Source organism: Phyllostomus hastatus, unplaced genomic scaffold, assembly GCF_019186645.2.
Source record: "Phyllostomus hastatus isolate PE091 unplaced genomic scaffold, TTU_PhHast_1.1 phas_scaffold_93, whole genome shotgun sequence".
Classification (NCBI taxonomy): domain Eukaryota; kingdom Metazoa; phylum Chordata; class Mammalia; order Chiroptera; family Phyllostomidae; genus Phyllostomus; species Phyllostomus hastatus.
The window spans coordinates 1,150,939-1,218,184 of record NW_025334042.1 but is presented as its reverse complement, the minus strand read 5'-3'; the positions used below and the strand labels follow the sequence as shown (position 1 = coordinate 1,218,184).

The window sequence follows — 67,246 nt, the reverse complement described above, 5'->3', positions numbered from 1 at the left end:
TTAAATAACTCCAATAATTTTTGGAACAAAATCATACTTTAAGTGTCAGTTCTTTATATAAAAATCATTAAGAATATGACAGGACAGAAACAGAAAAGATTAAAAAACATAAAATACCCGATATAAAAATATTCAAAAGTTTGGGGATTGCTGAGGCAGATGCAATATTATGTATTATATCAGTCAACAAATATTTATTGTGTATTTATGTGCCAGACACGAAGACAGAAACTGCACTAGATAATGAGAACCTAGTGATAAACAATAAAAACAAAATGCCAACCGCATCTCAAGTAAGAATAATTGATGCAAACAAATGGAAGTGGCACAATGATCACAGAGGATGCTCAGAGCTATGGAGGGTATAAGGAGGAGTCCTAATGTTCCTGGCATTACAGGTAAGAACTGAAAGAATGATTTAAGTTGTTTACAAGAAATTTCATACATAGAATGCTTACATTCTGAATGATACTTTTCCTTCTAGCCTTCATTGCCCTAGATTACTCCATTCAAGCTTGCTCAAGCATCATCTTCCTCTCTTCCTTCATTTTCACAATGCACTTCATTTGCACTCACCTAGAGTGTTATTGTGACATCTGTCCATGCTGCCCATCACTTATCTCAATCACTATAGTCACTGATCTCTCAATCTGCAGGCTCCATGACACAGAAAGCTTCTTGAGGACAGAAAACATGTTTGTTTCACTTCACACCACCAGGGTCTAGCATAGGAAAACCCCATCCTTCACCGTCTCACTGCAAACTCTCAGAAGTCCCCTCTTCCACTTCAGGTAGGCCTGTGTGCATTATAATCTATTTAAACAAACTCATCTAAGACACACACACACACACACACACACACACACACACACACACACACAGCCACTCAAAGACAGAGGGAACATCAGGTCCTAAATTGAGTTCTTGGCATTTCTGCTTCCAGCCCCGGGACAATAAAACAAAAGCTTGCTTGTGTTCTTGGAATGGGTCGGGAGGGGGTCTCCTTTATTCTTTTCCATGTCTTTAAGCAATGAGAACCAAACATAAATTATTTCTACAAATTATCTTGCCATATTTATTATGGGAAAAATTTTTAGCAAGAAAAGTATATACTACTTAACACAATAATAAATAAACTCACCAATTGCCATAATAAATACAACATAATGAGTAATTATTAGTGGTAAAATATATGGTCTGCAAAGCTTCAACTTTATGTTACATTTCAATTCAGTTTATCTTGAATGAAGTGTGACCTTTTGCATTCTGTGCATGACACAAGCCATCGGCTCACTTTCCTGCACACAACTGAGACCACATAGCCTTATCTTGCCATTTTCACCTATAATGTGTCAAAATTTTTTGATAAACGTGGGCCATATTAATTTAATCCCCTGAATATTTAATAAAATGTTTTAATATACTTGCTTTATTAGAATTCTAACTAAGGATTTGTTCTAATTACTATTTTTACATAAAAAATAACCTTACCTCTTATCAGCTTAAAGCAACCATTTGATTTTGCTCACAAAGTTATGGGTCAATTACACATTAATAAATCTGAAGTAAAACAAGGAATATGAAAGAGCTCAACTGGGTGTCTGTCACTGGGGCCTGTCATGTCACTATAGGGAGACCTTGGCTGGGGCTACAATCCACCCGAGATGACTCACTCAGGTAGTAGGTTGCTGACACCAGCTGTCAGCCGGAGTTCCTGTCGGCTGTTAACCAGAGCCCTTACATGCAGCTTCTCCAGTATGGCAGACTCACATAGTCTGACTTCTTACCTGGTGGTTCAAGCATTCCAACAAACAAGGCAGAAGAGGCTGTCTGTGGCCTAGTCAGAGATGTAACATAACATAGCTGCAGCTACAAACTATTGTTACAAAAATGTAATGTCACCCAGATCTAAGGAGAGGAGATGTAGACACCAAGTTCACTACGTAAGACATGGGATGAAAGACACTATTGCAGTCATCTTTGGAATACACAATGTCTTAATAGGGTTCAAGGCCATCTATTGTTTTGGTGTATATACCAAAAATATTAGGAATGTTTCCTAAAGTCTCTACAGATATAAAATTAGTCATCCACATGTATCATCTTTTAATTAATTTCAGTAACAACAAAGTTTTGCTCTTTTTTACTGTTGTTCAAGTACAATTGTCTCCATTTTCACCCATCCATGCCCCCCCACCCCACACATCCCCACCGTCCACCCTTGAAACCACCCCCTTTGGCTTTGTCCATGTGTCCTTCATACATGTTCCTTGATGGACCTTCCCCTAATATCCCCCATTATCCTTCTCCCCCATCTTCTCTGGTTACTGTCAGATTGTTGTTTATTTCAGTGTCTCTGATTGTATTTTGCTTGCTCATTTGTTTTGTTGATTAGGTTCCACTTAGAGGTGAGATCATATGGTATTTGTCTTTCACTGCTTGGCTTGTTTCACTTAGCATAATGCTTATAAATTTTGTTACTAATGGGCTTTTTAACCTGTCACTTCACTACATACTTTGAAGGAAAAGATTGTTACTAGCCTTAATACTAGATTTGGATTTCCCTTCATGGGCTCTGATGAAGGAAGATATAATAATGTTTATTAGATTCATGAAGTAAGAGTGACAAATTATTCTTACAGATTAAATTATGTCTCTTTAAAAGAATGGCTCTTATGGTTGCTCTTTGAGATTAATCAAGAAAAAACTAAGGTCATTTTTTCATTAGTTTTTTATTCCTTTAAAACTTCCCATTAAAACAGAGATAAAGTGTAAGTTACATCTGTCTGCTCTGCTATGATAAGTACTATGTATCTAGACATACATATATCTACATCTACATCTCCAAGTGTATCCATATCTACATTCAATCCTCATATCAACCCTCAGGGGAAGTAAAGGCTCAGTGACATTAAGCAGCTCCCCAAAGCTACAGTGCTAATCTGCAGTAAAGCTCAAGTTTTCCGTTACTTTAAGCGTGTGCTCTTTCCACATCATCTACACTAAAATACTAGTATAGATACATAATGTTTCTTGATTAAGTGGTCATCTGAGGACTTTCTCAAATTTCTTTTCTTTGACAACATTTATTTTCATCAATAAGTATCTCTTCAAATGCTAAGTAAGTATACAGCTTTCGTAAGTGACACAATGATTTCCTTGAATTGCAGTCATCTGTTTCATATCAACTTTCTCATCAGCTGAAAATGTCAGGAAATTCAACACACAGTTGCAGAGGTGAGAATCTTTTCATTTATAACTGCATTCATTCAGCCATGGCTCAGAAATTCCACTCTAACCTGATAAAAAAAATACTTAACACAACAAGGACCTTAATTGTTTTCTTATTGAATAAAATTTGTCACCAGATAGGTAATTTTATAACTCAAATCCTTCCAAATAACTTTACCTTGCTTGGATATCCAAAAACAATACTGATCAGCTAGCATATATGCATTATTAGAGAGTATTTCAATTAATACATTCCTACAATCTATATAATTGAATCTCTAAAATCTTTGCTATTTCAGTTTTTATGTAGAACACTTTAATTGCCACCTCAGTAATACTTTAATAAATCATATGTTTCCAGAGCAGTGAAGTATTACTTCCTGAAAGGATAACAACAGTTCTTCCATGACCCACTGTGCCTCGTTTATGCTTGTGTTATACTAATCATGGACTAGGGGCATTTGAAATCTTTGATCTTCCACTTTAGGCACTTTACTGTATCATTGTTGGGGTCTGTGAGGACTACTGCAGTGTCTGACAGAGAACTGCAGCTGTGAACTGACAACTAAATTAAGAGCAATTTAGTTGTACACAAGTAATAAGACTCTTTATGGTGATTAACTGTCATTCCCCACTAAAATCTTTAAGGTAGGTGAGAATTAGCTGTTTCTCCTAACCTCACCATCCAGTTTAATGAAAAAAATTTCAGACCAAATTCTCCCACACATACAGTCATTTATTAAACCAGTGTGTCCTAGCAAGGAGGCACACAGACCGCACACACTGTTCTGTAAGCTCAGTGAAATCCCAGCAGTTTGTCCTTGGGAGTTCCAGCCACCACTGTGCACCACTGTGCGTGAAAGGCTCACCAGAGCTGAGTACAGGAAGATGAACTCAGGGAAATGAGATCATTTTGGTTTTATGCGTTAAGGTAAGCAGTTTGAAGTTTTCTGAAAGATAGGAGAAACCATGGGAGAATTTTAATCGTGGAAGTACCGTACATTTCAGAAAAAATGTACGCTCCAACAGCGATGTGTAGGATGGGCTGAAGTAGGCCTGCGAGGAGACAGGGCTGATGAGGGGTTAATGCACTGGAGAAGTGTTAAGAGCTGGGTGGAGCAAAGCTCTGGTAAGAGCGTAAGCATCTAGAGCAGTGAAGGGGACAGATTCAAAAGAAATAAGCCAAAGGAATTGAGAATGAATGTGCTATAGGAGTGTAACAAAGTTCTAGAATTTCCCAGAACCTTGGGCAATTGCGAGGATAGTGCTGCACAATTAAGTAGGAATGACTGAAAATCAGTGACTAATCAGGTCAACAGTGGCTTTAACATGGGGCATTTATTCTTTATATATGAAGCATCTAATGAATTAGTTTTCCTTACAAGTTTTATAACCATAAAATACAAGCAGGAGGCTATGACAAGAGCTTTTTCCCATCATCAGATACTAATACATCCCTGCCAACCCACTAGATTCTCTTTTCTCTTGCTTCGCATGAGTTACTTAGGTCCAGTTCTTTCTACTTCTTGAAGCACATTCACTACAGATGTTTGCCCTCATTGGTCAGCCTCACAGTAATGACGGCTTTTCACAGTGTGTACGTTATTGTGAGGCGCTGGGAACTCCAGTCCCACAAATGTGTGTTAATCTGCAGTAAGCATAGCTCATTGTGTACAAATTTCTCCTGAAGTAACTGACAACTTAGACTGACTGGAAATCCAATGTAATTAATAAAATGTGTTTTATATCTGTATCAAAATTGTGAATTATTCTAAGTGATTCTCCCTGTGCAATCACTTCATCAAACACTATATATTTATATACCATATAGTTTAAAACAGGAACATACACTTTTATCTATAGTTGCTCCATCATGTAAATACATATTAATTTCCTAATTAAACATAGCTAAAAAATTCCTAAAGGATATCCCTTGTTTTCTAATAAAATGTGAATTTTTCCTGACCATCCTGTAATACTTTATTTATAAGAATAGAAATAGTAAAGTAAATCAATATACTGAACTCAATAAACAGTACTGTTAACTGGGAAAGCAATGCTGTATCAAAATAAGTAACTACTTTTTAAAGATCTAGAGAATGATAAAATACACTTTAACTATGAAATTCATGTAACATCATTACAACATAAAACAATATTTGAAAGTTAATCAAAAGATATTTCAGAGTCTTCAAGACTGTTAAGAATGCAATTTCAACAATCAATTATCACATTTTAGATGTTTGAAAATATAACTTCTATCAGATGCTCTTCTATTAAACTGAATACTAAACAATAGATTTTATACACAAAAGTCAAAGAATGCAGACAGTGAGGCAAAAGCAGAATGATTTATTGTGCCACCAATTCTAATTTAACAAAATACACTAAATAACATTGAATATGTATTTTCTAACTTTACACAGAAATAACTGTGTAAGATAAGAAATTAACTACTAAAGTTACATCTTTTAAATAGAGAAACTTCCTATAGCTAACCACATATGAATATTTATACTAAGAGTGTAGAGGTTTATTTAAAAGTATGCTATCATATTAATATGTTAAATCCCAGAAGAATCATCCCCCTTTTTTATATGTTTTCTGATTATATTCACAGGAAAATATGACATAACAATATTAAAAATAGAGATGTTAAGGAGCACTAAATACCACTTTATCAATGAAAATACTACAAGCATAGTGAGCACCCACAGCTTACTAGTCATTTCAATAGGAAAGCCATCCATAGGCTTAGGATGACTACACTCATGTGTTTCCAAGTAAAAGAATGACGCAGAGAAAGCGGTAAAGACATATCTGCCAAAATGTCTTCCAGCACATTGTCTTAATCACAATAACCTAATTGAAAAAAAAATCCAAAGAATAAAGAATTTATCTAGTGAAAACAGCACTAAAATAATTATACATACTTTCTTTCTGATATTTCAGTAGTGAGTTTTGGTACCTCCTCAAATATTGAAGGTACTACTTTGAATTTAGAAAATTGATTATAATATGTCTAACTATTAAATAACATCTATTCAGAAAAAAATGTTTCAGTTGTTTATATGCCAAAAAAAAGGGTGTTTAGAATAACTTACATTCATCTTAAGGCACAAAATATCTTTTTATATTTTCACTGAGAATTACTAAATTATCCCTCAGTCCAAATATGTGATAATGTACTTTTTGAGATGCTTATTTAATAATCTAAGAAACCATCCCATCTCTTATTTTGTATTTTTTCTCACTAAATAATTCTGTGCAGGTTATAAGGATCACAGTTAAAAAACAAAATAGAAAGACAAATAGAACTGATCCCTAGAATAATTACATTGTGTTCTATTGAACAAACAACAGCACATAATTTAGAAGGCAAGGATTCACAAGTCTGTGTTTAAATATGCATTTTAGGGGTAGGCCTCCATCATTCAAAATATTTATGTGACAGAAAACATCCGTAATCACCTTGCACTGAAATTTTCTCTTGCATGTCCTTTAGTTCCATTAACATTTTCATATGTTTTCAACAAGTTGAACTAATTCAATCTTAAAAGCCTTGAGCCCAATTCCAATTTATCAAATTGAGAATGGTAGCAATTTTATTTTGGGAAATGAATAGAAAAAAATGGAAGGAAACTTGGTTACTACAATAAATGATTTCATATAATCTGATACAAATGTTACTTTCCTATGAAGGTTAATAAAAATAGCTCTGAAATATATTCAAAGTAAGTAATAAATAAAAAATAAAGATAAGTTCAAACTTATAGACAGGCAAGTACTCATACTTGCACATAAATATATACATACCCCTATATACTCCTTTCCGAATATTTCTCTTTCCAGACTCAACTTTTTTGAGGGGGGAAAAAAACAGAGTAGAGCTCTAGACAAATATATTCTAATGGTTGCTCATACTTTGCATTAAATTCATCTCTCCTTTAAAATGCTTAGGGCTAATTTTAAAAAACTAAATCCCCCATGGAGCACGTAAGATAGAAACAAAGTCCTCATCCTCTACCACTCCTATACTCAGACCTTCGTAGTAATCTTCAAATTCCCCATATGACACTTCATCAGACTTGCTGCAGGTGCCTTTTAGTGTTTCTAGAAAAGATAATTTGATTTCTTCCTCTGTGGAATGACCTGCAAAATAGTACTGACCATGTAACAATCTCCTTAAAATTTCAGGAAAATGACTGATGGTGGTAAAGAAATACTTAATCACCCTGTAAAATCTTTTCAACAATTCGAAATCTTACATCAAACTACCCTACAATTTATCTAAACATTTTCTTGCATAAACCAGAATTTAATGATAATGACTTTAACAAACATTGGAGGCATCTTTTAAACTTCTGATAGGGTGCATCCTCTCTGTAGAGGCAAAATAATAGTTAACTACCACAGATATCCTGATATTTCTTAACGTTTTAAAGGACTCACCTTCATTCCCATTAGAAAGAAGAAAACAAATGCTTACAAAGATTAACACAGTGATGTGATGTATGGAAGATATCTCTACATTCAGGCATTAGTTATGTTGTGAATCAGTTACTCACAATTGCAGCTAGAAAATATAACTGCAAATACAAGATTCAAGGGCCTATAAAATGTTTGCTGGAAGAACTTACACCTGATAAATATTCTATTTCCATCTCTTACATTAAGTAGGCTATTTTTATTGGCTTATATTAAATATGATTGACTTTATCCTATTAGAAGATTCTGAGAATCATATATGTAAATAATTGTAATTCTTTAGTTTGTTAAAGAGAAAACATAAAATATCTGAGTCTTTTTAAAAATTCACTTGATTTTTTAATTCAGAAAGAGAATAAACTATTTAAATAAGTAACTTTGACCATATTAAGGTCAGTTGGGGCAGAAATTCAATCTCAGCTTAAACACCATTCTCTTGGGAAGTTTTCACTGACCACCCCAAATGTAGGTTCTCCATCATAGAACTCTTCTCACTAATTTGCCACCCCCCTTACTACCTACCCTTGCTTGCACTGATCTACTCTCAGGATCTTAGAATAGAACAGGAAAAGAGACATTCATTAATTTTTTGATAGGAAAAGAAGACTTAAGAGATGAAAGGAAGCTATAGTCAGATAATAAAGAAAATAGAGGCCCATATGCAAGAGCAGAAAAAGTGTCTAAAAAAATATTTGGACTCCATAAATGATTTAATATTTTTAATTTATTTTTATAAGGATAGTTGGTATAAATCATTTTAAAGTCATATTGCATTTTAAAGTAACAAACTTAAATTGAAATACCACCTTAACTGTCCATCTAACAGAAGAGGCAAAATTATGGTAAGAGCTGGCTCTTTCTCAAACATAAGAGGTTCTCTGTTGGACTCAGGTAACAACTTATTGTAAAGTACCTTTTGAACTAAAAGAATAAAATCTGTTTTGAATAGCAAAATGCTTGCTGTCTCTTAGAAACATGAAAGAAATCAAGAACATTGACTATTTTAAAAAAACAGGTCAAATAAGGACTGAATACTTATGCTACACAAAGATAGTAATATAAAACAATAAAGTGAATTTATGATTGAATGTTAATCATGGATAAAAATTAATCAAGATCTAATCTATATAAAAATATATAGGGAGATTTCCCTCTCTGTTTACAATCCATATGTTTGAACAGAGCAATTTTCATACTATTTTTCTAAGAAAAAGATTTTTTATTTAAATTTATTTCAAATACTCAAGAAATTTGTACTTCCTTTGCATTCTCACCCAGGAAATACCTATCCTCTGTCATTTGTAACTAACCCTTCTTTTGCTTCTCTTAATATTTTAATAAACAACATTAGATTTCTACTACAATTACACAGAAAGACACTTGATAAATTCCATTTCTACTAAAGCTAAACATACTTTTTAAAATAAATTATTTAAACAAAGTAAAATATTTTTTTGTAGTTAAATTAAATTATGTCTGGCATAAAAGACTCAATTTGAAATTAATTAAAATTGTAAACACTCTAGATCCCAAAAATGGGCATGTGAATAAATTATAATTTGTAACGATATATTATAAAAAAAATTTTTACATGGTAACAGGTTTTCCTCTTTTTTAAACTGTATAGTTTGTTAGCTTATCTTCTTTAATCTGAATATAAAGACAATGGATGTAATTTCTTAAACTAACAAAACTTTATCCCACTACAAAACAAAAACCTTTACCAACAATTCAACGACAACTTAAGATTATTAGAAAAGACAAAGAGAAAAAAACAGATGGTGTTAAATCACCTAATTTTGAAATACGTAAACTATCTTGTTTTTATCTTTAATATGATTAGTTAAAGGAGAAAAGCAGAGAATGACATGGGTTTTAAGGGAAAGATATAATATGTATAACTAAGTAATTCTGTAAATTCTCTTTTGGCAACTGTAGTTCATTTAAAGTCCTTGATAAGCAAATGAAGCTATTTTGACCTAAAATATATTTTTAAAAATTGGGAAGTTAGTGGTGATTATTAACTTTAATCTTTGTAACAAATTCTGTTTCTTTTAACTTCACAATTAAACATAATAAATAAACTATAAGGGCTAATAACAGTAATAAACCTAAATAATTATAGTATATTTTTAATATTCAAAAGGAAATTCTAGAATAGTATTCTGTAGTATTTAATTATATAATCTAAAATATGAATTAGAAATTATTCATTAAATGTAAATTATAAATGGTCAACAAATATACAAAAAATATGTTTAACTTCCCTAGTAACCACAGAAATAAAAATTGTAAAAAATTTAGTCTATTAGATTGTCAAAAATATGAGGTAAAATGAATTCTTCAACTAATGGCAGTACAATCTGGTACAGCCATCTTACAAAGCAATTTGGAAGTATCAGTTAAAACTTGAAACATACATATTCTAAGTCATGATAGTACCCCAAGAAAATAGCATAATATAAGCCCAGGTAAACTGTAGTACATTGATTTTTAATAGAATAATATGCAGAAGAGAAAAAGAAGATAGCTCAATGTGGATTAACATAAAGAGCTCTAAAACATATTGTTGAGTATAAAAAGCAAACTACATAACACTGTGTTTCATGAACACTATGTTCATGAAAAAACTTCAAAAAGTATTAGATATTTATAGCACATATAAAGCTATGAAAATCCATAAAGACTGAAACATATGTATATATGAAAAAATAGTAATTGCTACCTTTATAGAGGGAAATGTAATGTAAAGAGGGAAGTTACTATGGCCAGATGCTTTCTATATCATGAAAATTCACTTATAAGTCAATTATGTAAAAATTAAGGTCAAAAGAAATATAATAGATAATAAATCTCTAGAATCACTTTGAGATATGTTCTATATCCTCACATTTTTATAGACATATGTATATTCATTACATGTATAGATCTATCCCTAGAGAAAGACATCCCCTCATTCTGCCTTAAATCTTCAAGTATAAACACATTCAGTAAAACTTACTCAGAGAATTTGCACATGTATTTATCTGTTCTCTATATCCATTCTGTCCTTTTCAACTCAAATTTCTCACTATCTCAATAGGAAATAAAAGTTCACTATTGATTATAAACATCAAAGAAAAAAATAAGTACAGATGATAGACCCAAGAATTTTTTAATGAATGTTAAATAACTCTCACTTTTTCAGTTTTAAAAATAATTGTTTATTCCTCCCTTAATGGCCTCAGGTCCACATTATGAATTAATATTATTTGAAGATACTGCTTTTTTAACTAACATTTTAGAAATATAATGCATTTTGACTCATAATAATTACCTGAAATCACTTCAGGATGCTTCTTTGCACAGTAACATTTTCTTATGTCCATAATAGGCACACTTCCAGTTTTGTTGAAATCCAGTTTCATAAAGGCCTAAATAATGACAGAAATATTATTTTTTCTATGAAACCATTGGACATGTGAGCCTAACTTTTTATTCTGCAGTAGTTATTTATAGGTTCTAAACAAGACAGTTTAAGAATACTAAACTGGTATAAGATGGCAGAATCATGAATACAAGGAAGAAAGGTAATGGAGCAAGATGGTTGTTGGCACCGGTTCAACACCAACTGGAATCCCCAATCTGCACTACACAATGAAGAAGGAAAATGTATCCAGTGCAAACAACTCAATTGTAAATTGTAGCATGGCTGTGGAACAACTCCATAGCGTTACAGCTCTATATGAAACAGCAGGCTGGGCAAAAGCATTGCTGCAAGGTGGTCCTCAGGAGGGGTGGACCTTGAGTGAGGCCCCTCTCACAAAGCTCTGCTCCCATCCAGTGCTCCACTCTGCTCTGGTCTGCTTTGCTCTAGTCTGAGGAGATGTTTTCAATGTTTCAACTACAACTGGGGAAAGCAGTTTCAGTCTTCAACAGAAAAATAAAATGCCCCGAGTCAAAGGAAAGCTGACTTATAGAGAGAGAAGACCCCATCCATGGACCCTAATTGGTCCATCCTCATGCAAATGAGGACTCCAAATCCTAGCAGTTTGGTTTAAAAGGCACTGTCCTGATTGGTCAGAATGGGGCTTCTCTGATTGGTTGGTAGGATGCTAATGAGAGTATAGCTGCACAGCTCCAATTGGCAAGGAAAGCCTCAGTCCAATTGGTTGAAATACAATCCCAGGAACTCCTGTATAAGGGCTGGCTCCTATAAGAGAAACACACTGCAGCCAGGCAGTTCCCTGCAGGCTTCCCCCTGAAGCATGGTGTGTGTGAGATGCTCCTGTTTAGGAATGGCTGCTAGGCTCTGTTTATGCATTTGAGAACTGTCACCAGGAGTCCTTCTGGGTAGGTATCTTCTTTCCAGTTTTATCACTTTTTAGCACTTTGACTTTGATAAGGTAATCTAACCTCTGTTGCCTTGGCTCTCCTCCTCTGCACACTGGAGTTAGGTTAAAAATCTGTCTGGTAAGTTCCAGTTTAAGATTCACATGAAACTGATCAATGGCTAAAACAAACTGCCAGAACTATTTTGACATATAAGTGAATTTCCAAATATTCCATCACTAAAATCTAAGAACTTATTAAGTTAAAAATGGAATCATTGGGGTGGACCTAATCCAATGTGACTGGTGTCTGTATAAAAAGAGATTAGGGTGAAGACAACACAGACTGAGGGATGGCTATGTGGGCATTCAGGAAGAAGATAGTTACAACCCAAGGAGAGAAGCCTCAGGGGAAACCAAACTTGCTGAAACCTTGGTCTTATGCTTCAAGCCTCCAGAATTTGGGGACATAGATTTCCGTTGTTTAAGCCACCCAAACTGTGGCACTTGTTATGACAGCCCTCGCAAACTAATACCGTACTTTATAACACTACTTTTGTCCTCTACTCCAAACACCAAGATAAACAAAGGAGACAACTCTCAGGTTTCTACTTCCGATACCCAAACCTGTCACCAGGATATGTAAAGTACCAATAAATGCAAATTTATAAACACTATGAGGTGAATTTGTTTGGCTTAAGGTATTTTTGTGTGTCTGTTGGCCAGTTAAGATTTTGATATTTTTCTATTCGTGATTGATACATGATGTAATTTTCTATACGCCTCTATGTGCAATAGCTTTGTTCAGTATTAGATACATATACATTTTATATTAGGCACATGAACAAAAGGAAAAGAAAACTACATTGCTCAAAAGTATGTTCTAAAACTGGCTACCAGAACTGGATTAACTTGTAGCTTCCTATAAAAACCAGGACTCCTGTTTTTTAATTCCAATTTAACATAATTGTTTTAATCCACATTTTAACATTTAACATGCATATTATAAAAACCAGAAAACCATCTTAGTCATCCTAAGATAGCACATACTGAGCACCTTGACCACAGCAAAGCCACAACATAAAGCTGTATATATTAGCTCATTCAGACCTTATAACAACTCTGTAAGACAAGGAACTGAGGTTGGGGATATTTAAAAACACATATAGTCACAGAACTAGTAATTTATGGAGCCAGCAATTTATGGAACTAGTAATTTATGAGCCAAAATTTGATTCAGATTTTATTTTCCCTTTATAATATTTCCTAAAACAAATGCACAAATTATTTAGCTTTATCTTGGGAGAGTTGTATTTGTACATGGTTTTTTCTTTGTGCTTTACTAAAACCAAAACACATTATAGGTAAGGGATTTAAACATTTTCAATGGTAATTCATTAAAGTTTTAAAATAAGGAACCTAACAATCTATTAAAAGAAACTACATGCATTTGAAAGATTACTTAACAAACTTACCTTTCGAACAAATGATTTCCTGTATTCGTTCATTTCACCAATAATGGCACGTTTGAATTCTCCATAATCAACCTTGCCATTGCCACTGTCATTCAGAATCAGCCATAAAGACTCAAAATCCTAGAAATAATACACAGACCAACCATTCTTACACCCCCTTAAGTTGTACATGACTACACATTAATAGTATTTCGTTACATCTTTTGTAGTCCTAGACAAAGTAAAAAATTCTGTATAAATCCAACCAAAGCCACTCAGAGAGCTCTTTAAAGAAACTCTGTGGTGGGCAGTTCTGTAGACTTAATAACCATTTCAGAGAGGCATTAAGACACAAATTAACTTTAAATTCAATTCCTTTCTATACAAAAATTAAAAAATGCCATTTAGCTGCATTTGAACATTTAGTTCTTTTTACATATTATATCTGTGACAATTAGAAGGTCACTTCAGGCTCTGGGATGCCTCCAACAGCATTAGGACCACTATTTCTGTTGATCTTCATGCTTGAAAGTATAAAGCATATTTGAATGACTCTAATATTATTCCATAATTTACACCAAAAGATTTTACTTTGAGTAAATCCCTTATGCAAATTTGTTCATTTTACCATTGCCACTTACTGTATTTGCAAATGCACTATTTAATAGAATGCTCTATTCCCACCCAACTGTTCTATTTGCTCACCCAACTCATAGAATACTAGAAATAAAAAGATAACACTAGAGGCTTAAAATAAATAATTTTCAAGAACTGAATAATTTATCCAAAGTGGCAACAAATTTATGTAACTCTTTTTCAGATATGGTACAAAATGAAAAATGATAATTCAGTTGAAAATAACTGAGGCTAATTCAATCATACTATTTCTATAGAAATTAAGCTATTAAGTTGTATACCAATTTTCTTTTTAAATTTTCCATCAGAGAGAGCAACTATGCCTTATGACAAACTAGTTCTACAATTAGGCTGGTGATTCTTATCTTCTTATTTTACAGTCACTTACATTTGTTTATCATTGTATGGTCAGTCTCCAGTGATATCAGGGAGGGAAAACAGGGACTATTATTTAAAACATATGAAAAAGGGGGGAAGCTTACTCATATTTTCATTATATATGTTCTCCCTATAACAGGTACCTTATACAATTTTTTTTAGTTTTTAATCCTGAACCTAATCATAAAAATATAGCAAACCAATCAAAAAGGGAAGTTCTGTGGTGATGCAGAGAATACAGCCTGGTCCAGATTATCTGGGTTCTTAATTTTACCTCAGTTATTAATTACCTGTATAACTGCTGATAAAGACACCAAGGCTTTCTAATTCTCTATTGCTGTCTTTTTTTGGTTTTTGTTTTTGTTTTGTTGTATGAAAGGAAGAGGCCGTTTGATAACTCACAGTGTGTGTCACAAGGTGGGCGGTGAGATTAAACATTGCAAAACCACAAAAGTTAGGTTTGTCACAACAGTAATATACAAAATCACACTGGTACAGGTTTTATAGTCAATGAACTATATTCCCGTGTAATTTTCTCACTCGAGCTTCACAGCTCAAATACTCTGACTCTAAGCATTACCTCTGGATTGCCCAGGCAGAGCCTATCAATTCAAAAAGTGACAAGACCTACTCAAGATCACACAGTTCAAGTAGTTAGCCTAAGACTTGAACCTCTGTCTCATAAATTCAACTTCCAGTGTTCCCTCCACAAAATACATTATATCTTGTGACAAGACTGTTGAAGCAAAAATGAACAATGAAGAAGATTTTTTAACTAAAACTCTTAAGGTAGATTTGTTCCAAATTCATACTTTTATAATAAAATCCAAACTTCTTAGCAAGGCATGAAAGGCTTTAATGTAATAGACCCTCCTAAGCCTATTTCTCTTCATTCTTCTCTTCTCCTCCCACCCATCTATCCATTTAAAGTAATGCATTGTATATTTATTTATTCAGTGCTTGCTGTATGCCAGATTCTATTGAGAGGTGTTAGAAACAGAGCAGGAAACTAGAAGCACCCTGGTCCCTGACCTGATGGGGTTAACATTCTACTTGCAGACGAAGTGGCCCAAAGAAAATAAAATGGGGTATGGTCAGTCTCCAGTGATATCAGGGAGGGAAAACAGGGACTATTATTTAAAACATATGAAAAAGGGAGGAAGCTTACTCATATTTTCATTATATATGTTCTCCCTATAACAGGTACCTTATATAATTTTTTTTAGTTTTTAATCCTGAACCTAATCATAAAAATATAGCAAACCAATCAAAAAGGGAAGTTCTGTGGTGATGCAGAGAATACAGCCTGGTGCAGAGGACCAGACATCAGAGGGGGTTCGCCTATAGACAGAAGTGTCAGGGCGTACTCTGAGTAGGGAAAGCTATGGTCTGAATGATGAGAAAATCTAACCATGCAAAGGTCTAGAGGAAGACTACTCACAGCAGAGGGAACAGTATGTGTGAAGGCTCTGGGGGCAGGGAGTGAGGGGACACTGGCAGTTCCTGGGCAGGCCACACTCCCTCTGTCCTCCATGCTTTCACAGTGTGCTCCTCTTTTTGTGAACTCTCCAGTGTCTGATCCACACTCCTCCCCTGTTGTCTGCTTAATTCCTCATCTTTAAAATTCAGCTCAGATATATCCCCCGCCAGGAATCTTTCTATGATTTTCCCTCTCCTTCCCTATAACATGGTTTGGAATTTATGTCGGGTGTTCTGAAAGCATTCTCTATTTAACACATATCATATTGTTTTGTAATCATTTATATTTTTCAATCCTTTTGTTAGGAAGACCTTACAGTGTATCTTCTCAGAGCTTAGGACAATGGCTAGTTAACATGCTCTTTATATATGTATATATGAATATAATAGAAGAATGAATGTTGAAATTTTAAAAACCAACAGGGTTTGTTACCTGATGGCTGAACAGTAACATCAGGGCCTAAAGAAAAAGGAGACAAATGAACTACTAAAATTTCAGTGAAGAAGTGAATATTGCCTAAGAATAATAAATCATTTACTGCAGTGAAGTATCTGTGATACATACCTTTTCAGACACTTGTAAGTGAAATACTTTTAGAGCTTGCTTAAAATCTGATTTATCTAAAAGTCCATTTCCTTCTTTGTCCAATTGTTGAAAGTATTTTCCCAAACCAGTCAAAATACGAACACCTTTCTTATGTAGCTGTTTTTTTAGCTCATCTGTTTAGGAAGAGGAGAGATGGGAACTAATACTTCCTATTCACAAGTGTATCAAATTGCAATTGTCTCTCATGTAAGAAAATTAAAGGGATGTCACTGTTATAAGAAGTGCCAACCAAATCATATGTATGACTGATAAAAAAATACTTTTGGAAAATAGATTTCCTTGTAATAAAGGTTAGATATAAAATTATGTGTAAATATACCAGAACTATAGCACCACTGTGTGGTGAAAGTATTGTATTTTAAATGTAGGAAAATAATGTCACTTGAGCAGTATCAAAATAACCTAAATGTTACAAATAAAATTTTATTTTCTAGGCATTCTCCTCATCTAATAACACTACATTTTTCATCTCTTTCTTCTGTCTTTATGCTACCAACTGAATTACAAAATTGACACCAGTCAAGTCACTCAAGAATTATCAGTTCAAAATAATTTGCAATTTTCAAGTTATAACGTATATGTGAAATGGCATCAAGGCTTTGGAGTGTTATCCCATGCCGACCCTTTTAAAGTAACCCTTTCTTCCAGGAATTCATAAGAGATTATATTCTCAGGCCCCAGCATTCTCTTTGTGGGTCATTAACTGGTTTCACTTAATGAAGTTTGTGCCATTTTAAGAACATATAGGGAACTTTACTAAAGTAGTTACTAAATGCAATACATTAGAGGAAGTACATGTCATCAGATAAAACAGTGACAAATACTGCATTGACCATGATAGAATAAACAATTTACTAACAATGACATCAAGAAAATTTGAGACTTCAAATACCAATTCCAGACAACTTTGAAAATTTCTAGTCTTCTTACTCCCTGATTGCCTTTGAATGATAAACCAGAATTTATTAAAATCCATAAATTACATGTTGATTTCCTGTGGTTACTTATAGACTATGAAATTGAGTACAAGAATTATCTGAACTTATCATACTGTAGTAGTTAAAAAATTAGACTCTAGAAACAAAATATGCAACATGTTTGAGTGTCCAAAGCCTGCATATATTACAACTATCAAAAGTTAATAAAACAGATTATTTTCCCCATTTTAGAGATGAAGAAGAGGTACAAGAGATTTGCACAGTCGTATGTCTAATGAATGACAGAGTCCAAACAACTGTGACTTCTACTCTCAGGTCTTTTACACTAGGTGACCACCTATCTCTTTAGGATGTCATCTAATGCATGAGACAAGTATTATATTACAAAATTAGCTACATTTGATTCAGTTCATGAATAAAATCCGTATCATTAAGTTCTTTCTAGAATTGTTATATTCATAATTCAAAGAATACCAGTTATTCAATTAGAATCATTAAAGTAGGAGAAACCTTAAAAGTATTTTTAGACATATATATATATAATTAACTTTCAAAAAGATAGGCAAAATGGAAATATAAATTAAGTGCCACAAAACTAAGAAATATCTGAAAAATATTGTTTTACTATGTACAAACAAAATTGTTAAACATTTGAAATACTCAAGAGTGCAATAAAATGATACATACATACCTTGAATGGCTTTAAAGACCAGCCTATCACTGGCTTCTTGACTGGTTGTATCATCCTCATGTTCCACAGAATCAGTCCTGCAATTGACATGTTCACAGTGAAAAAAATACATTCTGTTGTGCAACCTTGAGTATGGAGACTCTAAGCTCTTCCCCATTCTAGATTAAATGAAAGTCTCATCAAAGTTGGAAGAGTACCAAGATTAATCAAATCCCACCTTCTACCTACTGATTTAATTCCCAGGAGGATTAAATATACTAAAGGCTAAAATTCTTAAAACCTTCCAACAGGTATCTTTAAGATTATATTCATTTTTTTAGCTATTTTGGTATCCTTTTAAAATAATTAAAACTATTAAATTTAAAAGCAGTTTTGCCTTATAAAGCATAAAATGTAAAAATATTGTATTAGAAAGCCAAAAAGTGCATTCATTTTGAACTACACAGTAAAATGACATAGTAAATAAAAACTACCTTATAGCCAATTTGTGGGATATGGCCTCTGGTGCACATACAGTACAGCAATTATTAGCATTCTGAATTATATTTATTACCAAGAAATACTTGTAAGAATAGCATGTATTTACCACTAAGAATCACTCAGCAAGAATAACAGCACATAAGAGCATATATAAAATATAATTGAAACAGCTCAAATTCATTTAAATGCATTTTTCATTCATAGCATTATTCTTTCATTATTCACATTACCAATAAATACTATAACATGTAGAAGCTGAGACATTTTTTAGTGCTAAAAAATATCACACTAAAATGTGGGGAAAAATATTGTACTGTATCCCATCCTTCAAATTTTATTGCTTTGTTAGCATCTCATAAAAGTGTTATAGCAAAGGCAAATTAATAAAGTACCTTTAACATAAAATGGGACATTTTTGTTCTTTACTTGATTGTAACTATTCCAGCACATGGAGTATAAGATAACACATAAAATAGATAAACATAGCTATGCTTTGTTTTAAAAAATATAAATCTAACTAAAGTCAAAATACTTTCAGATTGAATCTCATTTTAAAGTAACAAATAATAGTGTTTTCACTTACTTTCAAAGTGACATATGTACGTTTGACTTACCTGAATGAATCGAAAGCTATCTGATCAATATTTGTGATTCGAAGTATAAGTAATGTGCTTTCTTTTATGCTTTCTGGAAGTGTGTGATGATCAGAGCTTAAAAATGTCAAGTTTGCACCCTAAAAGAAATAACAAATGAATTACCTAAAGCTTAGAAAATCTTATAAGGAGTAAAACACAACTAATACTAATTTTAAATATTCTATTTTGATTATGTGACATGGTGTTCTTTTATAATGATTTTTGGCAATGGGGAAAGGTAGAATAACTGTAACTGAACAATAAAATTTAAAAATTTTTAAAATAAAATCATAAGAACAATTAAAAAATAAGATATTTGATCATATCAACATAAAAATAAATAAAAATAAAAACAGAGGAATTTGATAGTAAAACATAAATAAAAAATAAAAAGCATTTTAAAGACCATTTAGAAACCACACAGGCTTCAGTTAATAATAAAGGAATAACCTCTCAATCAATCTCTAAATTAGAATAATCTTCTATTTAACAATCCTTGTAAAAAATAATGTCAGAACTCCATTTTTATAAGAATCTGAGGAAGAAAAGATAAATTCTTTGAGGAATTGTTTAGGAAAAGACCTTGGTGGGGCATATAGAAAAGATACATTACAGAGTAACATCTGGAAAGCAAAAGAAAATCCCCTCCCCCCACAAAAATGAAGGAAAAAGGAGAATATGCCCTGGCTCGTGTGGCTCAGTGGATTGAGTGTCGGCCTGCAAACCAAAGGGTCACTGGTTCAATTCCCAGTCAGGGCACCTTCCTGGGTTGCAGGCCAGGTCCCCAATAGGGGGAACATGAGTGCAACCACACATTGATGTTTCTCTCCTTCTCTTTCTCCTTCCCTTCTCCTCTGCCTTAAAATAAATAAAATCTTTGAAAAGAGAGAGAGAGAGAAAGGTAGAATATTTCTGCCATTCCTCTCTCTCTCTGTAAATAGAGCTTCAGGGACGGAATAATAATAATAATAATAAATTTTTAAAAAAGAAATGGAATTTTTTAGGGAGGAGGAAAAGATGCAAGGAGTCAAAAAAAATGAAGAGAAGGGCTTTTACCATGGGAAATACTCAAGGGACATATTTCTAAGAATGAGAGTGTCTTATCATAAATTGTAAGTTGCTGACACGCTGTAGTGTTAATCTCTCTCCATGTTCCTTTCAAAATGTCTGTCACATACACAAGGCATCATCTGCACAGTTTGCGTGCCAATTCCACCCACCTACCTCTTCCTTCTTTTCTTCCTTCCTTTCTTTCATGGAAGTCACTAAACGGAGCAGAGTTCTACATCTCCTCAAGTGACAAGGAACAGAAATAGTGGGAATAAGGCATCAACGACACTAAATTAGTGGAGACAGCACTCGGAGCTGGAGGTAACTGCAACTGTGGAACAGGCATAAGCATCCTTTCTGTGAGCTGTGAAATTGGAGTCGAAGCTGGTTTCCTCCAGATGCCAAGACGCAGACTTGAGTGACGTATATATATATTTTTATTTAACTCAAGTTTAAGATGTGAAGTTTTCCTCACCTCCAATCTCTTACCTAACAGTTACTACGTCTTAATGATTCTACATCCTAAAGATTTTTGTTTGTTTGTTTTATTTTTCTAATTAGCTCACAGCAACAGCCATCTGTCTAATTCAGGTTGCCATAACATCCTTCCTAAATTTACATGTTCAACCCAATCTGGTTCTTTACACCTAGTCTTTAATCTGTTCCCCACATTGTAACCAGGCGATCTTTCTAAATCACAAACTTAATGTCACCTCTCCCCCTTCCATCCACATCTTATCTTTCAATGACTCTCCAACACCTTTCAGATAACTCTTTAACAGGGGCTGCGTGCGCTTCAGTTCCCACTCATTCCTGACAACACCAACCTTGAACTCTATACTCCATAAAGATTTTCCTTACCCTCGCCTATCCCCCTACACCACCTAGCTAACTCCTTCTGTAGGTGAAGTTTACATGGCATTTTCTTCAGAAAGCCCCATGACCCCATAAAACTAAATGGTTACCTCTCCTATCTGAATGTTTCCCATTAGACTAAACTCCACAAAAGCAGGAAGAGTCTTACTCACTGTTCTATTTCTGATGCTTAGCCTATGCATATATATTCGTTACGATCCCTGTGAATAGCACTGCATTTTAATCACAAGATAATGTGTGACTGTAATGACTTAAAATGTAAGAACACTACACAATTTGTGACATTATGTATGATTGACACATTCTAAAAAGATCTGTGTAATTCACCCTGTGCCAGAAGTTATATGAGATGGGAAAATCACAAGGATAAGTTAACAGATATATGACTGCTCCAGAAGCCAACTACCCCTCTGCATGAGGGAAAAAAATGTGCATCCTCAGAAGATAAGCCTGTTCTAGGGGGAGCATCACTCCTAGTTCTATTGAAGTGTCCACTTACTTAATGGTACAGCCATGTAAAGCCTTGAAAAATACCAAGAGACAAATTCTCCTGGGCTTATACTATGGATTTAGGGGGCAGGAGGAGCAGAAGGTAGTGTTAAAGGGCATAAAAGCTGAGCCAGAGAGGCAGAACCTCCTGGGACACATTAACCATGAGCCACTCACACAAGTAAATGCCCCTGCTCAGGAAGGACAGAAAATCAGCCAAAGATGAGAAGCCCTGCTCTGCCAGCCCCACAGGATCCCACAAAACCCAATATCTGGAATTAAAACTTCTGTACGCACACCCTTAACTTACAGTATAAAAATCACCAAGTTGGTATTGTTTTCCTTTTCTTCATCCACGCTGATGACTATAAATGTTTTTTTGAATAAAAGGAAGCACATTTGTTCTAGAAGTTAAATGACAAAAATGTGAGGTCACTCAGCTTCTCTCAGAAGTAATCATCTTGAGAGTTGTAACAGTGCTTTATGGCATACCTATTTTTCCCAAATTGCCGATATTCATAAATTGTAAGGGACTGGTCATGAATAAAAAAAAACCCAACCAGCTCTCTGCAAGCATCACGTCCATTTCTACAAAAAGAGAATAATATCAAAGATTTTTGTCAGAGGAAAAAAAATAACTCCCTCAAATGTGTGGCAATAGCAAGGGATACAGGAAGCAACAGGGAAAACATGCCACAGCTTGCTTACGTATCGATTTAAGGTGCGTTTGGAGACAAGCTTTAATTACACTGGTATGAATATGGAATACAGATTACTAATTTGATAGATAGAAACTTTTAAGATAAAGTGAAAGATCTTTTAAAAATGTTGAGCTTGCAAGAAGCTACTCAATGATATATACTTATTACCCTTTGTCCTAGAAAGTTTAAAATCATTAAACAAACATGATAATTAAAAATAAAACTTTACCATTAGTATACACAAAGAATATCAAGTAGCATTATGTTTTCCTGGAAATTTGTAAGACTGAGAAAGAGATTTAAGAATCACCCACTTAGTCATCTTCTTGAATCTATCAATAATCTGTTAACTAAAGCCATTGCATGAAATTACATAAAGCAGCTTACATAAAGGTTAACTTTTTAATGGTTTATAATCTTCTAGTAGTAATATATACCTTTGTAAAGTTCACTTCTACATTTCTTTTTGAAAGACATTTTAAATCACATTTTAAATGACTTCTAGTTAAAATGCTTTTCTTTAGGTTCATACTTCCAATAACTTTTGTCGCATTAACTTATATGCGTTACTCAAAAATGTTCTAAATTCACATTTTCACTTGTTTGTGATAAATTTAACTAATCTCATTATTGTTACTTCTATTTGAAATCAAAATACATTTTATAATCCCAAGATTTAAACATTTAATAAAGTCATAATTACCTTGATATGATCCTACCATCAAATTGAACTTTATGAGAAAGCATATTTTCAGTTAATGTAGAATGCGTCCTTACCCTGTTAAGGAAGGGACTAGTCAAAGAACATGTATGGGTGGCCCCTGGACATGGACAATGGCGTGGGGACTGACTGTGGGAGTGGAAGGCAGGGGGATGGAAGGGGGCAAAGGGAGGAAAATTAGGACAACTCTAATAGAATAAACAATAAAAAAAGAGAAATACATTAGTCAACAATTATTTTAAAGTTATATACATTTGATATAAACAATAAAAGTACAAAAAAGTTAACATTTTGAAATGCACAAATTGCATTAGGATGAACGTATAAACCTCTCTTTTTCAGATTGTTCACTGTAACCAACACATATGAAATAACCCTAAAATACAGTATTTAAGCATAACAATTTCTATGTAGAATGAATAGTGACATAGTGCTATAAAAGTAAGTACTGAACAAAGACAGCACATTTGTGACTGAAACTACTTCAGCGTAACCTGATAGGCATTTCTAGCCCTATTCCCCTTGCTTCCCTTCCACCACAGAATTTGTTTTCTTAGCCTCTTTAATTTGAGGTGACTAAGGGACCCAGTTCTGCCCATAAACTCCCAAGAAAGACTTTGTTTTGTCCTGGTAAGAGAGTGGCACGTGAGGAGTTCCTGCCTGCGAACACGGCAGGGATATGATGCTTGGAGCTGCTGTGGCCATCAAGCAACCATGTCAGAAAGGCCAATGAAACCTCAAGAAAGCCAGCCCAGAGCTGTGCCATCTCTGAGCCACTGAACTAAAACCAGCAACAATCCCAAGCAGCTAGTTATATATGAAAAATAAATCCTGACTTGGTTAAGCCACTATCAGTCAGGTTTTCAGTTAGGGGTAGCTCAAAACATTCCTTACCAAAGTAACAGAAGAGTGGAAGAGTGTTAGATGAGGTTTTTAGCCTTGAAATCGGCCTAGCTATGAGACCTCAGACCAGTTATTTAATCTGTATGGCCTTGAGACAGCACTGAATAATCTTACAAAGATGGGTAATTCTTAAAATTCTGTTTAATATTATTAAGCAAAACCCAAATGCACACACTTTGGCACTCTACTACTGTCTTCTTTATGCTCAGAAATCTAAAGGTCCAGTGATATCTTTATTCACCTATCTAAATAGTTTTATAATATTCCCTTAGGTATAATAGCATCAAAGTAATGTAAACAGTCATATGGGGCATGGAGATCTTGAAATGTTATGCCTCTATAAAATCTAGGTCTCTGTGAAAGGTAAGTAATTTACAGCCAACAAGAGTCAGTGGACCAAGTGAGTTTGTGAACAAAAAACTCAAGCTAAAACTTTGGACATCTCAATTCAATTGAACCCATTAGTATTAATTTGTTTATTGAATGCCCATTCTGAGCCATAAACAATTCTAAATGCTGAGAAAATAATAGCAGTAATAATAGCTACCATTTATTGAAAACTTCCTAGACACTAGTTATTTTTTTTAGATTTTATTTATTTATTTTTAGAGAGGGAAGAGAGGGAGAAAGAGAGAGAGAGACATCAATGTGCAGTTGCTGGGGGTCATGGCCTGCAACCCAGGCATGTGCCCTGACTGGGAATCGAACCTGCGATGCTTTGGTTCTCAGCCCAAGCTCAATCCACTGAGCTACACCAGCCAGGGCGACATTAGTTGTTATTAAAATCACTTTAATGTGTATTGGTTCATTTAATGCTTGCAATAAATCCATGAAGTATTATTATCCCATTTCACAAACAAATTTTACAGAGCGATAATACAGTTAGTACACGGCAAAGCTAGAAAAAACCTTGCTCATAACCACTACATTATATTGCTTCTCAAAGGTGAACAGAACTCAGTTTAACAGTGATAGGCTGAAGTAATAGCTTCAAGAAGTCTAGAGTCTCCTTGAAAATATAAAAGAATAGGCATTTATCTTATAATGGCAAGTTCCATGTTAGGCTCTTAGGTATCTGATAAGCAGCACCAATAATCTACCCAAGTTTTTAACCAATACAGAAATAAAAATTAAGCGGATCAAGACCAAAATATGAATTTTATTATTAATGAAACCTTTGGCAACTATGCCTTAGGAATGCAGCAACAGGAGGCTAAACCTTTGACATCAGAATTAAAGAGACTAACCCACTCTTCCCTCTGGGGGGGGGGGGCATGTAAAGCTTTCTGCGTAGGACAGAGTGTGGGCTGCTGCGGGCAGCTGCCCCTCTGGGGAAAGACAAGAGGAAGGGTTTCACTTCACCTGCCAATTTCCTGCTCCTGACTCTTTGAAGCAGAATTTTCTCCTCTTCCTCTAGACATAATGAGTAAGAGGGGAGAGTGAAATCCATAAACTCAAAAATTCTAATCAATAACCCCATAGAGTTTTTCATAGAACTAGACTAGCTAAATCAAAAATTTCTATTAAAGAGAAAAGAGTCTATTATGCCAAGACAATATTGAAGATAAACAAGCTGCAGGTATTTAATAATAAGCAATACCAATTAAAATAGAAAAATGTTGAATATAACATAGAAAAATACAGGTAGATGAAATGAAAGAAAAAGCCTAGAAACCTACCATGCATTTATAACAATTTCATATATGACATAAATGGCATTATAAGTGAGAGAAACAATGAGTGTGTGGTAAGCAGAGATTTCTTTAAGAAGATAGAAAGGACACTAACAATAAATAGAAAGAATGGAAAACTAGTCTACACTGAAATTAAGAACCCTGATCAAGAGAATGTAAAGGTAAACACAGAGTAGGAAAATATGTGTCCAAAAACATAAGTGAAAGGGACTTGTAAGTAGAATATATAAACAAGTTCCAGAGCCAATATGAAAAAGCCCAACAGACTTGAAGGGAAGTTTCATGTAAGAATATATTTACATGACCAGTATACATATGTGAAAGTGCTAAACTTCATTATTCACCAGTGAATGTGAGTTAAAATTACCCTTATAAGAACTAAGTTAAAAATGTAGACAATACCAAGCATGGGCAAATATATAGTGCAAACACCACCCTCTTCCTTCTGCTGGTGACACTGTTAATTGCAACAACCACTTTGGGAAACTATTTGGCAATTTTTTTTAAAGCCAAACACATGCATGTTAAATGGTCCAGCAATTCCATTTCTACGTGTGCACTGAGCAGAAAGGCATAGGTACGTTCACCAAAAGGCATGCACAAGAGTTCATGGCAGCACTATTCATAAAGAGTCCATCAACACCTGTACGTACATTGTGATATATTTGTACAGTGAAATTCTGTACAGCAATGAAAGTAAATGACAACTATGATTAATAACATGAATAAAATACACACCAACATAATGTTGAACAAAAGCAGCCAGGTGCAGAGTCGAAATTTTGTGCTTTCATCTAAGTGTTTAACCAGGCAGTTACGATCTACAACAGCAGGAGAGAGGCCCACCGGCTGCAGCAGAGGAGGTGGGTAGTGCCTGGGAGACAGCGCAGGGATGAGGGGCTGGGTACTGCTTCCAGCCCACTTCTTCTTCATCTAGAAACTTGTTCAGGTTGTGAATATTCATTATGCTATACATCTAAAATGTGTACACTTTATTTTTTTAATATTTTATTTATTTATATTTTTAGAGAGACGGGAAGGGAAGGAGAAAGAGAGGGAGAGAAACATCAGTGTGTAAGAGATACATCACACCCCCAACTGGGGACCTGGCCTGCAACCCCGGCATGTGCCCTGACTAGAAATCAAACCAGCAACCTTTCACTTTGCTGGCACTCAATCCACTGAGTCACACAAGCCAGGGTTAAAATGGGTACATTTTGTGAATATATATTTTATTTCAATAAAAGTTTACCTTAAAAAAGAGATTTAGAGATGACCTCCTAAAGATGTCCATGTGCTAATCCTCAGAACATGTAAATATGTTACTTTACATGATGCAGTAAAAGGACTTTGCAGATGTGATTGAAGATCTGAAGATAAGAAGATTATCCAGCATTTGCTGAGCAGGCTCAGTGCAATCACATGGGCCTTAAGAAGAGGGAAGCAGAGGCGCATGTGACACAGAAGAGTGTCAGAGTGAGATGACACAAGAAAGACTTGACCAGCCATTGCGGGCTTGGAAGGTGGGAGAAAGGGCCAAGAGCCGAGGAATGAAGGCAGCACGTGGAAGCTGAAAAGGCAAGAAAACAGATTCTTCCCTGAAGCTTCTAGAAGGAATACACCCTGTCAAGATCCTGATTTTAAGCTTCTGACCTCTAGAACTGTAAGAGAATAAATTTGTGTTAATTTAGAAGACTATTTGTGGTCATTTGTTACAGCAGCAGTAAGAAATTAATACCTGATACATTCAAATACTTAAAGTTATGAAAACTAAAGCTTCAAGAAAATAAGAATAAAACAAAAAGATAAAAGTTATAAGAAAGTAGCTGCCTCACAATTACAGCTGTCTGAAAACATAAAAGAATTACTGCAGGAACTGGTAGATTTTCTGTCTATTAGAGCTGAGGCTAGATGTCAACAGGCAGTGAAGTTGTTGAGAAATTAAACTGAACTACACCAGACTGTGAAAGTTTATACCGATCTAAAGATTTTATAAACTACAAACTAAATGCAAAATAATAATAACTTTTAAACAACACCAACTTTGAATATATTATGTATCAATGAGATGTGGCCACTATGTATTGTGCACATACCAAAGTCTCAGTTAATATATTGTACATTTTAACAGAAGGAGATACACATTATCTCCTAAGGTTGTGGCTGTTATTCCTAAATCACAAATAAAAAACCTGAAGATTAAGGTTAGAAATCTTTATCCCAATATCTTAAAGTGGCAGGAGTAGAGTCTAAACTTCAAAAATCCACTTATCTCTAAAGAGAAAAGGCAAAAACTTTCTCAGTTGGACACAAAGTAACATTTTAAATAATACACGTGTACATAGTACATCCTAACTTTATATACATAAAATCTTACTTTGTTTCATGTAGTGTTCTTTTCCTAAGTCGAAGAGGTGCTATGTTTGCATCTGGAAGGATAAAAGCACTTTCCTGTTTCTCAGTGGATAAATTTTGTTCTGGATCACTGATTACAGCCCTATACCGCAAAACACAAAGTTCAACAATTAAATGGGATAATCTATTGTGCTAGCATTCACATATTTGTAAGCAGTTTTAAAAAAGCCCGTATGTGAATGCAAATTTACACTGCTATCAGAATTACATATCTGTCAGATATTAAATGAATAATCACCTTGTGGTGGTGTGGTTGGGGGTAGAAATATTAATAAAGTGAGTTCACAAGATAATGAAAAGAGACACATTGGAGATTATAATTATTTCAACTTACAGAAAAACATGCAGTAGAATATCATTCTTTTTGCCACCTAATGAAACAATTTTCTTCAAAGCTAAACTTAAGTCTTACTTCTGAAATCTCACAGTATTTACATGTTGTCATGCAATTTAGCTCAGCAGGTGCCAAAACTTTATCTAGTTTTTAAGGGTTATGAAACTTAGATTATGTTTTACAATTCACATAGTTAGTCCCACAGTTCCCAAACTGTACGCCAAGTCACCTCTGGGATGCCCCAGACACTTCCCAGGGACACTGCAAGGTATTTTTAATTTTCAAGAGAAACACAGTATTTGATATTTATTAGACACCACAGGAATTACTAGCTCAAAGTAATTTACAGTTTCAATAAGACACACTCCTTCAGTGATGTCTCATCTTTGCAAAGCTGGGCTTTCTACTGTCCTGTGATAAAAAGCAAGCAGCATGTGAAATAGAAAGTGAGAGTGCCAGCATCATAAACAGTTCTAACAACTCATAGCTGGAGATACTGTGCAGTGCCCAGAATGGTGCATGCATCCCATTAGTAGGTGGTTATGGCTACTTAAGAATGAAAATATATATATCTTCTTTTAATTTATGTGTATTATTTTTTCTAATAGCCATTAAATTGTTAGGAAGTAAATATTCATTAAGTTTTTTGGACAGAAATATTTAATAAATGGAACTGATGGGTATTTTTATTGGCCTAGGAGTACTGTGAAAAAAAAAAAAACTACTAAGACACTATGAGTGGATTTAACAGAGAAAGCGTGGGAATGTCTGCGTTGACCACTCCTTGATTGACCAAGGATATGGGCTGTCAGCCATAAACAAAATATCTAATGAAAACTTCCTGGATGCACTTCTGGTACCAGACTAACTCTCACCTGGACAGGTGGTCTCTCATCACTTGCTCCTCAACGGTCTGTTTCTTCTTCTCAGCAGCCACAATCTCCTGAGAAGAAAAAATAAAGAAAATCTCACTATCCATAAAGCAGAATAACACTATAGTTAACACAAAAGTCTTAAAATCTAAACCATTCATGGTGCATGAAGCTGAAACTGAACAGAAATCATCCAACCCTATACTGAAACTCTAAAAACAAACAAAAGCGTCCCATTATTAAAGGGACACTAACATTTTCCACACATATAATCCATTAATAAGCCTTGATCAACTTTTCTCAATTAGTGTTTTGACTAAACTCTCTTCATAACATTGTTTGCTTTTCCAAAATTATCTCTGCTACACTTTAGGTCACATCAGACTGGTGCATAATCACTCAATTCCAATTAGATTATCCTGTAACTAGAATCACTAAAATGTTTCTTTTGAAGGGCAAATAAAACAGGTTAAAAAATTAAGAAGTCAAATAAAACTTGTTCTATTTTTATTTTTTATTTCATCTTTATTGTATGTTTTCCATTACCATTTAGTCCCCTTGTACCTCCTCCCCGCATCAATCACCACACTGCTGTCCATGTCCACAAGTCTTCTTCCATTTTGCTCAATCCCTCCACCCCTAACCTCCCCCATCACTAGCTGTCACCCTGCTCTCCATCTGTGAGTCTGTCCCCATTTTCCTTGTGAATTCAAACTTGTTCTATTTTTAGAATGTAAATTACTGTCACCCATCCCCACTCCATCATTTCAATAAATGAAATCAAGTAAGGTAGTGTTTAAGATGGAGGCTCTCCAGCTTTAGAAAAAGTACACTATTTAAAAGTGATGCAAAATTCAAATAGGAATAACTAAAGACATATTGTAGAAATAAAAGGTAGAAACTGCTAAGAAACAAGGAAAAGCTGAGCACAATTATATAAATGTTAGTCTATAATTGAATTTAGATTTTTGCTTGGCAGAAATTTAAGATGTATACTTTATACATCCAAATATGCCCCATATAGAGTTCATGTAATTTAATATGTAATGGCATCTTCTATTCTTAAGCTAATGACACTTCATAATGATTTTTAATGATTTTTTTATAGTTAGAAGAACTGTATAATTACAGGTAAGGAAGGTACATTTTATATCAAAGGGTGATTCAGAAAATGGACACTGACTAAAACGTGAAATTACATGTAAAAGAAGATCACCCAGAAGCAAGCAAAAAAGGTTAGATTAATAAATATAGAGCCCATGCAGAAAGCCCACCTTAACTGTTGACATTTATGGTGGATTACATTTTGTAGAGAAGGTTAGAACCACCCTCGGGCACTTTGATTTAGAGGTCTGTGTAAACATAAAGCCGATTAGAAGCAGAAATCAACTGGTGCAAAGAATCTGATACCACTGAAAAATGCCAAGCAAAGTAGAAGAGATGAACATAAAAAAACACACACTCACTGCTTCTGTTTTACAGTTAACTAATTAAAATTAAATTTTAAAGTTGTCGCCTACATTTTAAAAATAAATAAATACTAATTTTTGATGTACTCAAAGTTAACTTACATAAACATTTCCTTGAAAAACACTGATAAATGAGTGCTACCACAATTAAGTGACATACACTTGATAGTGATTTTATATATATTGCCACTAACAAAGTAATTGTAAAGAGAAGAAATCTACTAATATCCAGATGGCTTTGGATTATACCAAGAACAATACCCAATGTACCTTAAGTACATATTGGTGACATGCATTTCAAGTATAACTTTAGACCCATCAGTAAAGCTTCATTTGAGACACTGTTTTGCCTTATAAAGTAACTGCTTTATTTTTTAGGATGATCCTGCTATATTCCTTATTCTATTAAGCATAACTATCTAGATAATAATAGGCATACAAAAAAATGTGTCTGTGTTTTTAGTAAAAGAACTGTGACAAGTTAGCAACTTGGGACATCCAGAAAAAAAATCAGTCCACCTGGTTGAGATTGATTACACAAGGCTGTCAATTCAGAAGATCATCATTCTGCATGAGTACAACCAAAATAAAACACATATTAAACTTCCCCTCAATGATAATGAAAATGTAACTGGCTAAATCCATATTGTGTTATTATTATTTGGTCTATCTAACCAAGAGTTTTTCTAACTTTTGAGCCAACACACGGGGATATTCCATCAATCCATTACAGGTGTGTCTGAGATTTTAATCACCTGGGAGTGTCTGGAGTGGCCAGTGGGCTCCAACTTCACGCAGCTTTGTCTAATGGGTAGTGGACACCCAATGGTACATAAAGATGATGCATCAAAGAACTGCACATTTGAAACCTATAACTTTATTAACCAATGTCACCTCAACGAATTTAATCAAAAATAAACATAACATTAAAGTACATCTATTGAATAAAAATAAAATTTTATTTTAATGTAAAAAATACAGTGTAATTATCTATTTGTACCAGGACCAGACTAAACAATATTTACCCAACAATATAATTGATTTTCTAAGAGATATAATATACTTAATATTGAGAGTCTAACTTCAAAGTTTTGCTTCCCTCTTCCTAAACAGCATTTACTTTATTCCTGTCCTTTTCTTTAACTGCTCTGAATTTCTCTAGTTTTCTTAGCTTATGACTTAGGAAAAATAACCAGACTACTTTGGGGAAGGGTCAGTGCCAAATAAGTCCACTGTTACAAATAGCAGCCAATTAAAATTTGGAACACTATAAACAAAATTTTTACAAACTCTAAAATGTTTAAGACAATTTCTCCACAGTAAATATATCAAACATCAATCATTTATAAAAATGAGGACTCAATTTGCACATTAATGAATGTTCACCTCAGTCCAAATTCAATTGCTGAAATTATTTATGCAATTATAAGTCTGTAAAATCTTGCAGGGCAAATTATCTTACCGGCTGCCACATAAGTAAATATACTGCCAACTTACGGCGTCAGATTTTCTCCCCCGCTGCTGCGCGCAGTAAGGACTGTCTGCGTAGCGCTGCTGTAAGAGGGCCTCCCGATCCAGAGTGGTAAGGTCACCTGTGAACACTCCTTCCCCTTGTGCACACTGTACATGAAAGCAACAAATGAACCTCATGCACATACTTTGCATGTTTGTTTTTAACAACAACAACAACAAAGGGTTAAAAACCCACTAAACACTTCAGTGGTTATTTGTGTAGGGCTTAACAGTACCTGCTCTGACCATCAGACTGCTTGTTGGAATTCTGCTCTTCCACTTTCTAGCTAGACAACTTCTGTGCCTTGGTTCACACATGGAAATGGGGATAAATAATAGTCACTACTTTACAAACACACACAGAAAATGATTAAAGGAGATGACACATGTCCAACACTTAAAAAAGCACCTGACATACAGAAAGCATAAAATAAAAAGTAGTAACTATTATAACTATTACTGTCCGTTTAAGATAATGAATGTGGACATCTTTTATAAACTTAAATTTGGAGCTAAAGTACAAAAAGAGGGGGTGTATCCTTTGAGGTGAAGATCCTCTGGGGTCCTGAAGAGATAGACAATACATTCTTCTCTGAATATAAGATATGCTGATGTTCCATTAACAACAGGAAAGGTGTTCCAGTAGGATAATCACTGATGAAAACTTGTCTTGTTTTTGAAACTCCTGTCTAAGAGATTTCATACCTTAAAATGCTAGTAATACTCCATCAGAGTTATTATGAATCATAAACTAGTTAATCTAAGTAAAATACTTAAAATGGTCTGAGGCACACTTAGTACAACTAATAGCAAGACATACTAGACAACAAAAGATGTTTGTATAATATGTGTGCTCTTTTTATAAAGCCTCATACATTACCTTGTCCTCTATCTTGTTTCTTGGAGACGGTTGAGGTGTGGTATTTGATTTTGTCTTTTCTGCATTCCTCTGACTATACTCTTTATATCCCTCTTCCATTTCAGGTTTGTACTGCTGATATTTTTGTTTATAATTTCCTGTTGTTGCTGGCAAATCTTCAGGTATAATGTCCTGCTCCTAAGGCAAAAAGAAAAAGTATGCTGTCTGCCAGAAAAAAATCAAAATAATTATTAATCTGTCTTATTAACATTAATAAGTTTATCATTTACCTTAACATTTAATACTTAGGTTCTCAACAGAAGTGACAGTTAAAACATTTAGCTGTACAGCATCACTAAGCAATCAGAGCAGGCAGAACTGCTCAAAACGGTCATTGGCCTCCAATATCAGTAAGTATGAACCTTGTTTCCCAGTGAAAATCATTCCTAGTTCTAAAATACTTTGAGAAGACACTGAACAACTTTCCTTTGTTTTTAGAAGTTCTAGATAGGCCTTTCCTTCTTGCCCCAGAAATCTCAACTGTCAATCATTTCTTCCAGAACAGTCATAGGAACTACGGATCACTAATACTGAGAAGTACTGGTTGCCATTTCCAGAATATTAAGATATTCTATCTTCTGGCATTATTTGGTTCCCTGCCACACTTCCATGGGAGTGAGATATAAGAGTCAGAGGATAAGAGAAACCAGAAGCATTAAACAAACCCTAGGGCATATGTATCGGCCCAGAGAGAGGCTGTCACTTCAAAAGGAGTGTAATGCCAGTACAACCCTTGGAAACTATTGATAACATCCAAGTTAACACAGAAGAAAAGGATGAGGCAAAGCTTCAGGGTGAAAACTGCAGCATGATACAGACTAGGGTACTATTAATGCAATTATCCACAGTGAGACTGAGGAGAACATGAATAGAACCAGGTAAATGAAAAAGACTTAACAAAGACAGAAGTAAGCCCTACTCATAGAATGCTCAGAACTTGTGTTCACAATGTGAAGTAAAAACACGAAATATTGTGTGAAGTATAAATATGTCCCAAGAAGATACCTTGAAATTAGTAGACTTATTTATTTTATAACATACTAGTAACTTAAAAAATGAGTCAACTTATAAAAAACAAATAGTATACTGTTAAACTACCAAGATCTGATCTATTCTGCCATAATTTTTATATTCCTGGATTCCCTATGAGGATAAACCTATACTTTACGAATTTTATAAGATACCTTAATAATACCATTCTGATGTGAGAAAAAAATAAAACAAAGTAAAATTATTTCACCAACATTATTGCTTAGGATGTTAATATATAAAAAATATTTAAACTAAATAAAACATAGACTAAACCTAATGAAATTTCCGGATTAAATATAGTGCTAAAATGCACACTATAGTTCAGAATGTTGGTAATAAGAAATAAATACTAACCAGTTCATTTAGGTGATGCTGAGTATATGGTATTTGACATGGTGTGACCCAATCAAGAGCAGAAGGTAAATTTTGGTGGGTCAAAATGAATATGCACTGTACTAAGTGGAATATATTTTTTAAGAATCCTAAAAATAAAATTAAATGAAACTTATTATATGCTATAATACATGTAATATTGTATCCAAATGTTTGCTATATTAAATACTAAATAAAAATTACCTCTTCATCAGACCCAACAAGGCTTCCCAAATCAAGTCGTGGGACCCTGAAAGAAATAATCTATGCAGCCCATAACTTTTAAAAATAAGACTTTAGTAGTTAAAAATTATATATGCTGACTCATATAAAAAAGTACACTGAAGCCAACAGTGTGCTGATGCCTACCAGCTGTGCTAGCTTTTATTAAATGTTCAGTAATTTTTTAGCGTATTGTTAACAAAACATCATTAAAAACAAAATAATATAAACTTAAGTTAAATAAGTTATATAAAAACAAAAGTAATAAATACTAAAAGTCATTATTTGTTAGTGATATTATGATATTTCACTATCATTTGTGCCCTTGGGGTTATTATACACATAACTGTATGGTAAGATAATGGTATATATCTCTCCAAATGTCTGAAATAACATAGATAACTTGAAATAACCACAGTGGGGTCATTTACACAGAAATTGGCAAAAGCTATCAATCAGGACTTGATTTATTACTTTGTTGATGCCTGAGACTTTAAAAAATGGTGGAGAAAATTTTAATAATGCAGACTAAACTTAAAAGTGTATCATGTCTTGCCCTGGCCAGTGTGGCACAGCTAGTTGGAGCATTGTCCCATGAACCAGAAGGTCAAGGATTCAATCCCCAGTCAGGGCACATGCCTGGGTTGTGGGTTCATTCTACTGTCAGGGCATATTTGGGACACAACCAATGGAAGTTTCTCTTGCATTGCTGTTTCCCTTCCTCACTCTGAATGTATCCTTGGGTGAAGATAAAAAAAAGTGTATCTTGACTTAACTGACACACTGTGAAGAACAAAAAATAGAAATATTGTTCCAGTATTCAAAACTATCACTTGATTCAGCAAAGAAATCATATCACCCTATAATAAGTAAAAATATCAACTAATATTTATGTCGGAACTATACTGGTAAATCAAATACAGCCATAGGTTGACTACAGATATAAGAATTCAACAAAAAACAAAGATATGTTTCTGTGACAATCAATTCCTTATATGGCATTTATAATAAAGATTTTATATATTTTATTAGTGTTTATAAATTGCTTGCTACATATCTTTTATATCTGTAAAATTTATAATCAACTTAAAATGTACTTAAGGTTATTTATAATTAACTATTGAAATTTATATTAAACTCACAGTACAGTTTCAGAAAACCAGTTGTTAAAAACATTTACCAGCACACAACGAACGGCCTGCTGTTACATACTCAACATCCTGTATCTAGTGCAAGCACCTAGCTCTGTTCATTGCCTAGGGGAGCACACAGGTACCTGTTACGTAGAATCTCAAGAAATTTCTGGTATTTGCCAATTTCACATAGTTCAGCTTAATAATTATTGTTTTTAATTTCTATTTTCCAAGATGCCCTATAGTGTAAACTACTGGAAAGGACATAAAAATATATACTTCCAAATTTTAAAAGGGAAAAATATAAAGCATAAAACCAGTCAATGTATCGAATTCAAAAGAAAATCATTTTAATAAGATTTATAAAATTGTCATATTCCTCAAAATAAGTTCCAATCAAATTCATTTTGACTATCCTAGTTATAAAATGCAAAATTTTATATATTTCTTTAATAAATGCACTTAGCTGAATTTTCTAAATAAAGCAATATTTATATATTTTCAGGACTATATAAGAACAATATTAAATCAAACAAAAAACAAGAGAAGTATGATCCTTAATCCTACCATCTTATATAAGAGCCACTTCAATTTTGTCATAATTTCAAGCCATCCACATGCATATAAATTTTTCTGTATTTCACAATCATAGTTATATATATATATGTACACATATGTATATATTTTACTTTCTTTTTATCCTTATCAATAAATATTTGCCCATTAAACAGCTCAAATGTGAAAAAAAAGTGACTTACACAGGAAAGGAAGGAGGATTCTGGATTGCCGATGATTTGGAACTCCATCCGTGCTTTAATTTTTAAAAAAATAAATCAATATTTATCCTTCATTTATACTTTAAAAGACAAACAATGAATCAATGCCATGCGGCTAATTACAACTTTTCTCAATAAACTATGTAAGAAATATTTATTAAGTCCCTCCCAAGTATACTTGAAACACAGAGATAAAAAGCTAAGCAACATACTGGGTTGGCAAAAAAATGTTACGTTTTTGCATACCATGGCTCTCATGGTGCTTAATCATCTTTTAACTTATTCTAAACAATTTTGTTAGATTGTATTGTGACAGATGTCATATCATCATGCATTTAAAAAAACTTATCAAAACTGGTAAATTTTTGTGCAGCCATTTTAATATTGAAGATGGAAGAAGATTTTCAGCATATTGTGCTTTATTATTTCAAGAGAGGTAGAAACAGAACTGAAATAAAAACAAGATTTATACAGTGTATGGAGAAGCAACTGATCAAACATGTCAAAAGTGGTTTGCAAAGTTCCTTGGTACTATTGACATTTTGGCCAAATAATTCTTTGTTTGGGGTTGTCTTAGGCATTTTGTTAACAGTACCTCTGGCCTCTACCTACTAGAAGCCAATAGCAGGAGATAGCCGACATACTCAAAATGTCCAAATCAATAAAGTTATTGGTGAAAATGAAAAATGTGTCTTTTATTTTATGGAAAAAACTGAATGGATTTTTTGGCCAACCCAACAGATAATTCCTACCTGCAATCCAGCTGCTGAGGAAGACACTCACTCAAACAAACAATAATGGGAAAAATAAGCGCTATGGCAGAGGAGCTACATATACCATGTATGTCCAACCTAGTGGAGGGAATGGACAAAATTTACAAAAACAAAAGCAACCTTTAAATGGAGCTCTGCAGGGTGAGTGCTCCCACTCACCAGAGGAAGAGAGAAGGAAGAGAATTGCTTCAGCAAGAGGAGCAACTTGTGCTGAACTAGCCCCAGGCAAAAGCAGCTGGAGAGGGTTGAAACCCAGAGTGTAAGAAAGTAATGGCTAGAACTGTTGCTTTGTAATAGAAGTAAAGGAAGTTGGCCCTTGTCCTAAAGGTAATGGGGAAAATAGTGCAGACTTTAAGCAAAGAAATGACAAATAAATACATGTATATATTTGTAAATATTCAGTCTTATTGCCCCCCCCAAATTGTTCAGAGAACAGAAAATTACAGTGAGCTTAGCCACTGTAATATTTCTGTATGAGTCTCAGGGAAAGTTCAAGTTAATAAAAACAGGAAATAATTCACCCATCAGCACTTACAGCTCATTCTGAAATATCATCTAACTAGTCATTTTTGTGATTCTCATAGCAAGTACAGAGATGATACATAAGACTGAGCTTCATCATTCTGACCACAAGAGTAAGAAAACAAATTTGCCTCTGTATCAACTTTAATATCACATTGTTTTAAATACTATCCTAATAAATAGCCAAATGTAGATATAGAAAATCACAAGAAGATCATTTCAATGTAAGTATATCTTAATATATAATAATCAAATAAATATATTAGTTATATTTAATTAATTTTATATAGTAATAAAATAATATACAGAGGGTCCAACAGAAGTAAGGCCTGCTTGAGTGTGGTTGGTAGGGTAATAGTATGGGTGTAATAATTTATAGTTTTAATTTGAACATTTCACCTAAAATGTGATATGGTATGCTTGAGTATGATACTGTTATGTTACAGAATTGCATGCTTGTGATTTTGTAATAAAAGAGTTTGTAATTTTAAAAGGGCATTATTTGTGCTGGACCCTGTATATCAGCCTAAAATAGCAGTATGTTTTCGTCACACATCAAAGATTTTCTTAATTCTACTTGGGAACACCATGACATCATCTAATTGTAGTAAGAAAATCCAAATAGAATTTAGCTGTAGTTGTCATAGTCATGATCATCATCATTATTATTCCCCAGAAAGAGCTTTAATGAACTTGCAGACAGTCTTATGAAGTCATAGGAGTAATGGTAATTATCTTTCTTTGTGCTAGCCAATTTGATGCTAACCAATCCAAAATAAAGATAACTTACAGTTTATAAATTTCTAAGCCAATCCAGAATACAAAATTGTGTTAGCCAACCCAGAATACCACAGAGTTCATAAATCTGTAGGGCCAGGAGTCAGCAAACTCTGGCCCAGCTGTTTCTGTAGATGAAGTTTTATGGGAACACAGCCAGGCTCATTTATCTACAGATTGTCTGGATTCTCACTACTACAGCAGAGGCGAGCAGCTGCAACTCCACAGCCAACATATTTAAAGCTAAAAATATATACTACCTGGCCTCTCATTTAAAATGTTGGATTATTTGTATCCTGTCTTTTTTTTAATAGACTTTATTTTTTAGAACAATTTTAGAACAATTTTACCCTACAGCAAAATTGAGTGTAGGGTATAGAAATTTCTTATACACCGCTGACACCACACATGCATAATTCCCCCCATTAATAACACTCCCCATTAGAGTAGCACATATGTTACACCTGATGAATCTACATTGACACACCACTATCACCGAACTCCATAGGTCACATTAGGCTTCACCCTTTGCATTATACATTTTACATAGGTTTATATGAATTTATAAGGGTATGTATGCTATCTTTTTCAACTTTTATTATAGGCTATTTCTGTTACTACTTAAAATTGTTATTATTATGACTACATAATATTCTATCTAAAGGTTGTGCCACACTTTGTAGAGTATTTTTCAATTGAGGACTGCTGGTCAAGATGGTGACATAAGTAAACACAGTTGGTCAAGATGGTGACATAAGTAAACACAGTTTGCCTCTTCACACAACCACACCAAAATTACAACTTAGTGATGATAAAACAATCATCACTCAGAACCATCAGAAATTGAGTTAAATGTAAATCTGACAACTACGAAATTAAAGAAACCACATTCAACCAGACTGGTAGGAGGGGCAGAGACATGAAACAGTATGGTCCTGTATCCATATGTGGTGGAAAAAATTTGGAAGGATAGCTCAGGAGCAAGGAGTCACAGCAATACACCAGAGCCCCATCCCAGGGTTCCAGTGCCAGAAAGATAAGTCCCTATAACTTCTAGCTGCAAAAATTAGTGGGGACTGAGCTGGTAAAAGTAAGTTCTAGAGTCCCAAGCAGTTCCTCTTAAAGAACCCATACACGGACTTCCTCGGACTCACTCTCTCTGAGCTCTAGCACCAGGGTAGCAGCTTGAAAGGCATCAGTGGCATACAGGGAGAAACTGAAGTGTCTTGCATCAAGGTGAGAGCTCAGGGACAGCTTTCTCCCAGACAGAAAAGCAGGCAGAAGCCATTGTCTCTTTTCTGAACCCTCTCCCCACAGAGCCACAGAGCTGGCAGGGAGGTGCCATATCTGAGACTACATTAACCTGGCTTAACACTATTTTCCCATCCTGAGATCTCCTAAGACTATGCTCCACCTAAATTATGGGGCCACCCAAGCTGTTAACAGCAACTTTTCCATATGAATGGCTGGTCTTGGCTCATGCTTCACATCTTCCTAAATCCTCTCAAACAGGCAACAGTTGGCCTCAGTGATCACCCAACCTCCATACCTCTTGATAAATGGCCCAGGCCCCAATATTAGCAACAGCCAGTGTAGGTTCACAGCTTGACTTCACCTGGGAATCTCCAAGCCCAGCACAAATAGCAGCCATTTCAGATTGTTTCATAGCCCAGGATGGCCCTGGGCAAAATACAGGTAAGGGCTGACCTTGGCCTGCACCACCCAGGAAACCCCAGAGTCTGCACACCCAGTGGACAGCTACAGACCATGTCAGACATCAACAGCCAACCCCTGTACAGCTGATCCTCAGAGGATCCTACAGAGGATGGATATTGGTGGTTAGTGGTCACAGTCAATCCTTGCAGCTGACTGGCCTCGGTAAATCTCTCCCATTGATCTGCCAATAGCAACCAAGGCTCAACTACAAGAGGAGGGTGTACTCAGCCCACAGGAAGGGTGGACCTAGCATGGGTGATGGGGTAGGCTGTGCCACTGGACGCTACAGGACACCTAATACATCAGGCCATGCTACCAACACAGGGAGCCATAGAAGCCTTACCTAATACATAGAAACAAAAACAGGGAGACTGCCAAAATGAGCAGACAAGGAAACGTGGCCCAAATGAAAGAACAGATCAAAACTCCAGAAAAAGAACTGAACAAAATGCAGATAAACAATCTATCAGATGCAGAGTTCAAAACACTTGTTATAAGGATGCTCAGGGAACTGAACAGCATAAAAAAGATCCATTCAGAAACAAAGGATTCACTAATTGAAATAAAGAACAACTTACAGGAGAACAACCTACAAGAAAACAACAGTAGAGTGACTAAAGCTGATAATCAAATAATGATCTGGAACATAAGGAAGTAAACAAAACAATCAATCCAAACAACATGGATACAACGAGGCCCACTCCAAGACACGTCATCATTAAAATACCAAAGTTTAAAGATAAAGAGAGAATGTTAAAAGCAGCAAGACAAGGCAGCTAGTTACCTACAGGGGAGTTCCCATAAGACTGTCAGCTGATTTCTCAAAAGAAACTTCGCAGACTAGAGAGGATTGGCAAGAAATATTCAAAGTCATGTAGAGCAGGGACCTACAGCCAAGATTACTTTACCCAGCAAAGCTATTATTTAAAATTGAAAGACAGATATAGAGCTTCCCAGACAAGAAAAAAACTAAATTATATCATCATCACCAAGCCATTATTATATGACATGTTAAAGGGACTTATTTAAGAAAAAGAAGATAAAAACTATGAGCAATAAGTGGCAGTAAATACACATCTATCAACAACTGAATCTAAAAAACAAACTAAGGAAACAAGATGAACAAAGACAGAATCATGGATGCAGAGAGGGTTCTGATGGTTGCCAGATGGGAGGGATGTGGAGAATGGGTATAGAGGTGAGGGGATTAAGAAGTACAAATAGATACTTACAGAATAGCCATGGAGATGTAAAGTACAGTATAGGAAATGGAGTAGCCAAAGAATTTATAGGAATGACTCATGGACGTGATAGCGGTTGGGGGATTGCCTGAGATAGTGGGGGCTGCTGGGTGGAGAGGAGCAAAGAGGGAAAAATTGGGGCAACTGTAATAGCATAGTCAAAAAAATATTATTAAAAAATAATAATATTGTCCAATTGCTACTATAGCTTAATACACATCATCAATCTCATTATAAAAAAATGTAGCACCAATTTCCAATGCACCAACTGTACTTCTGAGTACTCTCAATATTACATTTCTTCCCTAATTTAATCGAAGCACAAAGGCATATTATTATGTTAATTTTCATTCCCTTGATTATTAGTAGGTCTGAATAACTTCTTTATATTCTTATCTCCCACATGAATTTATCAGTTGATCTTTGTAATCATATTTGAAGCATTAAGTACCACTTTTTTCAAAAAAGTTTATGCATTATTTCTATCTTTTACTTCCAATTTTAGAAATGGTAGCTGATAACTACAATAGTGATAGTTTGCTATTAAACTCTAAGAAAGAATAACCTGGACATCTGGGATTATTTTTTCTTAAGGAACAAGAGTTCTGGAAAAAAAAAAAAAAACATGAACTCTTCCTCTAAATCCAACACCAGGTCTGGACCTTTCTAATAGGGAGATAAAGGCATTAAGTTTAAAGGAAGATATTATTTGGGCAGAAAAAAAAGGCAATTTTAGAAATCTTTCTTTTAAAGAATTTAAACCACAAGCTTTTATTAGCAACCAAGAAAAAGTTGCTAATATGATAAGCAAACAATCAGTGAGAAAGAATGCAATACTGTACTTGATGTTTTGACTAATAAGAAGTCTGCTTTGATTCACATTATCAAACACTTCAGTTTGTTTTAACACATAATATTGTGAAACATTGGAACACCAAAGTACCAACTTGCTGTAAGGGAGATGGCGGAACTCAACAGAGAACACAGATCTTGAAGTCAGCACTGAAGTTCAAAATCCTGGCAAGTCAGTTATCTCTGTGAGCCTCACTTTTTCCATATTTAAAAGCAGGTAAAATAAATCCTACTTCAGAAGCTTATTGTAAGAGTTAAGTGAGATAAATTATCAAAACATTTATCATGGTCACTGACAAGCAGTAAGCATTCAATATTTGGAATAAGAACAGTAAGGAAATATATATCACTTTTATGTGTTTCTAAACTAAACTTTATATATACCCAGTTATGCAGTGGATAGAGGAACAAAGTAGCTTTAAACGTATCAATGATATACACAACAGTATATGACAGAAGTTGAGAAGAATAAAAGTCACAATAATAGCAGCCCAGATTCTTTTCCTACCTAGTTAACACAAAATATGAATTAAAATATTCATATTTTATTCCTCTTTCTAGTGTTTTTATTTTTTTTATATTTTCAGCACACATACAGATAATTTTTAAATAAGAAGAAAATAGTAATAAGCTTAATATCTTAAAATAAAACTAAATTCAAGCAGTTACTAATATTCAAGTAATGATTACCTTCAAGTTTAGAGGTTCAATTCTTTAAATCAGGGAAATATTGATCTTAAATATTTGTGAGTATAAGTAGTCAAAAAACTTCAAGAAAGGAGTCAGAAAGTTATTTAATGACTCATACTACAAGAGGGAAATTATATAGCACACCTACTTGTAGTGGCTTCTCTCTTCCAGAGAATGGCCGAGTTTGACTCCTAGAAGCGAAAACTCTTTTAACCTCTAAATCCATTCGAGTTCTTTTATAGATTGTGCAGTATACCTTGAAAAAGACAAATACACACACACATATATATATAAATATAATAATCCCTACCTTAATTTTAAATAAATCATACAAATTACATAATAATGTCATAGAAATCCTGTGGTTACTTTTATTTCTTTCACCGAACTGAGGTCACTATTGTGGAGCAATTACATTATGTGAGGAAACATTTATGGGGTAAATTCTAGTCTGAATAATGGCCCCTCAAAGATGTCTATGTCAAATCGCCTGACCCTATGAATATGTTATCTTATAGGACAAAGTTAAGGGTTCTGAGGTGTGATTAAGTTAAGGGTTTTGAGATGTGGAGATTATCCTGGTTTAACTGGTGGGTCTACTAGAATCACCAGAGCCCTTATAAAAGAGAGATAGGATGATCAGAATGAGAAAGAGAAGATGTCAGAGTGGAAGAGAGGTCACAGAGAACGAAAGCATTTGCCACTGGCTTTGAAAATGGAGGAAAGGTCACGAGTAGTTTCTAGAAGCAAAAAGAGACAAGGACTGCCTTCTCCACTGGGGCCCCTAGAAGCAACCGCCCATGCTGACACCTCAATTTTGGTCCTGTAGAACTCAATTTGCATTCTGACCTTCAAAACTGTGAAGTAATAGATTTATATTGCCTCAAACCACTACATTGGTGTTAACTTTTTACAGAGGCAATATGAAACTAATGCATGTACCTCTTCACCACCACAAAGTGGTTTTATTTTCTTTACTCTTTTCCTAAATCTTTATGAGTTTTAATTTTTCCAGAGTAGGTTGATGAAAATATTTTTTAGCAAGCAGTATTATTTATCTAATATAAAGAACAAAATGGAGTAAATGATCCAACTAGTAACTATGAGGTGATAGGTAAAAATGCTTACAAAATAATCAACTTGGAAATATGTACAAAATAAAAATCATATAAATATCTGTCATCCAAATTCTGAATATTTTACTTCATACTTCAACCTCATATTACCAAAGATACATTCTTGTCTATCAATGCATTCATACTTTCTTTTTATATTATTAGACTTGGATTTATTTTAACAGTAAAATATTTTTGGTTTGTTTTATTTTTAAGGAAAGTTAACATGGCGTAAATGCTTGGAGTCAGAGACTGATATTATAATCCTCATTTTTCCATATGGGACACTTTCCCATAACATAAGCTTGGGTAAGAACTTACTTTTTCTGAGCCAATATATGTAATATGTAAAATGAATTTAATGGTAGCACCTTTCTCACCCTCCTGTATCATGTGGAACATAGTTAACATTCAATACATGGTAGCCATCATTATTAATATTACATGTAAAATAGTTTTATTTCATGTCCAATGAAATCCTCTTACCTGAAAGATATACCAACTCTTTATTATTGTATCCATATGATTCCTTTCACCCCATTGCCAAAGCCCCCTCCCCTAAATACCTCATTCCCTGACACCAGAATTCTACCAGGGAAGTAAAGTCAGGAAGACTTACCAACCAACAGTAGACATTATGAAAACACAACGAATCATTAGATTTCAAACTACTACTATAGCACTGACAGATGGCTTGCTTTTCACAGATAGCTTTCTCAAAGAAACAACTTTTTTAAGTTGTTATTGGTTTGGTGGGCAGAAGGGTTTGTCGTTTGCTTTTGATCATATCCCAAGAGTTGTTGGTATTTGCCATGATGATTAGTGGCCAACAAACCCAGGCTGACACAAGGTGTGGAACAATCAGCTAGGTGATTTTTTTCCAAACATCAGTCACACAACTATTTATACCTTAGTGATTACTATAGTTACTTCAAATAGCTATAGGTCACTTTAAATCACTATAATTAATTTGCCAACATGAAAAGCAAAAAAATTTATACCCTCAAATCTCCAGGTCCACCTTAATGGCTTCTGTCTTCATCCAAACTGCTCCCACTCATGACAGGTTATTGCTAGCACGTAGTGAACCTTACCATATCATCTTCAACACTACCAAAAGGAATTAAACTCATTTCCCATTTTTCTCATTTTTTAAGGATGTTTATTTCCAATTCTAATTATCATCACTTTTCTTTTGGTTAGTGACATTAGTGGTTCTATTGTTGCTTATACCAAATCAGAACATAATGGAAAGCAAAGAGTAAACTGATCAAATCCAGCTCATAATCAAGGAGAAAGGAATGAGATTTGAAAATACTATTTAGTATTTTTTTTTAGTATTTAAATTCATATACTTTATTTTTTTCAAACCGGAGAGGAAAGCTGCAAACTATGGGAAGAATTTTACTACAAAGAGATCAAAAGTATTTAAGGAAGCACATTGGAACCCTACAATATTCAATAGATACTGGCAGAATTTTTAAAATACTCTAGGTCTGTAACCACATTAGTTAACCTTTCCCTTTTTTTCTATGTCTTTTTAAAATTTTTTTTCTATTTAATCATAGTTCAAGTATAGTTTTCTCCCTTTTATTCCCATTCCAGCCCACCCACCCAACCCTCCCCACTTCCCTCCCATTACCACCGTCCCCCTAGTTTTTGTCCATGTGTCTTTTAAATTTGTTCCTGTAAACCCTACCCATTCTCCCCTGAAATTCCCTTCTCTCCCCTCTGTTCACTGTCAGTCTGTCCCCTATTTCAGTGTCTTTGGTTATATTTTGCTTGTTTCTTTGTTTTGTTGTTTAGGTTCCTGTTAAAGGTGAGATCATATGGTATTTGCCTTTCACTGCCTGGCTTGTTTCGCTTAGCATAATGCTTTCCAGCTCCATCCAAGCTGTTGCAAAGGGTAGGAGCTCCTTCTTTCTTTCCGCTGCATAGAATTCCATTGTGTAAATATACCATAGTTTTTTGATCCATTCATTTACTGATGGGCATCTAGGTTGCTTCCAGCACCTAGCTATTGTAAATTGTGCTGCTATGAACATCGGGGTGCAAATGTTCTTTTGTTAGATTTGGAAATACTATTTAGTATTTTAAGCTCCATGCAGGCAGGGACCAAGGAAATCTATCTCAGTGCCTAAGTGATAACAAACTCAGGTATCTTTTCCTTTTCCTTTTCCTTTTCTGCGTGTGTGTGTGTGTATGTGTTCTTATATTTTTTATTTTAATTGTTGTTCAAGTACAGTTTTCTGTCTTTTACTCCCATCCCAGCCCACTCCCTCCAGCCCTCCCCACCTCCCTCCCATTTCCACCCACCCCTAGTTTTTGTCCATGTGTCCTTCATATTTGTTCCTGTAAACCCTTCCCCTTTTCCCTTGAAATTCCCTCTCCTCTCCCCTCTGGTCACTGTCAGCCTGCTTTCTATTTCAGTGTCTTTAGTTATATTTTGCTTGTTTGTTCTGTTGATTAGGTTCCTGTTAAAGGTGAGATCATATGGTATTTGTCTTTCACCGCCAGGCTTATTTCCCTTAGCATAATGCTCTCCGGTTCCATCCATGCTGTGGCAAAGGGTAGGAACTCAAACTCAGGTATCTTAATTGAACCTAGGATCATTGATAATTTCAAACGAGGCAAAGTAATTCCCGGGCATCCCTCCCCCAAAAATTGAGATTATACCTTTAGGCCATGGTACTTGACAAGTACTGGAAGGAATGCTACAGGCTCTTCCTATCTGGGACACAGGGGACAGCCATCCAAACTTGGTTCCCTAAGGTGGGTAAAACCCTGGTCCAAAGTGGGAGTACTGGGAAAGCTATAAACTGGGGTGATTCCACCAACAACCCTCTTGAGACCGGTTCATACAGGCAAATCTGAAACAGGTACATTTCCCAGCAAATGCTCCAGCCAACTCAGGCCTGCGTCTGCAGGTTGCCTGGCAACAGGCGCTTCGCCTGGGCCTCTAACCTTTCTCTCAAATCCACAGTAAAGAAAATGATCGGCCCAAGTCCCTTGCTCCTTCCACAACACCTCCTTCAGACTGTGTTCTCCTCCCCCAGTACGTGGGGCAAAACCCTGCAGCCCCCTCAGAGATACTCACCGAGAAAAGGAAATCCTAGTAGGAGCCAGGATACCTCACGCCCCCCGCCCAGCTTCTTGACGCTTCTAAACCCTGGGATGGAGTTGGAGCGGACTCACTCAGCTGAGCTTCGCCTGCTGCAGGGAGAGAGCCAAAACTCGGCCCGGAACAACGGCAGTTGCGTAATTCTTCCTTTAGGTGAATTCTAGTGTAACATATTTTATAGAGAATCTACCAGGTGTCAGCTCCCAGATGATTTTTTTAATTTAGTGGGGGTTTTTGATTGTACAGTATTTTTTTTGTTGTTCAGTTACACTTGTCCCAGATGTTTTGAAGACAAAAATATTTAAGCATGAGCTCTAGAGGAGCTTGCAATTATTTAAAAGGTAAGATTGCAGTATGGTATTATAGAGAGATATATGGACATAAATGGAAATATTACTTTATGTGTGCACGTGTACACAAATATATATGATAACTTGTAATTATGATTACAAATTAAAATACAGGTGCAATAGGAGCACACCTAGGAATCGGGAAACCTCTGCTTCATTCGTTGCTCTGCACACAATGCCTTTGGGTGTCAGCTCCTCTTCCATAACAGGAACAATCTGGCTTGAGGTATTGCTATAGTTCCATTCTGCTCTAAGATGCTTAACTTTCCTGAACAGCACAAGTAAGTGTCAGCTACCCAAACTAGAACTAAAACGATCTGAAGCCTAGTCCAGTTCTCTTTCCACAAAATCAAGTCCTTTTCTACCCTGTGGTTTCTTTTCAAAATTAGCTTCTTGCCCTGACCGGTGGTTTGGTTGGTTGAAGCATCTTTTGTAAACTGAAAAGTTCCCTGTTTATCCCCAGTCAGGGCACATACCTAGAGTGCAGGTTCTGTGACCCGTCAGGATGCATAGGAGGGGCAACCAGTGGATGTTTCACTGTCACATTTCACTCTCTCCCCCACTCACTCCGCTTCCTCTCTCTCTTTAAAAATAAAAGCAATGAAAAAATGTCCTCAGGTGAGGATAGCTCCCTTCAAAATATATGTATTTAAATTTCCAATTGGACCCAGTTTGAGAATAAAAAGACAAATACATTTTTAAATCATAAAAACAGTAAAGTTAATGGTTATAAGATAATGACTTCCTTGCATGCCATAAAATTCACCTACTCATTATCCCCACACAGAAAGAAAAGCAAAAATAAGCTGAAAAGTAATAATGAAACAAAAACTAAACTTCAGCTTTTAAAAATTTATCAAAGACCTTCAAAATTCTACTATCCAACCAACATTGCCCATTCCACAAACAGATATTCAAGAAAACAAAATATCTTTGCCTATTTCTGGCACTTAGACTTAGTACCCCTAAATTGCTTCAGTGTTTCTGGATGGAGTTCTCCAAGCAATTAAGAACATGGTCTAAATAAACCAAATCTTTCTAATTCAGATATTGCATTAAAACATCTATATAAAAACAATAATATTAGGCCCTGGCTCGCATAGCTCAGTGGATTGAGTACGGGCTGCGAACCAAAGCATCGCAGGTTCAATTGCCAGTCAGGGCACATGCCTGGGTTGCAGGCCACGGCCCCCAGCAACCACACATTGATGTTTCTCTCTCTCTCTCTTTCTCCCTCCCTTCCCTCTCTAAAAATAAATAAATAAATCTTAAAAAAAAAACAGTAATCTTGGATTATGTATTGGTTATATAAATTATACTTTTTTTGCCACAATACAATTCATTACTTTACAAAAGTTCTGTTATTGTGCCAATTAATTTCTCTACACACAAAATGAAACTAAATTAACCATGTTAACTTATATTATTTTCAGTATCAAAATAATTTGCATGTGATGCTTAACAAATGATGCAGACACCAGCCCGTAGTGTCCACAGCATTAGGGATAAGACAAAATACATTCACTCGGACTGATAGAGGCTTAAGACTTGGGAAAATTTAGCTTAAGGTAAATAGTCATAAATCTAGCAAGTAATGTGTATGTTAAGTTTTTGTTTCAGTAACTACAGATAAGGCCTCTCTTGGCGCCTAAGAGTAAGCAGATGACCTCTTGGAGAGGTCGGTACAAGGAAGAAGCAAGTGACTACCCTTCCCCCTTGGAGGCAACTGTTGAATTTCAAAGGCTTTTGCTGATACCTTGTTTGCCCTCCCCTAACCCCCTTATAAAAGGTCTGGCTGGGAAAGAGAGAGCAAGATGGTTTGTTAGGGTATGAACCCGCCATCTTCTCGGATCGCCGGCCATCTGAATAAAGCGCCTATAAAAGATTCAATCACTGTCATTGCTTATTGGATTTGGTAGTGACAGGCAGCCCGAACACCGGTGTCTTTTCCGGTTACAGGACTACCAAGTCCTGTTGAGGAAAAGGGACGGCATGGCTACTGTCTCAAGGGGAAAGCAAGCCTCGGAGCACCTCGGCCACCCTCTCCAGAGGAGATCCCTCCGACTTTTGCCTCCAGAAGCTTTTATTGGATTCCATTTCTATAGGAATACAGGGTGTATACGTAAAGCTCATTAATCATTATCAGGCAGTAAGGATCAACCAATAAATAACATGCAAAGAACTGTGAGCACCTATTTTGAGTCAGGATCAAATAGCTAAATGGCTATAAAACTTTGGGGAACAAACTCACTTCCTGCTCAGCCCGTATCATTTAATTGAAAGCATTCTAAACAAAGCAGGTTCCACAGGATTTTACATATTCTTTCTTAGGCCTGATCACCCTAGGGAACCCGCCCTTTCCAGCACAAGGCTGCACCCACCACCGGCATTGTTTCAGGCTTAAGGCATTATTTCAAGCTTAAGTCAGGCAGGGGAAGTAAGGCAGCCAAGAGATTAGGAGACTTCTCAAAGACAGAATGAGGACTCAGGCTATGTCAAAGCCGAGGGGCAAGGGTCCATCACCCCTTTTCTGTAGCCCACAAGTTTTTCCCTGTGCGGGGCGGGAGGGGGGCTGTGATCATGCCTGTCTTAGATCATACCACCCTTGAGGAATCTTACCCATCGTCATTGGCTAACCAATCAAGCATTGAGGGCCAGGCAGGGTAAAGTAAAAGAGGCAGAGGAGGTGCCCCTGCCAGGGAGATAAGCTTTGTCTCCTTAGTAGCTTATGGTCTGAAGGTCACTCACTCAGCCTTAGCCATGTTGCAGGGTGGAGGGGGGGCTCGGTTTACAGCTCCTAAAACCAGGCAGAACAGTTCACAACAAACAAACATATATTGAACACCTACTATCTGAAAATACATCCAATGTCATAGAGAGTAAAAATACATAAGCCTGCTTAATATTGTCTTCCAAGCTGAGTTTAAAATATTTGTTGAGTCACTAGTACATAACAAGATATAGTTTCTAAAGAAGCTTACATTTGTATACAACATCATTGGAAAGTTAAAGAGTGCTCATTTCTTCATTAACTCATGAACAAAATTTTTTTGAGGGCACAAGGGATCAGTACCAGATCTAGTGCTATACAAATAACAGTGAAGCAAACAAAGCCAGTGTTTTAGTGAAGGTTACAATCTAACAGAGGTGACAAACATAAGAAAGAAAGAAAGAAAGAAAGAAAGAAAGAAAGAAAGAAAGAAAGAAAGAAAGAAAGGGAGGGAGGGAGGGAGGGAGGGAGGGAGGGAGGGAGGGAGGGAGGGAGGGAGGGAGGGAGGGAGGGAGGGAGGGAAGGAAGGAAGGAAGGAAGGAAGAAAGAAAGAAAGAAAGAAAGAAAGAAAGAAAGAAAGAAAGAAAGAAAGAAAGAAAGAAAGAAAGAAAGAAAGAAAGAAAGAAAGAAAGAAAGAAAGAAAGAAAGAAAGAAAGAAAGAAAGAAAGAAAGAAAGAAAGAAAGAAAGAAAGGAAGAAAGAAAGAAAGAAAGGAAGAAAGAAAGAAAGAAAATGATATCAGGCATCAATAGGTAGGGGATGTGGTATAATCAGGTACAGCTTTACTGAGAGGGATTCTGAAAGCAAAGGGAACAGCAAGGGTAAAAGGCCTCCTCTCTAAGGAGAGAGCATCCTTGTCAAGCTGATGGATGTGGCTGAAGCAGAGTGAGCCAGGGAAGAATGTAGGATAGGGGTCAGGGATAAGTCATGGTTAAGTTTTTAGTGCCTTGCAGGACATAACTAGAACTTTAGATTTATAACTATGACAGGAAATTATTAGAGGGTTTGGAAAGAGAGGGACTTATGTTTTAAAAGGAATAATCTGGCTGTTTATAGAAAACAAATTGCGATGAAAAAAAGGATATGGAAAAACTGAGTATAAGGACACTACTTGTTTGTTCAAATCCCAGTCTAGATGTTTCATGGGGATAAATTTTAGATGTGATTAACATTTAAATCAATAGACTTTGAATACAGCAGATTATTCTCCATAGTGTTGGTGGGCCTCATCCAATCAGTTGATGAATTTAAGAGCAAAAACTGAAGCCTCCCAAAGAAATGCACTTCTGCCTCCACAGTGCAATGTAGAAATTCTGCCTGAGTTTCTAGGCCTCAACTTAAGTTCTTAACATCAACTTTTGAATTTTCAGCCTGTCAGGTTGCCCTATAGATTTTGAGCTAGCCAGCCCCTCCAATTATGTGAGCCAATTTCTTCAAAATCACTATGTGGGTGTGCATGTAGGGATATGTGTTCTATTGTATCTGTTTCTCTGGATAATCCTAACTAATACGAGAAGAAAAAAAATAAAGTAATAAGATAGAGGAACATTAATTGATTGAATCACAGGAGATTCCTTCTAATTAGAGGACTTCATATAAGGAAATGACATTTGACTGGAATCTTAAAGGATTTGTTTATTAATTTGTTCCTCAAATATTGAACTCCTCTGTTGAGATGATGGGGATATAGTAGTAAGAAAAACTAATTAATAAGGAATCCCTGACTCATGGGTTTTACACTCAATTGAGGGGAGAGATGCAAACAATATAAATAAGTACATTACATCATATGTTAGGATAGAGTTATGGAGAAATATAAAGCAGAAAAGGGCCAATAGGAAGTGATAGACATATGATAGGTAATATAAAATACCACTGTCACGTATTTTGAAAAGATGTAATTTGAGTAAATATTTAAAACAGGTTATAAATGTGGTTATAAAAACATGGTAGCCAAAAGAAACAATAGCTAATGTCTTGAGACAGTAGCACCTGGCTTTTTCAATAAACGTAAGTGGGGCCAGAGTGTCTGAAAAGGAAGTGGGAAAAAGTGAAAGACGGGATCAGAGTGAGGCCCTGCTGTCTAGGGTCAGAAAGCTATTCTGAGGATTTGGGATTTTGCTTGGAGTGCTATAGAGAGCCATCAATTGGGAGGTTTTGAGCAGAGGTGTAACATGATATGATTTACATTTAGCAGAAATACTCAGGATGTTGTGTGAAGAATAGTGTTTAAATATTTGAATATGAAGATAAGGACACACAGAGGCAATAGGTATGAGGTTTTAGAAATACTCTTATTTTCCACTAGGTTTTTGTCACAGTTAAATCTTAATCTGGTATTTATGTTAGTGTAAGGAAAAGAAAGAGATTAAATTTTACATTTGTCCACAGGAATAAGTAGTTATCTGAGAATAGTATTTTAAAAGTCCAGGATGCCTAACTCATCAAAAATCCCATCTCTGTGGTATACAAGTCCTGGGATGTACACATGGATACTTCTTAACTCTTTATTCTCCTCATTTTATCTATTTCTTCATCAGTAGTCCAGTAGCAAAGACTTCATATCACAAAGTTCACATTCTTTGATCACAAATGTACTGAAACTTAATCAATAACAAAAACACACACATTCAGAGAAATTTAATGACATACTGAATAAGTCAAAGGAAAGTCTTAATGGAAATTATGAAATATTTATACATGAAGAGCAATAAAAGCAGTACACCCTTGAACCTTATGAGTTGCAGATAGCATCACAATTCAAGGAACATTGATAACTTTAAATACATACATGAAGAAAGAAAAAAAAAAGATAAACCTCTTTCTGATTTCCTGACTTCTATTGAGTTAAGTATCCTTCATTTGTCATTTTCCCTTTAGTGGTTTGCTCTTTCTTTTAATAGCTTTTAGTGGTTTAGCTCTTTCTTTTAATAGCTTTTCTTAAATTTTTAACAGATGTGCATCACTTAACAAAATCAAAGGTGCTCAATAGTTTACTCTTCTCCCAGCAACACAAGCACTGTAGAATAATGCACCTATAATCACTAAGCTCACCCATCATCCACATGACATTTGCCTGGTATTATGTTCGACCTTGTATTTAATCTCCTCCTTCCTTGAACACTCTTCCTGCAGCATCCACATGCTTTTCTCTTGCATGCCCTTCAAGTATTCGCTTAGAAGCACCTTCTCAAAGCTATCCACACTGATCACCCTGTTTGAAATCACAATGTACAGCGCCCACCTCCACACACACCCAGTGTTCCAAAACTCCTTAGCATGAATTTATTTTGTCCATAGATATTTTCACCTTTTTATCATACTATAGAAGTTATTTATTATGCTTATCATTTATTGTCTCCTTCTTGGAATTCCAGAAAGGCAGTTTGCTTTAATTTTTTTTAATGGTTGTAATTCCAAGCACCAAGAAGAATGCCTGGTACATAGAAGACACTCAAAATATTTAAATATATGAATGATTATATGCCATCACTCTGACTGCTGTCTTGAGAATAGACTATGGAATGTTAAGAGTGGGAGCAGGAAGTTCCACTAGGAAGCTATTGCAATTACCCATGAAATCTAGGAGGGGCCATTTCAGATGGGAAACAGTGACCAAGGTCTGAAAATATAAAGCCAACAAAATTTGCTAAAGGACCAAGTCCTCCAAAGTTTTGGCTCTGATAAATTAATCAAAAGTATGGAGCTGCCATTAGCTGAGATGGGGAAGGCCAGCGGGGAGAATCAGGATTGGGGTGTGGAGTATCAGCAGCTCAGTCTGCACTATGAATGTGATGTTAAAGTCACATGCAGTGCAGTTCTCCATCAGCAAATAGTAAACCAGAAACATTTTCTCTGTTGTTCAGTAGGGTTTCCATTAGGATACTTGTAATTTTCCCCACTGTATAACTTAATTTTCCACTTTCTATTAAAAAATGATGCGCTGGCTGGCATAGCTCAGTGGATTGAGCTCGGGCTGCGAACCAGGCATCACAGGTTTGATTCCCAGTCAGGGCACATGCCTGGGTTGCAGGCCACGGCCCCCAGCAACCACACATTGATGTCTGTCTGTCTCTCTCTCTCTCTCTCTTTCTCTCTCTCTCTCTCTCTCCTTTCCTCTCCTTCTCTTCCCTCTCTAAAAATAAATAAATAAAATCTTTTAAAAAAAAGAATGTATGTTTTCATCAATATTTAAAAAAAAATTATGAGTAGTTGCATCAAAGTCCCCTGCCCCTCTCCCGTGTGGAAGTTAACTGACTAAAAGGGTCAGTACTTGTAAATATGTGTCCACTTCAATTATACGGCACTGTCAACAACCTGAAATCATCAAATAAAAAGTTATTTGAAACACAGAAGTACTGAAAAATTTCATTTATTGTCACAGAAAAATACTGATTTTGTAGTAAACAATGTAAGTGATAGCATGGATTTAAAACATTCAACAAAATAAAGTTGATTTATATTGCAATGTAAGCAAAATCAGCAACTAAATACACTCTGTCCTAGATTTTAGCCCAATCAAAGCAGTTTTTTATTTGAACTTTTCTAGTCACCAAAACCATAAGTCTGTTTCAAACTTAAATTTCGAGAAAATTTTTGTCCAGATAAATTAACTGGCTACAATTTCCTGTGTTTATGTTTTATCTTTCTAGACAGTCTCTTCAGATAAGAAAAAAAGCAGCAAATTTTTAAATTATTGTTTGACAAAATACTAATTTAGAATGGCACTATATCATAGAGTATATTCTGACTTTATCCATCGTCTCTGAGGAAACAAGCAATATGATGTTGAAGGTTTATGGAATAACAACAAAAAAAGCAACGCAGGGAAGCTGAGTCTATGAAACTAACATACAGGATTTTGCGCAGGCTTGGTCCATTGTCAGCATCTTCTCTCCCGTGACCTCTTTTACACGACACAGTGATGCCTGCGTTTTGCAATCTAGATTACCATCCAGACGCCCTTCGCAGTGATTCCGATTAGATCCACAGAAAATGCCTTCAGGATAGTCTAATCCCTGCATGAGAGAGCCAGCCACTCAAGGCTTCTTCTCCTGTAGCCCATGGCTTTCTGGTCGGCTACTCTTGCAGTTTATTTCGCCTCGGTTCTGGTCCCGCCCGCTGGGGCTGCTGCGCACCTGCACCCGGGGCGCTGGGCTCGAGCCTGTGCAGGAGACTGGAGCCAGCAGAGAGCGTGGTCTCCAGAGCCAAGAAGATTGGCCTAGCCGTTAGGGGTCCGAGCCTCCACGGCATCCTTGGCGTTCCGCCATGGTTCTGAGGAATGAGTTAAGTTGCTTATGGACTTTGGGTTTCTGTCTGGTAGCCGGTAAATTGTCTTTCACTGTCCCATCCATAGAAGATGAGAGTTTCATAGATGACTGTGTCGCCGCTCACAACGAAATGCGTGGCCAAGTTCAGCCCCCCGCGGCCAACATGAAATACATGGTGAGAAAGAACCGGGCTGGGATCTTACTGGGTTCATCCTAAGGCATCTTGGTGATTAATTTTATGGATGCATTTGTATGAATTCGCTCAGCATTCAATTAAAAATCACACCTTGGCTGACCTGTCTTCTACAAGGTACTGATAGAAGGGAATCAGAAAGAAAATCTTGAAGCTGATCTTTGCCTAGACTTAAATATGTGTGTGTATTTACATACAGGATGGGGATCTTTTTCTGGCATGGATTTATGTTAATTGACATTTTGATGCATTTGAGTATTTTTTTTTTAATTTGTCAGGACAAAAGTAGTGTTTGAGGCTAGGGATGATTATCTCCCACTATTAAGGAAAGATCCTTCTGAGTACTCAATTCCCAAGATTCTGAGGTTTTCCGATCTCGCTTGTGGGTAGAAGCAATATTCCCAGTACTGTGTAAGTATTAGGTAATATGCTCTTATCCTTTTGAGTGATTCATTCTCTGGCTTTGGATATATTCTTCATATGTGTGTGCTAATCAATAGTCTGCTATTGGAGGCAGAGGTCTCTCCTTTCTGGTATTCCAGTACAGCCTGGGCAACAATCATAGGACTCACCTTGTTGGTATCCCTCCTCTCAAAGATCACTGGTTGCCTGATGTCATAGGTCTTGACAACTGCTTTTTCACATGTGCATTTTATGTTTATTGTTTCAAATAAGAAGTTAAATGTAGTCCTGTTACTGCATCTTGGCCCAAAACCGAAGTGCTGTTAGCTAAGTTTTCAACAGGTGTTTCTCCTCCTGTCACGTACTATTGAATCATCTGGGAAAACTAGGCACCTCATTTTATATCTATTTCTATAAATGTCAGAAAAGGTAGACTACAATGTGTTAACAAATAAACCTTGAAATCATGCAAGCTTTTTTTATTTTTTATTAACATATAACCTTTTATTAAAGTATTAAACATAATGATTTAATATCTGTGTGTATTGCAAAATATTTACAATAAATTTAGTTAAGGTTCATTATTTCACATATTTATATTTTTTCCTTGTGCCAAGAACTTTTCAGATCTAATCTCTTAGCAACTAGCAACTTGCAAATGTACATTACAGAATGGTTAACTATACTAGCAATGCTATAGTCTATAAATCATAAACTTGTTTACCTTGTAACCAGAAGTTTGTACATTTTCCACACCTTTACCCTTTCACCTACTCCCCACCCCCAGACTCTGACAAGCACCAACCTGTTCTCTGTATCATGAATTTTGTTTTTTAACATTCCACGTATAAGTGAGATCATACAGTATTTGTCTTTCATTGTCTGACTTATTTCACTTAGCATACAGGTATTTTTAAAACAACACAGGTGTAGCATCTCACTCACACTACTCTCCACATCACCTGTTCTCCATGCAGTGCCTCTGGGCTATTTACATCTTGGTTCTTTCATGTCAACATTTGTTCTTCAGAGTCACATTGAGAAAGCTAGAGGGCTACACCAGAGTTTTGTGATCAGACCTAAAGGTGATATATGCCAGTCCCACCTGTATCTTTCTGGCCAGAGTTAGTCTGGTGACCCTAGTTGGCTTACCCTTAAATGTCTCTACTACAGACTGCTTTTGTGGTCATCAAATATTGTTTTATTCCTTTCCTTCCATATGTAGAACAAATTCAAGGCCTCACTCAAAGGATTAAACACAATAGTGTTTAGGTACTGAATCAGAGTCTCATAACATTGAGTGGTATGCTATAATTTTTTCAAAAAGGTTGGTTGTGGATACCCTTGGCCATGTGACTGTGTGTGTCCTCCACAGAAACAACATTTAATGCTAGCACAAAGATAACTACAATGAACATTTCTATTCAGGTAGTAGAAGAAAGGGACCCACACAGCCATCATTGGTTCAGAGCGATTTTGAAATCTGTAGAGCAAGTATTATGAAGAGCCGCTAACCTGGAGGTCAGAAAATTTCTTTCACTAAGGATGGTAGGAGTTCCCTTGTCCCTTGTGTTTTTGTGGTCCCCATCTTCTCCTTCTAAAATGTTCTTCCTTGTCCATCATCTCCTTGGCCCAATTTTCACTGAAAAACTTAATAGAAATTTAAAGCTTGTTGGATGGGCTCAATAGCAGAATAAATGTGACAAAGGGGGAAAAATCAGAGAATCAAAACCAGGATACAATAGGATACCAAATGTGAACAACAGGGAAAATGGACTGAAAAAAGAGAACAGAACATCAGGGGTCTATGAGACAATAGCAAATATCTAACACTCATGGCATTGGCATTCCAGATGGAATGGAGAAAGATGGGGAAGGGCAGAAAAAATGTGGGTAAAGACATAAACAATAAACCTGAGAGATGACCAAATATGATGAGCTTAAAGAATTTCAAGCCAAGATACAATATAATAAAACTTCATAAACTTAAGACAAAAAATCTTAAAAGCAGCTGAAAAGATATAGCACACTAGCTAAAAGAGAACAACAAATTCAATGTCATCAAATTTCTCATCCAAATCCATGGGTGCCAGAAGGAAGTGGCACAACATTTTCCATTTTAATTTCAGTGTCAGTTTCAAAGAAGACTCATCTAAGAAGTCTACACAGAGAAAATATACTTCAGGAGTGAAGGTAAAATTAAGATATACTCATATTCAGGAACTAAGATAATTTGTCATAAGCAGACCTACTCTAAAACAATACTTAAGGAAAGATTTTCAAACGTAAAGTAATGATAAAACAAGGACCCTTGCAACATCAGAACGAAGAAACTAAAAGGCAAAGAGTAAAAATATGGGTAAATATAATAAAGTAGTCTTCTCTTATATTTTCTAAATTATGTTGACACTTGAAGGAAAAATTATACCATTGTCTTACATGATTCTTATGTATGTAGGTTTTTAAGACATATTTTTTCTATTTTGTTTGTTTATTTATTTATTTTGTTCTTTACATTCCACGTATAAGTGAAATTTTATGATATTTGTCTTTTCCTGTCTGACTTATTTCACTTAATATAATACCCTCTAAGTCCATCCATGAGTTCAAATGATAAAATTTCAGCTAATATTTAATTGTATATATGCACAACCTCTTCTTTACCCACTTATCCATTGATGATTGTCTCTTACAGATTGCTCCTATATCTTGGCTATTGTAAATAATGCTTCCATTAACATAGGAGTGCATATATATTTTTTCAAATTAGTGTTTTGAGTTTCTTTGGATAAATACCCAGAAGTGGAATTCTGGGTAATAAAGTAGTTGTATTTTTAATTTTTTGAAGAAACTCTATACTGTTTTTCCACAGTGGCTGTACCAGTATGCATTCCCACCAATACTGCATGAGGGTTCCCTTTTCTCCACATCCTCACAGAAACTTATTTGTTGATTTATTGTTGATAACCATTCTGACAGCTGTGAGGTGATATCTTATTGTGGTTTTAATTTGTATTTTTCTCATGATTAGTAATGTTGAGCATCTTTTCATATGTTTATTGAATAACTATATGTCCTCTTTGGAGAAGTGTCTACTCAGGTTATCTGCCCAGTTTTTCATTAGATTGGGGTTCTGTTGTTGTCGTTGAATTGTATGGGTTCTTTTTAAATTTTTGATATTAACCTGCTATCAGATGTATCATTTGTGAGTATCTTCTCCCAATCAGTAGGTTGTCTTTTCATTTTGTTGATAGTTTCCTTTGCTGTGCAAAATCTTGTTAGTTTGATGTAGTCCCATTTCTTTATTTTGTTCTTTCCCTTGTCTGAGAAGATATTGTATATCAGAAAAAAAATTATTACTGAGTGAAATGTCAGAGAGTTTACTGCCTATGATTTCTTCTGGGAGTTTTATGGTTTCTAGTTTTACATTTAAGTCTTTAATCCATTTTGAGTGTATTCTTATATATGTTGTAAGAAGGTGGTCTAGTTTGCTTGTTTGTTTTTTTGCATGTATCTGTCCAATTTTCCCAACACCATTTATTGAATAAACTGTCTTTACCCCATTGTATATTCTTGCCTCCTTTGTCATAGATTAATTGACCATATATGCCTGGGTTTATTCCTTGGTTCTCTATTTTGTTCCACTGACTTATGTGTCTGTTTTTATGTACTATGCTGTTTTGACTATTATAGCCTTATAGTGTAGTTTGATAACAGGTAGCATCAACTTTGTTTTTCTTTCTCAAAATTGCTGTGGCTATTCAGATCTTTTGTGGTTCCCTATAAATTTAGAATTATTTGTTCTAGTTTTGTGGAAAATGCCATTGGTGTTTTGATAGGGATTACATTAAATCTATATATATATATCTTTGGGTAGCATGGACATATTTTTAAGACATGTATTTAAGACAATTGTATTATTGGTGGAGTGAATGGTAAAAGGACCTAAATAGGAGTACAGTGGCTCCCCCTTATCTGTGAGAGATACATTCCAAGACCCTCAGTGGGGGTCTAAAACCATAGATAACGCCAAACCCTATATATTGAAACTGTGGATAGTATTGACCCATCACACACACACACACACACATGTTTTCTGTTCATGTCTTCCACCCACAAATTTAATGCCTTTTTCACCTTAACTAAGCACTCATTACATACTGTGGCCATAACTATGGAGTTCAACATGCAACAGCAAAATTAGCAAAAAATTCTAATTCTTTCTTCATAATTTCATAAATAGAAGATTCATTCTTACCATAGATTTTAGCAACTTCAGCACACAATATTTGAAGGAAGCACTTTACAGCTTCTCTTTGGCATACCCAATTGCTAGCCTTCCTTACTACCCTTGCACTTTGGGGCCGTTAAGTAAAATAAACGTTACTTGAACACAAGCACTGCAATGTTGCACCAGTAGATCTGAAAACCAAAACAGCCACTAAGCAGGTAACATGAATGGTATGGACACACTTGACAAAGAAATGATTCACATCTTAGGATGACATAAGATTTCATGAAGCTACTAAGAACATCATGCAATTTAAAACTTCCAAATTGCTTATTCCTGGAGTTTTTTATTTAACATTTTATTTTGGACCATGTTTGACCACAAATAACTAAGAAAGTGAAAGCAAGACCACAGATAAGAGGTTCTGCCCTCAGGGCCCCCCCACCTGCTGCCACAGATGAAAATAAGTCTACCAAGACATGATCTGTTGAGGGAGAAAAGGTGGCAGATCTCTCAAAGGAGAAGAACCAAGAGCCTTTTCCTCAGTGGGCTTTTATTGGGTTCATTTTGCACAGAAGTACAAGTAAAGCTCATCAATCATCATCAGGCAGTAAGGATCAAACAACAGATAACATACACAAGATCTATGAGGGCTTATTCTGAGTCAGGGTCAGTTAGCTAAAGGGCTATAAAACTTTGGGAAACAAACTCATATCCTGCTCAGACCCTTATCAGAAAGTTGAGAGCATTCTTAGCAAAGCAGGTTTCACAGGATTTTATGCATTCTTCCTTAGGCCTGATTGCCCCAGGGAACCCGTACTTTCTAGCACAGGGCTACAATGCCCTACATCATTATTTCAGGCTTAAGTCAGGCAGGGGAAGTAAGGCAGCCAAGAAATTAGGATACTTCTTGCATACAGAATGAGGACTCAAGCTATGTCAAAGCCAAGGGGTGAGAGTCTTTGACCCCCTTTTGCTATAGCCCCCCAAGTCCTTCCCTGGGGCCCCTGTGACCATGCCTGTCTTAGGTTGTCCCTTCCTTGAAGAATCTTACCCACCAGTGGCTAACTGGTCATGCACTCAGGGACAGGCAAGGTGAAGTAAAAGGGGCAGAGGAAGCGCCCCTGACAGGAAGATAAGCTTTGTCTCCTTAGTGGCTCATGGTCCCAAGGTCTCTCACTCAGCCTTAGCCATGGGGGCTTATAGCTTCTGAAACCAGGCAGGGTGGTTCTCAACACTACTGTAATATTTGTACACTCAGTTAAACTGGTAAAATGCCAATACCAGAGAGAGGTTATTTTTTTTTAGATTTTATTTATTTATTTTTAGAGAGGGAAGGGAGGGAGAAAGAGAGAGAGAGAGAGAAACATCAATGTTTCTGGGGGCCGTGGCCTGCAGCCCAGGCATGTGCCCTGTCTGGGAATCGAACCTGCGATGCTTTGGTTCGCAGCCCACGCTCAATCCACTGAGCTATGCCAGCCAGGGCGTTGTCCTATATATTTTATACTGCCTAAAATCCAGTACAGTTCTTATTAAAGATTTTATTTATTTAGTGAAGGAGGGGAAAAGAGGGAGAAAGAGGAGAGAAACATCAATGTGTGGTTGCCTCTTACACCCCCTCTAATAGGGACCTGGCCTGCAACCCAGGCATGTGCCCTGACTGGAAATCCAATCAGCATCCCTTTGGTTCACAGACTGGCACTCAATCCACTGAGCCACACCAGCCGGGGCTCCAGTACAATTTTAAATAGAAATGAGACATCTTGTTTCATTCCCATTCTTGGGTGAAAGCTTTCAATATTTCACCATTTTTGTATTAATGCTTTCGGTATAGTTGCCACACACACACACACACACTTGATCAAATTAAGGAAATTCTATTCCTAGTGTGCTAGGATGATTTTTCCTTTTTAATTATAAGCGAGTAGTCATTGTTTACTTATGATATATTTGCATGTCTTTCTGAATTACTAGACTGTGAACTTCAACTTATTTAAATCACATTCAAATGTTTGCTGACTGCTTATACTGTACCAGGACAAAAATGAACTGTCATAGAGTGGGTAATAGAGAGTTTCTGAAGCACAACTAAAAGGAAATGACAAATGGTAAACAAAATAAATGCTAAAGAAAAACTGTACTTTATTAAAATTAAAATTTAAATAAAATTTAATTGATTACAATAATTAGAATAACTTTAATGCAAACAAACATGCACAATTTAATTTAAATTATTTTTGTCTTCCAGACTTGGGATGAAGGTTTAGCAAAGACAGCAAAAGCATGGGCAAACAAGTGCAAATTTGCCCACAACAGCTGTTTAAAAAAATCATATAAATGTCATCCAACTTTTGAATTTGTTGGAGAAAATATCTGGAAAGGTGGATTACCTATATTTACACCAAAAGTTGCTATTGTTGCTTGGTATAGTGAAAAAAATCTTTATAATTATAGTAGTCTACATTGTTCCAAAGTTTGTAGCCATTATACACAGGTAAGTATTTGACATTTTATTGATTAGTTCTTATTTATGCCCATTTCAATCACAAAACATGTTTTTTAGTATTTTCTTTTGAGTTTCTGTTGTATATCCTAAAAACTCACCTTCATTTAAAAGATAGTTTTACTGGGTATAGAATTCCATGGAGCTTTTGTTTTTTGAACTTTAAAGATTACTCTCCTGTCATCTCAATGCATTAATTCCAATAAGCATTACACTGTCAGCCTTTCCTTTATTTCTGTGCATATAATGTCTTTTTTCCTTTGATTAACTTCAAAAATTTTTCTTTGTGTCAAGTCTTGAACAATTTCATTACTAAAGATTTATTCATATTTTTGTGTTGCAGTTAACTGAGTTCCTTAAAACTGTAGCTCTATAGTTTAAATCAAAGTTTGAAAAATGTTGGATATATTTCTTGAAATGTTTCTCTCACCATCTCTCACTTCTCTCCTCCTGGAGTGCAGTCACCAGTGTAGAAGGCCACCTGAGTTTTCCTATGGTTGATTGATGTTCTCTTCTCTTTTTGCCTTAAATTTCTTAACTTTTTAAAACTCTGTGATTAATTTCACATAGCCATATTTCTTTAAATTCATGAATATTTTCTTCTCTAATGTTTAATTTACTGTTATAGACATTTAGTTTATTTTTCATCCTAGATGTTAAACTTTACCTCTCTAGAAGTTTGATTTTGTCTTTTTTATATCATCAGTAGCTACCTAAAACTCTTGACCTTTTATCTAGTTTTTCAATCATATGAGATAGTTATAGTAATTGTTTTAACATTTTCTCTGTTAATGCTAGCATCTATTTTAGTTCTGGGGTACTTTCAATAGATTGATTTTCCCTCATGATTTATCAAATTTTTCTGCTTATCACATTGGGTATGCTTTATTATATTCCCAATTTTGTAAATGTTGGGAATATTTTTCTGCTTATCACATTGGGTATGTTTTATGATATTCCCAATTTTATAAATTTTGCCTTGTGGGATACTTGATTTATTTATATACTTATAATATTCTTGAATTCTCCTATGGGTTACAGTTAAGTTACCTGGAATTTGTTAAATCCTTTTTTTTCCTGCTTTTAAAATATGAAGTGGAATGAAGGCAATGTTTAGTTGGGGCTATCTCTCACCAGTGAGGCCACACTCTTCTGTATACTCTACGCTAGTGCCCCAGAAATTATGAAACACACCAATCTAGATAGTGGGAACGGCTCTCCTCCTGGCCTAATGTAAACTCCAGTATTCTTTCCTGCACTTTTTATAAGTGGTTCTGTCTCAGGTCGAGGGTAGTTTATTCAAATGAATGCTCTGATTAGTGCTGTGTTGAATTGATGATGGGGATACCCTGAAGATCTCCATAGTAGTGTCAGAGTTAGATCTTCACCACTAAACTCCCACCTCCTTGGTCTCCCCAGACTCTCCACTGTGTCTCCACTATGTGAATCCATCAAACTTCTCCTGATTTCCCACCACCCTTTACCCTCCAGCCACCACTTGAAAACTCTCAAAGCAACAAGCTGAGACAATTGTACAGCTCACAGCTTCTCCCCACCCCAACTCTCAGAGTACATTATCCTTTGTTGTTGTATGTCTAATACATTGAAGAACTTTATTCCTATAATTTTTCCAATTCTTTTGGTTGTTTCAGGTGAGAGTGTTTGGTGAGAAATGGAAGTCATATTTCAGCCAAGCTAACCCTAGATATGGCACTAATGTCCTAGGATGGCCCATTTAAACAAGAGAAAAAGCTCCCTTCTCCAAACTTACTCATCTGTATAAGTTGAATTAACATATAGAGTCTGAAAGCATGTCATTTTTATCGGAGGTGCACTGAACATGGAAATTAGCAGCTTTCATGCTACTACTCCATTTAATCTTTGTCCAGCAACAGGATGCTGTAAATCTGGACATCTTTCTTAGAATAGATGTTTTACACAAAGATTACAGTTTGGTTATTGCTAGGAAATCAAGAGAATGGGATCAAATATCAAGAGTCCTGATAACAAACAGAATGCAATATTCCTAACATGACATCAAGGCTCAACCACAGCTTTTATATGATCCTTTGTTTCCTCTTTTACCAAATGGGAAAAATAACCTGTTTCCAAATACCCCTTGACCCTTAGCAATATTATGGCAGAAACCAGAGCTCACTCCTCATTGGCTAATTTACATATATGTTTAAACAATTTAGAATAGGTCCATTCTTCTTATTGGTCAACAACTGTTGTTTAGTGTATCTTTTTTAGTGTTCTGAAGGAAATATGATAAAAATTTCTTACTGTTACCATCTGAAGATGTTTGTACTGAAGTCACAATCAATGTTCATGTTAGTGTTACATCTAGTTCCTTTAATAAAAGAAAAACATTTTAAACCTATACATAATCAATATTTATCTTTGGAATTCCAAAAACTGAAAACATCACAGTTTAGATATATTAAGAAAATAAAATTTCATGGTGTAGTTAGTTAGTTAGTTATGAACCAAATTTTTAAACATGCATTTCTTGAAAAAATATATATACCTACATGTACTTATATAGTTCATTAACTTTCTAAAACATTCTAGAGCAATGGGGTATTTTAAGAATCTAGCTTAATCTCACATTATTAAGTGGGAAACTAGCTCAGAATTGATTCTTCACTCTCCAAAGCCACATGCATGGTTAGAAGTAAAACTCATCTGTTTTTTGTTCAGTGATTTCATTGCACTTTGCTGGCCCTCAGGCAAGCAAAGAGCCACTAAAATACATTTTGTAAAACTGTTGATTACAACTATACCTGGGCCATGGGAAATAGTGAGTAATGCATCAGTTTATAAATCGTGTCAACACACTTTGTTAACTGAATTGTAAAATAAATGGATGTGGAAAATTCACCTGTGTCATCAAATTCTGTGTCAATTTTCCTGGTTATTTTGTTTTCCAAAACAGTGCATTTTCCCCTTTGTTCATTTGGGAAATGGAGGAAAATTATATTATATCATTGTAACAAAAGAATACTAAGTTTTTCGCCTCCTTACCTCTCCTCCCCATAGCTAGTTTTCCATAGAAATTTTATTCTGAATAACTGCTATTCTTTACAATGAAACAAAAACATTCACCATTCCTATGGCAGGCATGTTTTTGCACAAACCCAATATCTTCTTAGTCTCAGTCCCTATGTGTCTCTTTTGGTTTGACAGAGATAAGAATATGGTTAAGATCACAAAATTTGAAATGTGATCATAAATTAATTAGAACATTTAGAGAAAAAAATAAAAGTTAATAATTGTGTCCCTTTTAAAATCTGATTTTAACATTGTTCATATTAAATACCCACGGAGAAATAAAAATGTTTCATAAATCATCTAGAAGAAATTATTCTTTTCACTATACATTATATTCTTTTGATTTCTGAAAATTATCAATGAGGGAAGATTAGTTAGGTAGCCCTCATGAGAACAGCCTTTTAAAAATTGTTTTAAACTAAATATTAGAAATTAAGAAAAATAGCCAACAATAACTTATATATATACATTTTTATAGCATGACTATTATAGCTGTTCCTACAATGCACTGTGGCATAGTTATTTTGCATATTTTATTTTAATTTTTTTCCTTATAGATAGCTTGGGCCAATTCATATAAAGTTGGCTGTGCAATTACAAATTGTCCAAACCTTGGGAGAGATAAAACTTCAATATTTGTATGTGACTATGGACCTGCGTAAGTAATTTTGCTATTAAAAATAGTTTATATTGAAATAAGTGTTACAAATTGTTTTCAAAATAGGGTTTTACACTAAAAAGACAAGAATATATTTAATAAATAAAGTCTCCCTCTATAATGCTAATCAAATGCTACAGATGAAAATTGAAAGTAGTGAGAGAATATTATTACTTTGTGTAAAGAATTATA

The 67,246-nt window shown here is 35.3% G+C and overlaps 2 protein-coding genes across 2 annotated transcripts in view; one reads left to right on the top strand and one right to left on the bottom strand.

Moving 5' to 3' along the window:
- Positions 1–6,815: 6,815 nt before the first annotated feature.
- On the bottom strand, positions 6,816–37,797 carry CAPS2 (calcyphosine 2). Its single transcript, XM_045829676.1, is given in 18 exon segments — positions 6,816–7,383; positions 11,036–11,132; positions 13,505–13,624; positions 16,542–16,696; positions 18,213–18,289; positions 19,307–19,425; positions 22,053–22,146; positions 22,235–22,330; positions 23,147–23,221; positions 28,139–28,258; positions 29,386–29,453; positions 32,349–32,471; positions 33,244–33,420; positions 34,669–34,737; positions 34,739–34,796; positions 34,891–34,936; positions 36,800–36,852; positions 37,750–37,797. Coding segments are annotated over 16 exon segments (1,632 nt in total). The 5' UTR covers positions 34,899–34,936; positions 36,800–36,852; positions 37,750–37,797; the 3' UTR covers positions 6,816–7,207.
- An 18,214-nt stretch (positions 37,798–56,011) lies between these two features.
- Positions 56,012–67,246, top strand: part of GLIPR1L1 (GLIPR1 like 1) — a 17,324-nt gene continuing 6,089 nt past the window's right edge. Inside the window, exons 1-3 of the mRNA XM_045829316.1 lie at positions 56,012–56,188; positions 63,088–63,333; positions 66,954–67,054. Of these exons, the coding sequence (XP_045685272.1) occupies positions 56,012–56,188; positions 63,088–63,333; positions 66,954–67,054 (524 nt within the window). The remainder of the gene's footprint in view (positions 56,189–63,087; positions 63,334–66,953; positions 67,055–67,246) is intronic.